General features: G+C 40.2%; 4 protein-coding genes and 1 pseudogene across 4 annotated transcripts in view; 4 read left to right on the plus strand and 1 right to left on the minus strand.

The window, feature by feature from the left end:
* The first annotated feature begins 16,484 nt into the window (after nt 1–16,484).
* LOC149460266 (olfactory receptor 5V1-like) lies at nt 16,485–17,426 on the plus strand. The gene has a single exon (XM_089679883.1). It carries the CDS (start codon nt 16,485–16,487, stop codon nt 17,424–17,426), a length of 942 nt encoding a protein of 313 aa, XP_089536009.1.
* Nucleotides 17,427–25,704: 8,278 nt separating this feature from the next.
* Nucleotides 25,705–26,646, plus strand: LOC149460267 (olfactory receptor 5V1-like). Its single transcript, XM_089679884.1, has one exon. The coding sequence runs from the start codon at nt 25,705–25,707 to the stop codon at nt 26,644–26,646; it is 942 nt and encodes a 313-aa protein (XP_089536010.1).
* An 11,146-nt stretch (nt 26,647–37,792) lies between these two features.
* LOC149460268 (olfactory receptor 8D1-like) lies at nt 37,793–38,822 on the plus strand (annotated as a pseudogene).
* Nucleotides 38,823–61,740: 22,918 nt separating this feature from the next.
* Nucleotides 61,741–62,724, plus strand: LOC149460269 (olfactory receptor 6C74-like). The gene has a single exon (XM_089679886.1). The coding sequence runs from the start codon at nt 61,741–61,743 to the stop codon at nt 62,722–62,724; it is 984 nt and encodes a 327-aa protein (XP_089536012.1).
* Nucleotides 62,725–69,356: 6,632 nt separating this feature from the next.
* LOC149460270 (olfactory receptor 5AR1-like) overlaps nt 69,357–72,089 on the minus strand; it is a 20,341-nt gene continuing 17,608 nt past the window's right edge. Inside the window, exon 4 of the mRNA XM_089679887.1 lies at nt 69,357–69,380. Coding sequence (XP_089536013.1) covers nt 69,357–69,380 — 24 coding nt within the window. The remainder of the gene's footprint in view (nt 69,381–72,089) is intronic.

The raw sequence follows: 72,089 nt of genomic DNA on the forward strand, positions 1-72,089 counted from the left end.
AATTGAAAATTCAATAACTCATTGGTAAATCTACAGAAAATATGGTGAAATTGCCAACAAAAAGCATAATTTTAAATGACATCTAGTGTGAACCAAGCAGGCAATTCAACAAAGATAATAAATCTTTGAAGGCATGTGGTATCTGTATGCTCGGATAAGGGTCTGTTATGGATTTGGGGGGAGGGGGACTCCATGTCATTATTTTATTAATTTTTTTTTAATCCTTTTCTCTCTCTCGCTCACTCTACTCATGGTTTGACAAACTTTCCGAAAAAGGAGGTGGAGTGCAAACCAGCATTATCAAATCAATCGTTAGTCCAGGCCCTTATCTCATCCCATCGTTTGACATTTACATAAGGTACAACTTTAAAGGTGTTTGAACAGACAAGGCCTCATTCTAATTCACATTCTAGGGATCATGTAGACAGAAAGCAAAGACGCTGCCACCAGCACATGTATGTTAGGGTAGTCACACGGAGATCATCCAAATTCATTGCCATGGTTGGGATTAAAACTGACAACCCTAGCGTTGTGAGGTAGCAGTGCTAACCACTAATCCACAGAGCTGTTGAACGCTAATCCTGCCTGTATTTCTGTAGTGTGAATCAATCCTAGGTCCCTGGGCAAGGTCAGTGTAACTAGCCAGATATCTCCAATGTGACACAAATGTTGTGCTATGTTGCCAATTTAGATGTATGTTGGTTCTATGTATCCCAATACAAAGGATTGCAATACTAATACAGGCGTACCTCGGTTTACCAACGCCTCGGTTAACGGAATTTTTGGTTTACCAATGAAAATCCATTGAAAATAATGCCTCGGTTTACACAATTGTTAATAATTTTTTTTCGCAATACAAAGTGTATGTCGGCGCTGATTTTCAAATGCAAATGCCAGCCTTTTTTTTTTTCTTCACTATAATTCACAAGCTTAGAAGTCACTTTCCCCGAAGTTACAAAAAACTTTATATCTTTTAATAAACTCAAAGTAAACATTGTTTCCTTTAGGGATATAAATTCCAAGAAAATGTTCTCTTTTAGCTGGGGGAAGTGACAGGTGAATTTCTGAGCTATAGTGAAGAAAAAAAAGGGAGAATTACATTTAAAAACCAGCACCATAATAAATAAAAAACAGCATGGGGTCCCCCCTCCCATCCACACCAAGCCCTTCGGGTCTGGTATGTATCTTAAGGGGTAACTCCACACCAAAATGTAAACAAAAAACGGTGTGGGTTCCCCCCTCCCATTCACACCAAGCCCTTCGGGTCTGGTATTGATATTAACGGGGAACTCCACACCAAAATGTAAACAAAAAACGGTGTGGGTTCCCCCCTCCCATCCACACCAAGCCCTTCGGGTCTGGTATTGATATTAACAGGGAACTCCACACTAAAATGTAAACAAAAAATGGCGTGGGGTCCCCCCTCCCATCCACACCAAGCCCTTCGGGTCTGGTATGGATATTAAGGGGGAACTCCACGCCGAAATTAAAGAAAAAACCAGCGTGGGGTTCCCCCCAAAATCCATACCAGACCATTATCCGAGCATGCAGCCCGGCAGGTCAGGAAAGGGGGGGGGTGAGTGAGCACCCCCCCTCCTGAACCATACCAGGCCACACGCCCTCAACATGGGGGTTGCTTTGGGGCAGGGGGGCTCCCCCCCAAAGCACCTTGTCCCCATGTTGATGGGGACAAGGGCCTCTTCCCCACAACCCTGGCCGGTGGTTGTGGGGGTCTGTGGGCGGAGGGCTTATCAGAATCTGGAAGCCCCCTTTAACAAGGGGGCCCCCAGATCCTGGCCCCCCCCCCTACGTGAATGAGTCTGTGGTACATGGTCCCTCTACTCATTTACAAAAAAAGCAAAAGTGTAGTGTAAAAAAAACACAGTACAGGGTCTTTGACAAGTCCTTTAATAAAACAATGTCCATCAAAGTAGATCCAACATCAATCACGGTGTCACGGTGGTGACCGGAAAAAATAAAAAAAACAAAAACCGTTCCGCACTCGACGAGGCTTACTAGCCTTATACAGTGAACGAGGGTGACATTTCTTATATAGGCAAGGGGCGGGGCCAGCTGGGGACATCATCTGAGTGACCACGCCCCATTGATGTCACATGGGGTGGGATCACATGCTTGATGTCCCCGGCTGGCCCCGCCCCTTACCTATTTAAGAACGGTCACCCTGTCTCTCCACTGAGGCTAACCAGCTTTATGCAGGAGACAGTCTGACAGTTCTTATATAGGTAAGGGGCGGGGCCAGCCAGGGCCAGCAAGCATGTGGCATGGGGCGGGGTCACTCGGATGATGTCCCCGGCTGGCCCCGCCCCTTACCTATATAATAACTGTCAGAGAGAGACTCACTGCATAAGGCAGATAGCCTCTGTCTAGAGGCTATTTTTTTTTTCTTTTTTCGGGTCGCCGTGATTGACATTGAATCTACTTCGGGGGACATTGTTTTATTAAAGGGCTTTTCAATGACCCTGTACTGTGTTTTTTTACACTACACTTTTGCTTTTTTGTAAAATTTGTAGTGGTACCATGTACCGCAGACTCATTCCCGTAGGGGGGGGCGGTATCTGGGGGCCCCCTTGTTAAAGGGGGCTTCCAGATTCTGATAAGCCCCCCACCCGCAGTTCCCCACAACCACCGGCCAGGGTTGTGGGGAAGAGGCCCTTGTCCCATCAACATGGGGACAAAGTGCTTTGGGAGGGGGAGCCCCCTCTGCCCCAAAGCACCCCCCCCATGTTGATGGCATGTGGCCTGGTATGGTTCAGGAGGGGGGGCGCTCGCTTGCCCCCCCCTTTCCTGACCTGCCGGGCTGCATGCTCGGATAACGGTCTGGTATGGATTTTGGGGGGGACTCCACGCTGTTTTTTTTTTTTAATTTCGGCGTAGGGTTACCCCTTAATATCCATACCAGACCCGAAGGGCTTGGTATGGATGGGAGGGGAGACCCCACAATGTGTTTTTTTTTATTTTCTATTTTATTTTTTTTATTGCAGACCTTTATTTTTACATTCAGCTGTCAAAATAAATATTATCTAGACCTTCGAAATAAGTAAAATCATTACAGAAATAATTATAAAGGATAAGAAACAAAAATAGAATCACTAGAACTAAGGAAATCAAATTAGAATACATAAAGATATGCCTAGTGCTGTTTGTTAAACACGGTAGACGCGACAGAGTCTTGGCTGTCAGAGGAATCCAGCCAGAGATTTACTATTGAACAGTGGCTAAAAAGCAAGCACCCACAGAGGACATATAAATGCACATGTGCAGAACACATTTTAGATCGGCCAAATAAGCTGCACGAGCGTCTAGTTTTTCACTGTCGACTTGCTTTAAAAAAACATTTTAACACATTTAAATTTTTTTTTTGAAATGGCAGATATTGTTTAAAGTGAAGTCCTGATATTTGGCAAAGCAAATTTCAAAGTGAACATGTTTCTGCAGTGATTTTTCATGGTGTTAGACATACCTCTTACCAAGTCTGCTTTTTGAGTCTGATTCCTGATCTGTGTCTCGTTAGTAAATTCGATTAGGCGTCTACTTGTTGACGCTGCTCAATAGTAAATCTCTTAACGGGGTAAAAGTAGACGGTCGCTATTAAAAATTAGACGTTCGCCCACGGAAATGCCCCTAGACTCAATAGTAAATCAGGGCCCTGAAGTCTCCCTCACCTGACAGATAGGGAATTCACCTACTACTCACCTCCACACGACACTATGTCCAGTATTGACTATGTATTCTGCTCTTCATCCCTTTTACCTATGGTGAGAAACTAAGAGATCTTGGAAACAGTCATCTCGAACCACACCCCTGTTGTGGTCACACTTGACGATCTCCAACCTAGAGCTAATCCACTCCCTCCTACCTCGTAGACTTTCGTCACATGTTACTCAATGCTTGGAATGACTATGCCCTCACCAACGCAGAACATGCTGCTGATCCCATTTTATGTTGGGAAATGGCAAGGGCAGTCCTGCAGGGGGGAAATTATATTTTATGTTTCCCAGTATAAGTGGCACTCCTTGGACCAATTTTGCTTGGCAAGCACATCCCTTCGTAAAGCCCAATTAGAACTTAGAACTTAGAAAAATAGAATCACAGCAACAAAACAGATTTGGCAGGAAGCTAAGAGAAATTTTGAGTTATGGGTCGAACAAAGGGAACACATTAAAATGTCCTATCGCTCCCTATTGTTCCATAAATAGGTCAACAAAGCAGGAAACCTCCTGGCCAACCTTTGTTGAGGTCCCTATGCTCCTACCCATATTATGGTGCTTAAGGACCCTCAAGGAAATCTGACAACCTCATCTCATGAAATATCTCTCTATAAATTAATTTCTACCAACAGCTGTACTCTGAGGAACAGGTTGATATGGAAAAAGTGGAATAACTTCTGCAATCTCTTCATTTACCACATCTTTCCCAATCGCAATTGGATTCACTGAACGCAGCTATCTCTTCGGAAGAGCTCTTGGCGACCATTACTAATCTATCTAACGGTAAAGCCCCTGGCCCAGATGGTTACACATCTGAATTTTACAAATTATTCCATGAACATATTCACCATACCCTGTTGCAAGTATACAACAATATATGGCAGGGCGGCCCTTACCTTCCTACGGGCTCCACAGCATTTATAAAGTTACTGGCCAAAAAGGGCAAAGACCCCAGTCTCCCCGGCTCGTACCACCCAATCTCACTCATTAATGTGGATGCTAAGATCTTGTCCAAAACAGTCGCATCCCATCTGGCAAATGTACTCCCTGGCCTCCTGCACCCCGCTCAGGCAGGGTTTGTCAAAGGTAGATCAGCAGTTCTACATATCTGCAAAGTCATTATGGCACTGAAACAGGCCAAGCTGCACCCCAATAAAGATATGGTCATTTTATCTCTTGACGCGGAAAAAGCTTTCCATAATATTAATCTCCACTCACTCTTCTTAGTCTTGAGGAAACTCAGTTTTCAAGGCCCAATCTCTCATTTATTTCTTTCCATGTATTCCTCTCCTACAGCTAGGCTAATCACTCAGAGTACAGTATTGGAACCTATTCATCTAAAAAAAGTCTGCCCCCTCTCCCCTCTCCTGTTTAACCTGGCTATTGAATCTCTCTCCAGACTGCTCAATTTGCACCCCCTTCTTTCCAGAATTACAATTGGCAGTGCAGCCATGAAAGCTGCTTTATTTGCGGATGACATTCTCATCTTTTCTTCTGCAGTGTTCACTGATCTCCCTGTTATTCAGGATCTATTCACCACCTTCCAGTTCTGTTCTGGCCTACACATAAACTTCACCAAAAGTGAAATTCTCCCACTTACCCCATATCATCCCGGGTCATGGATCACTTCCTAACCGCTTCAGTTCGCCTCCCATCATATCACCATTACGAACATTTCTGTGGCGCTTTAAACGATCTAGGATTGCACTCCACAAGCTTTATCTGCCAAAGTGTGATGGTGGAATGGGCCTTCCCAATATCCGCTTATATAACCTGGCCTGCCTTCTTTGCCAGGGACTAGACTGGTTGTCTCATTAATCAATGTACTTCAATTACACGCTTGAGTCAGCCCTGGTTTACCCCCTTCATTTATCGGTGGTCCTGCATATTCCTCTCAAAATGCTACCCCCCAGACTGAAACATAACTCTCTTGTTCGTGATACGGTGATAGCATGGCGAGAAACCTGCAAGCTGATGGGCGTCTCTTCTACTATCTCTAACCATCTTCCAATCCTTGGTAATCCTCAGTTTCCTCCTAATACGACCCACGAGGCCTTCGCCACGTAGGTGACTAAGGGGCTGCATGTGGTTTCCTCCCTCTGGAGACCTAGATCAGGTACTGGTCGTCCTTTTATGGAAATATCCCATCGGTTCCACCTTCCCCACATCACCTGTTTTACTACATGCAGTTGGCCAATTTTCTACGGTCATAGTTGCAGGGAGGCAGGACAGCTCCGTAACATCATTATTAATGAACAATGGAGGGAAACTCAATTCAAACTTATTCGCAGGGCTTTCATTCCAGCATTGATAAATGGATCATCCACGACTCTAACAGTATGTTCTTGGTGCGGAGCCCATAGACCCACCCTTTTCCACAGATTCTGGCTTTGTTCGCCTATTCAAATCTACTGGATCACTATTGTCAACTATATTTATGGCATCACACGCATACATATCCTGCATCACCCGCTATTATGTCTCCGTGCCCCGACACTCATACCAACCATCTCACATAGCACGGACCGACCCAAACCTTTACCCCCCTGGGTCCATCTGTGTCTTCTGTCTGCTCAGAGAGTGTTACTGAGGGCCTGGATATCTCTTCACATCCCCACCCTGTCCTCTCTCAAGATCTGAAATCACTTTTATACCTGGAAAAATTGGATACCCTGGTCCAAAATTTTGGCCCCACTAAGTGTTTTTTCACATGTTGGAGGGCCTTTATCGAACATACGTTCTCCCAATGGGAAATCAACTTTTGTTTACATTTCAATACACCGCCTAGTATGCTAAATCCAACCTGGCTAATAACCTAGGCAGTTTGAAGGTCTCAGATCCTACAGCTATTATGGGAAATGATCCCCCCCCACCCTGGGGGACTTACACCTGTTGGGCAAACGGAGTAGGAGTCCTTAGCCCAAGTCCCTATCCCTATCCCTCAGGGATTCCTATACAGTATTATTGTTCTAATCTTTGGGAATCTGTTTGATGTAAATGTTTTGTTTTTTTGTTTTCTGCCTGGTCCCTATGTATCAGGATCCTGTATATTATGTTCCATTTGTTATATTGTGAAAAGAAAAATTGAAAATTTGAATAAAAATAATTTTGGGATCTGAAATGGGTGCTATAGATGTGTAAATAATGGATATGAAGATATTCACAGCAGATGACAAGACATTCCAGTTTAAACCAAAGCTCAACTCAAAAAAGACGTAAGCCTCATAGTGTAACCCATAAAACTATTTTTATTTGTTAAAAACATAAATTGCATTCACATTAAGGAGCCAGGGTGGAGCTTCACTGATGCAGGAGAGAGAGACTGTCCACGAGTGAGCAGCCGACGTCTGTTAACTTTCCACACAGTGCAGCTGTGTATACGCTGATTGCTCACTGGAGAAAGTTCATGCACACCTGCTGCTGGCACTGGCATCAGATGCCCTATACAAGGACAGGTGTTGCACTCAAGAGTTTGTTGGATGATCATCAGCTACCAGTACTCCTTGCTCCTGTGTATCCTGTACTCATTGGACCTCCTGTCATCGATCCGGCTTGTCTCTGGACCTTCCTGCTGCCTTACTCATGGTTTGACCCTGGCTTGTCCTTTGCTCTAAGAACTCTGCCCCTTCTTCCCAACCATGCATGACTATGGCCTATCACCTGACTACTCTTCTGTCTGCTCCTTCAGCTTCCTGTGTATGACCTTGGCTATTGTTCCTGACCATGCCCCTGCCCACTCTCTGGCTTGCTTCTCCATATATGACCTCAGCTTCCATCCTGACTATGCTTCTTCAGTCCGATCCGTGACCATGCCACCACTTCGAATGCCATCTTGCTTGTGACCACTGCTTTGGTCCTGCTGCATCTCCAAAGGCAGCAGACGTACTACCATCAGTCCTGACAGACCAGCTGATGACTAACTGGTGGATTCCACTTCAAGCAACCACCAGCAGAGCTAGCTAAAAGGCACCTATGTTTATTTGGGCCTTGCAAGTCCCTGTTCTCACCTTCAAGGGTGTTCAGCCACAAGGGAAGCCCTTTCTTCAAGTTGGCCTTCAAATAGGTATTTGACAGTCTAGCTGGGAATCACTACTTCAGTAAATCACTTCAGAACACAAACAGCTACTTGCATTTATAATTGTGAAGTGTCCCCCCTCCCCCCCCCCCCCCAGGGCAGCTCTGGTAACACAGGTGAACAGCTTGAAAGGATCCAAGGCCCAAGGATGAAGCACCCCACTGGAACTGCAGTGCTCTGGTAGCAAGTATAAAGGGGTTCCTGACAGTAGCAACATTTTTTGGAGAAGCTGGTAGATTCTGACCCGCCTGCCCACATGCCAGTTTTAATAGTGGAGGGCCTCTTACATAGGTGCAAATCGCTTGCCCAGCTACCTCCTGCCTCATCAAGTGTTGCTGTACTTGGCTTCTAAGGGAGAGAAGTGGAGAAACCTATCTCCCCTGGCAATGTGCAGGAACCCAAGGAAATGAGTTAAAGAGGTCTGTGTCGGCATTTGTGCATAATACGCAAATAGGCACTCTGCTACAATCTTACAAGCACATTTGCAAAAATATTGTGTAATGAAACAGACCTTGAATGTAATGACCCATGCTGCACTGATGGTGCTGTTTTTGCTTATCTAATTATGTACTATTTATATTGTATGTTTTAGGTGTCTATGACATTATCAATAAATATGGGACAAAGCCTTGCAATGCAAGCTCATTTTTATTTTTATTTTTCTATTCTTGATATACTATAGCTAACAAAAGCTAAATATTGACTGTAATAAATGTTCATCTCCCTCTTTAAAGAATATAACTTTCACAGTAAAGAGAGAATGCAAAGAAATTCTACAGGCAATGTTCAGGAGGTACTAAAAATTAATACTTCAACTTTGTCACCTTTGCTGATCCCAACATGCAGTCATTTCCCTCTACCAGCTTAATCCATTTTCACTTTAATTAAAAGTTTTTGTTGTTTCATATTACTGTTTTGAGACAATGTACACAGAATTTACATGGAAATATCAGTTTTAAAAATATCCCTTATTTTTTAACCTAAGCACAGAGCTATTATTGTCATAATACAAAAGTGATTAATATAATTTGTCTTTGGAGAATCAGCATTGTCAGAAGACATTCTCCCATAACATTTAACAGCTTTTAAAAGTGGACTGAATGAAACGACAAACCATATATTTCTTGTAAACAGATATTCGCATAGGCTGTTATATTATAATTCTAAAAGGAATATTCATACACATTTTAGAAAACAAATGCTACTCCTTGTTTCTTCTTTACATAGATACATGGCTGAAAAAGGTAAGATAGAGGGAGATAGAGAGAGAACGAAAACAGAGAGAGATAGCTTAAGAGAGCATTATTTACAAGTTTGTCATTCTAATAACCTTACTTTATTTATAAAACTTTTGATAATATATTTTCAGGTAAATCACATTTTAAAATACAGTGACCAAATGTATTTAATGTATTGCATTTTATTACTAGGATTTTGGTGGAAAAAATAAAAGAAATATATTCTTTTAGTTGATCCCTTTGATTTGCATTATGTTTATGAAGATGTTGAGAGTACAAAACCTGTAAATGAAAGTAATAAAGGCATATAGTATACAGTACATATAACTCTGGGGTTGATTTATCAAAGGCAAATACTGTAGACTGCACTTTTCAAAGTGCAGTTGCACTCTCCAGGAGTAGTTGCTCCAGAGCTTAGTAAATGAGGTAAAGCTTCACTTCGCAAAGCATACCTGATCACGTTCAAGGAAAATAAAAAAAACAGCATTTGCTTGCACATGATTGGATGATGGAAGTTAGCAGAGCTTCTATTCATTTATTAAGCTCTGCAGCAACTGCTCCTACAGAGTACAACTGCACTTTGCACAGTGCACCGTCAATTTGTTTTTAGTAAATCAACCCCAATGTCACCATCCCATGCCATATAAGATAAGCATCTACAGTAGTTAAAGTACTAACGTAAGCATATGATAGACTGTATTGGTTCACAAATGTTTTTCTAGTGTTATGTTTAAAACAGACCTCTTCTTTCTAATAACCTCTGACCAGGGGCGGACTGACCATTTGGAAACTCGGGCACTGCCCGAGGGCCCGGGGTCAGTAGGGGGCCCCTTGAGATGCCCCTGGTACCTTTGTCATAGCCTTTTTTGAGTTTGGGCAAGGACACAGGGGCCCCATGATCCCCTATTGCCCGGGGGCCCCATGAGTTGTCAGTCTGCCTCTGACACTACAATGTCTCCGGGTTTTAGATGTATGCAGCTGCTCTCCCACCCCTATCAAGACCTTAGCTTATATTAGGACTTGGGAGGGCAAGTAGCTGAAGCACAAATACTCTGTAGTGTTAAAGGTGATAGGGCTGTGGAAGCCTCACATAATCTGCAAGCCTTGTTGATTCAGACCCCAACAGCCCATGCCAGGACCATGGTTAACAGCAGTGCTTGGAGTAGCTGCATGCACCTGGAATGTGTTGGAGGTGTCAGAGGTGATTAAAAAGACCAGGTCTGTTTTCAGAAAAATTGGGGCAAAAACATATACAGCCTAGTTTATGTGAGCACTTTAACTAAAGAAGTGTGGGTTGGTTACAGAGTCTCTTTAAGTCTATTTTATATTGTAATAGTAATAATAATAGCTACAATCAAAAAGGATAATCTATATGAGGACATTGCCTTAGGCCTCATTCACATGGGTGCATGCCCATATGGAAGAAAAATATATTTTACATATATTTTAAAAATATTCTTCCCAAATATATTGACATATATTTGAAATGTCACAATTTTCGCCATATTCAATATATTTCAATATATATATATATATATATATATATATATATATATTGCATGTTGAAATGCATTTTTTATATATTACAAAATATATGAAAAATATTTTTTAAAATATATATTTTTAAATATATTCTTCAGATTTTTTTAACATATAAAAAAGTAATTTTAACATATATTTTTACATATATTTGTAAATGCATTCCAAAAATGTAGATTTATATTTTTAAAGACATAGAATATATTTGAAATGTATATATATATATTTATTGAGAGGGCCAGATTTATCAGCTCAGGAGGCACCAGTGATCCCTGCAGCCATGTGCATCCAGCCTATTTAAATCAATGACAAGTGGATGGCTGAATGGATCTTCATGCACATCTGTGCACATGGCTCAGAACACAGTCTGTCATTCTGAGTTGTACATTGGTCCTACACAGATGAGAAAGCATGGATCTGCCATCTGTCTGTCATTAATTTAAAAGGCAGGCTGTATATGGCTGCACGGACCACCTGTGCCTCTTAGGTGGGTAAATATGGGCCTCTGCACAGGTGTATGGGTCCATAGTCCAAATCTAGTGTTGCAACTAGGCTGTAGTAAGCCTGAGCTCTAATTGGCATTGCTTATGTTTTCATTGAGTTACCCCTAAGTTAAGGATATTTTTGCTTCTGCCTGTTGCAGGGGAGATTTTCTAGAAGGTCAAGTAAGAAGAACAAATATTACTGAGTTTAAATATTTATGTCTCTATCGCAAATCACTAGGAGGTTTTTGCTGGAGTAGAATATAAATATTTGGGATGACATTGCAGAAGGGATCTTGCCTCCTGGGCAATTTCCAATAGAAGGATTGTTGAAGGTCTGTGCCTCCCAGGCCTTCTGCTTTGGAAGGGTCTGTACTGAAAGAATTATGGGCCTAGAAGAGTTGTTCTGCCTAGCTGGAGAACCTAAGGAAGACGCTATACTGTTGCATAGTGTCTTGGAGATCTGGGTACAAACAGCTGCCAGTCAACACTGCAGGGAGTCCTATCTATTCCTTCCAGAGGTACCTGTGATATTTGATGCTGCTCAGCAGTCGGTTTAAGCATATTGCTGATCTCAGCTTGGTGTACATACAGTATCTTATGTTGACTGTTGCTAGAAGAGATGTTTGGAGCCACATTTACCTTTTGGGTATTCTGTGCCCTGGCTCTCTCTCCAGAGTTTATTGTGCTTAATAAAGTGACTGATTCCTTTATCTTACAAAAAAGTCAACAATTCTGCCCTGAGGTTTAAAATTCTAGCCTACTGAGCTGTCTGGGGGTCCTCCTCATCTGGCTAAGGGTAAGGGGGTGCTACACCTATATAAAAATTAGATACTACCTAGCATAACAATGTTCACAAGTATCAGACTAATATACAGTATTTAGCTCTGATTCATCATTTAGTTCTGCAAAGTTATTGCAATATTTCTGATAGTGTTTTTAAATATATATCTATTAATTACATTACTAATTAATTAACATAAATAAAAAAGAGAAAAACATGAAATAAGTACATTTCATATCCATGTGTTACAAACAATTATTTAGTTGGATTTTCATTAAAGATAGACACTGAATATATCACCTAAGCTAATATAATGGGTAGTGTCAGCTTTGAGCAATCTGTAGTCAATTTAAACTCATATTAGTTTAGAGGTAATGAAATATTTTAACCAATATTGCGTAATATATTTTTGATTGTGTAACATAAATGTAAATGTAGGGTACATTTATTATTAGCAGAGAGATTATATATTCTATGAAAGTATACAATTGTAGATATAGTTTGATTCAGTGGCATTACAGATACAATATTCTCTTAATGAATATTAGTCAGCCCCAAATAACAAGTTAAAAGGAAACAGATGCCTGTAGACCATGAGTGGCATCTAGGTGCCAAGGAAATTCCCCCTATTTTTGTAGATATAGAGTTGTCACCTCTCAGAAGCTTCAAAGGGAGGATAGAGCCATTTTGTGTACAGGCCCAACAGGGGACAAAGCTAGTGCACTCTGGAGGCTCCCAAATGTCTATGGCCAGTTGTTTATGTTAAATATCAGAGGAACCTATTTTATCTCTCATGAAAGCTAAAATAGTTGCAGAAAGATAAAAATAATTCCTTCTGATTATGCACATTTTGGGGTTCGTGTTCATGTAAAATGGCTTGTGTAGAATAGGATCCAAAAGAAATCCCCAAAACAGTAATATAATGCCTAATCATGACAGCCAAGTGGTGATTGGGCTTGTTGTGATTGGACTGATGCACTGGTGTTGAAAATCCTACCCTTCACCCAGCCATTGGAATCGTTCATGGCCCATTTAACCCTATTCACTTTGGAACACAGAACCATCATGTGGGCTGCGAAGGGAACATTCCTCATAAATGATTTGTCAAAGGTCCAGCTCACATCCATATTCCAATAAATTGAGGATCATGGAATATGAACAGTACGATTTGCACAGAGCTGGTTTGAGACTGGTGAATTGCGACTTTCTGGAGTGCTCCTGTCACATGATAAGCCTTGATTAATTTTATTTCTGTTTTTTTATCCCTTTTATTTTCATAGCGAATAGTCAATCTGTGTATATCCTTTTGTCTTTCTTGTATATTTTTGTAATTCTTTTTTTCTTTGTATATATTTTATGCCCTGTCCACTTTTGGGATATTAGAGTATACAATTATTTAGTGGCTTCTGTGTGCTAAGCTAGAACTCATATCCCTAGACAGATTGTTGCAATTTATTGTCTATGTGCTTGGTCTAAACGGCTACCAAGAATTGAATGCCTGATGTGTGGATGTGCGTGGAGAGTGGGAAGCATGATTAACACAGGAATTCTAGCTCATAGGATAGCTTGAGGAACCCTAGAAGTGCATGCCCATTTCTAGACTGCTCCCCAACCCTAAGAGTACACCAGATTGTGTATAAGATTTGTATCTGCTTGTGTGTGGTCAACCAGCTAGAATGGAGTGGAGTTTCCTTATAGTGGTGGCCAGGGGTAGTACAGACTGTGAACAGGGTATCACAGCCAGTTTTATTGCTCAAAGTAAGCTCCCTCTCATTCCCTCCTACCCCAGTCAAGGTCCTCACCTTGGTTAATTAGCCACCACAGGCTTGCTTTTCTTGACAGATTGTACCATATAACAATTTGATATGGTTTATAGGCATGAATCACATATTTTATAGTGTTAAGGCTATGGCTGTCCAACACCATACTCATCGAGTAACACATTACTGGTCTGGACGTTTGGGCATATTCAGCATCTTTAATGCTTTAATGATCATTTTAATTCATAGTTTTGTGCTAGTTACAGAAACCATGAAACCGCCAAAGAAATACGTCCTTGTAAGGATCTAGCAGCATCAGTTTAGAGATGGTCTGAGGGTATGTCTATGTCCAAATGCAAATCCAGGGCAAAGTGACAGGTTCTCTTGAAATCTTTACCCCTCCCCACCTCCTATTTGCTTTATAAAAGTGCTTGTAAGCATGAAATGCATTAAATTCATGTCCTGTGCCATTAATAAATTAATATGTTTTCTACAGTCCTGATGTTTGGTGAATCCTTCTTACTGTTGCTATGTATCCCCTGGTAAGACAAACATAATCAGAAACCAATCAATGTTACATAGTTACATACAGGTGAAACTCGAAAATTTAGAATATTGTGCAAAAGTTCATTTATTTCAGTAATGCAACTTAAAAGGTGAAACTAATATATCAGATAGACTCATTACATGCAAAGCAAGATAGTTCAAGCTGTGATTTGTCATCATTGTGATGATTATGGCTTACAGCTCATGAAAACCCCAAATCCACAATCTCAGAAAATTAGAACATTGTGACAAGGTGCAATATTCTCGGCTCAAAGTGTCCCACTCTAATCAGCTAATTAAGCCACAACACCTGCAAAGGGTTCCTGAGCCTTTAAATGGTCTCTCAGTCTGGTTCAGTAGGAATCACAATCATGGTAAAGACTGCTGACCTGACAGTTGTGTAGAAAACCATCATTGACACCCTCCATTAGGAGGGAAAGCCTCAAAAGGTAATTGCAAAAGAGGTTGGATGTTCCCAAAGTGCTGTATCAAAGCACATTAATAGAAAGTTATGTGGAAGGGAAAAGTGTGGAAGAAAAAGGTGCACAAGCAGCAGGGATGACCGCAGCCTGGAGAGGATTGTCAGGAAAAGGCCATTCAAAAGTGTTGGGGACTTTCACAAGGAGTGGACTGAGGCTGGAGTCAGTGCATCAAGAGCCTCCACACACAGACGGATCCTGGACATGGGCTTCAAATGTCGTATTCCTCTCGTCAAGCTGCTCCTGAACAACAAACAATGTCAGAAGCGTCTTACCTTGGCTAAAGAAAAACAGACCTGGTCTGTTGCTCAGTGGTCCAAAGTCCTCTTTTCTGATGAGAGCAAAGTTTGCATCTCATTTGGAAACCAAGGACCCAGAGTATGGAGGAAGAATGGAGAGGCACACACTGCAAGATGCTTGAAGTCCAATATGAAGTTTCCACAGTCTGTGTTGATTTGGGGAGCCATGTCATCTGCTGGTGTTGGTCCACTGTGCTTCATTAAGTCCAGGGCCAACGCAGCTGTCTACCAGGTGAGCTTTATGGGGATGCTGACTTCATTTTCCAGCAGGACTTGGCACCTGCCCACACTGCCAAAAGCACCAAAATCTAATTCAATGACAGTGGGATTACTGTGCTTGATTGGCCAGCAAACTCTTCTGACCTGAACCTCATAGAGAATCTATGGGGCATTGCCAAGAGAAAGATGAGAGACATGAGACCGAACAATGCAGAAGAGCAGAAGGCCACTATTGAAGCATCCTGGTCTTCCATAACACCTCAGCAGTGCCACAGGCTGATAGCTTCCATGCCACGCCGCATTGAGGCAGTAATTGCTGCAAAAGGGGCCCAAACCAAGTACTGAGGTATACTTTTCAGAGGTCCAATATTGTTCTATGTACACTCCTTGTTTTATTGATTGCATGTAATATTCTAATTTTCTGAGATTGTGGATTTGGGGTTTTCATGAGCTGTAAGCCATAATCATCACAATTATGACAAATCACAGCTTGAACTATCTTGCTTTGCATGTAGTGAGTCTATCTCATATATTGGTTTCACCTTTTAAGTTGCATTACTGAAATAAATGAACTTTTGCACGATATTCTAATTTTTTCAAGTTTCACCTGTAGTTAGTTAGGTTGAAAAAAGACACTAGTCCATCTAGTTCAACCAACTAGAAAAATATTTTTAAAAAAACATAAATGTAGTACTATAAGTTGATCCAGAGGAAGGCGAACCCCAATAAAGTATGATCCAATTCACTCCGGTGGGGGAAAAAACTCCTTCCTTATTCCCCAGGAGGAAATCAATTTGCCCCTAGTGTTATGGGTGTGAGATCTAGGATCCACCTAAGGTTCAACAGGGTTTATAACCATTTGCCCTCCATCACATGACACAGTGTTTGGACTTAGTGATTGTATGCTCTTTCCCAAACACTGCACCCTGGGAGGAAGGTCACATGCTCCCTCAAACCCGAAAGTACTGGGTATTTTAAACAGCTCAAATACACACATGGAGTGGTGTGAAGAGCAGCAAAGTGGAGTACAATTTGGTGATCAAAAAACTTGTGAATTTACCCTGAATGATCAAAGTGATAGATCCTCTTTCAGATACTGTGTAACAAAGCTATTCAAATTTATTTTTAACAAATTGGAAACATAGTACTAGTAGATCACACTATATACAGTATTGATATGTGTTAAAGCATGATTACCGTATTTAAATTTTTGACAGAAGACAGAAAAGTCTATACTGCATATTTTTAATATGATGTATATGTTGTTTCATTTATTTTGACACTTCTGTCTCTTTTATTGTTGATTTAATTTAGTAAATGCAACCCAAACACATAATGGAGCAGAGGAACCAAACTAGTGTGACCTTTTTTATAATTCAAGGGATTTCAGATCTGCCTGAACTACAAACTCTGATCTTCTTTCTTGTGTTGTTCATTTATCTATGCTCCCTTGGTATTAACATGACCATTTTTCTGCTGGTCTATCTGGATCATCAACTTCACACACCAATGTACTTCCTCTTGGCCAATTTGTCTATCTTGGATATGTTTTCCACCACTGTCGCTCTTCATAAAATTCTTATTGGCTTTATGATTGGGGACAACACAATTTCTTATGGCGCTTGCCTTTCTGAAATGTATATTTATGGATTTTTGATTTGTGATGAGTTGTTGATTCTTACGGCCATGAGCTATGATCGCTATGTGGCTATTTGTAAGCCTTTGCAGTACCATTTGGTTATGAACCATAAAATATGTATTTTGTTGGCAACTGTCTGTTGGCTTTTGGGCATTTTAGAGGCTATTCCTTACATAGTAATATTGTCAGGTTTCACATGTTATACGTCAAATGTAATAAATCATTTCTTTTGTGATCTTGTGCCACTCGTTAAACTTTCCTGCAGTGATACCACTGCTATGGATATTGTGTGCTTTGCAGATGGATTCCTTCTAATCGGTTTTACCCCCTTTATGTTAACATTTATTTCTTACATTTTTATTATTTCTAGTATACTTAGGATCTCTTCTAATATTGGCAGAAGGAAAGCTTTTTATACATGTTCTTCACATTTAATTGTAGTCATACTTCTTTATTCATCTCTTTTCTCCCAGTACTTAAGGCCAGCTTCACTGAGCACCGCAAAATCCATGATGTTTTTCTCTTTATATAACACAGCTGCACTACCTGTCTTAAACCCTCTGATCTACAGCTTTAAAATTAAAGATGTAAAGTCAGCAATGATGCGAAGTGCAAACTGGTTTAAATTTTGTAAGTGACTAATACAATTCTCACAACGCTTTATTTTATGGAACTTCAACAAAGACACAAATAAAGATCATGCTCACCATGTTGGATATAATAATGGGTGACGAGTATAAAAAAATAAGTTTTGATTGAAGTCAAACACATATGGTTTTCTTTTTTTTTTTTCCTTTTTCTTTTCCAAATCCTTAACCTCCTTGGCGGTATGATTCTTTCCGATTTTTTTGTGCTGAAAGCGGTACCATTTTTTGCATGGAAATATGTAGTTTTTTATTGTAGGCTGTAATTTTTAGGAATAACTCACTGAAATCTGTTTGAACAACAGTCTATTAAACATCCCGGGTAGGATAAAATTTGAAACACGAAATCATAAATTATAATTTAATAAATAATCATAAAAAATAATAATATAATTATAAATTTAATTCAATAATATAATCAAACCAAAAACACTGAAATTTGAAATACAGAGGCAAATTCGCACATCGCTGAGCAAAGTCGCAAAATCGTTTTCAGTGTCTGATGACGCATTTCCCCACGAATCGTTATCACTCAATTCTGCAAGTGGTTCTGATTTACTATCGCTGTTCTAAAACCGCTTTTGACGTAAAGGGGCGCTTTTTGGACGCCATGGACTTTTCTAAGTTTCCAGGCAGAAAGAACATTCAAAATGCAGGCAGGGCACAGGACAAAGCAGTAGGGACAAAATATATGTGAAATGCATTGAAACAGCAATGACAGCAAAAATGACATTTTTTACAAATTTCAAATTTTCCGCCCGTACGTCCCGGCGTCACAGGGACCAGAACACAGAAGCCGGATGCTGGCATCGGCCGGAGGAGATGGCCGGGGACGCTGCAGGGGACACATCGCGGGAGCGAAGCACAAGGTAAGTGCTGCAGGGACCCCCAGAGCAACGCTGCATGGTAAGCCTGAGTGTAGCTCGGGGTTACAGCTCTTGGTATAGAAATTTTACCCCGAGCTACTCGGGATTACCGCTAAGGAGGTTAAATGAACCCATTTCCTCCCTTACCATTTTATCCATCAATTGTGCATCTTCCTTCTTAATCCACTTCCCTGTGATGCCTTCTTTACCCGGGAGAAAAAACTCTGTAGACCCTAAGGGCATTAACAGTGAATTAAATTCCCATCCCTTCTGTCTGTGCAATATATCCCAAACTCTTAAAACATTTAATGTGAACCAACTTGTGCTCTCTGTTAATCCTCATATTGTGTGGGCACCCATATAATCCTACTTAAATTAGTTTTACTTAGTACATTTTCAATTTTAACCCAGCTTTTCCCTTTTGCATTATGCGTCCAGTCAAAAATTGTCGCCAATATTACCAAGTTATAGTATCTTAGTGAAATCTGATACTCTCAATCTGCCTTTCTCTTTATTTCTACTTAAAATTTCATAACCTATTCTTGTTTTTTTATTCCTCCAAATATGTCTTGTTATCATTTTTTAAATTATTTTAAAATATGCTTCTGGGAGTTTAATTGGTATCATTTGAAATTTATATAAGATTTTTGGAACAATCACCATTTTTATCAGATTTATATGACCTATCCATGATGGGGTTCCTCCTCCTAGTTTCCTTAGTTCATCCTTAATGTCATTTAACAATGGAATATAGTTTGATTTATATAACAAACACATATGGTATGACCAACTTTAAACGTGTTTAGGGAGAACATTGATAGCAAACTTAATTCTGATAATAGCCTGGGCTAGACTGGGCTAAACTAGAAAGCATTTAGAAAGAAGGGAACAGTGACATACTACTTATTTAATGTATTAACCCTACCTGAGTTTTAGTTTAATTTTAGTAAATTTTTCCCTTAAATACAGGTCCCTCTTTCCCTATAAAGCCCTTCCACTTAGTTGTCCATAATGGACAAGGTTCCTATAGGAGTTAAATAAAAAAAATCTACTGAGCATGGTAGAACTGAATGAGACACTTAGGGGGTCTATTTCTAAAAAATTTGATATGCAATGTATGCGATTGCAACAAATAATACCAGCATGGTTGTAATAAGTGTGCAATATTCATTTCTAGTTGCTGCCTTTTGCTAGGCAAATGTAACATTTCTTAAAGTGATTGTAAACCTCTGAAATGAAATATGAGCAAAGCATATCACTATATGGTATGTATTTATCTCAGTCCATAGCAAGTGTAATTTCTCTCTGCTGCTTTGCTCCTCTATTGTCTGCACGATTAATTTCTGACAAGTTTTCCTGACACCAAGAGACAAAAAGGTGACAGAGGAGGGACCTCCAGCCTATGAATGATAGCCTTGGCTATGTTCTTGTGTGCTGTGTGAAGGGGGCGTGTCCCTTCCATCCAATCACCTCTCAGCTCTCCTCACTGAGCTCTGCAGAGTGTAAATTCAGGTCCCCACCCTCTGATTTCTGAAAGCTCATAAAGTATGTGACAAATAAAGTATATACATGTAAAAGTGTAACTGTGAATGCTTTATTGTCCTCTTATCAAAACTCCAGTGTGGCACAATACAAATGAAGAAATCACACGTGTACCGCCTATATGTGAATTGTGCCCTCACCTCCAAATTATGACCCTCATAAACATAGGTCACAATGTGCATAGGATATTCCTCTCCAGGGATACCCAATAGGTCAGATGTCACTCTACTAGGTTTGGACACTTCCAGCCTCTCATATATGTATTCCCCTTTAAGAGGGTGTCCACTTTTTCACTGCAATAGGCTCAAAAGTACATAGGAAACCTTATTGTGCTGTAATTTAAACAACTTTTTTTTATTAAAGTAATTGCACTCACATAAAATAAAAAGCAATGTCGCATTCATATAAAGGAATCTGAATACTGCAAATTACTCTTGGAACTCCATTTCCAGTTTTGGTACATGGTGGCATCTCATGGCTCCACCAAACGCATTGTGTCACTTACCATGTGACTTCATCAGGGGTATTTCCCACCACCCATCCTTTTTTTATTAAATTCCCCCTTGTCTATTATCCTAGAAAATGAACATTTTTAATGTGAAAAATTAATCTCTCATTGATTTAAAAAAGGTTCAGGTTTGGTACAGAGGGCAGTGCAGCTCATTCCTAATTGTTAATTATTACTGCAGCAATTTTAAAATACTACACACTTTCACTAACACAGAAGTGTATAGCTTTCAAGAGGTGTATACAGAGGCATATTTGTTGTGAGGCAAACACGGCATTTGCCTAGGGCGGCACTTTTCAGGGGGGGTTCAGCTGCGCCGCCACCCCCCCTTTCCTACGGAGCTGACACAGGACAGGGGCTGCCACCAGATCTGTAGCTCAGGGAAAGCACACAAGCAGAGAGGAGGAGCCGAGCAGAGTGAGGGAGCAGCCGGAAATGTTGAAGAAGAGTAGAGAGGCTGGAAACAGCTGATCGGTAAGGTAAGTGTATGTGCCGTGCGGCCGAGATCTGGGCAGAGCAGATGGTGCTGCTGCAGCCAGGTATGCTGGCTGGGGATGGGAGAGGGAGCCCAGGCTGGAGCGGGGGACAGCAATGTATGCATCATTGATGTCAGTGGGAGTAATAGTGCCCCATCATTAGTGTTCGTGTTGGAGGAATAATGCTACCTCATTGGTGTCACTGACACCAATGATGTAGCATTATTCCTCCAACACTAACACCAATGATGGGGCACTATTCCTCCCACTGACACCAATGATGGGGCACTATTCCACCCACTGACACCAATGATGGGGCACTATTCCACCCACTGACACCAATGATGGGGCACTATTCCTCCCACTGACACCAATGATGGGGCACTATTCCACCCACTGACACCAATGATGGGGCACTATTCCTCCCACTGACACCAATGATGGGGCACTATTCCTCCCACTGACACCAATGATGGGGCACTATTCCTCCCACTGACACCAGTGATGGGGCACTATTCCTCCCACTGATACCAGTGATGGGGCACTATTCCCTCCCACTGACACCAGTGATGGGGCTCTATTCTTCCACTGACACCAATGATGGGGCAATATTCCTCCTACTGACACCGATAATGGAATAAAATAAGAGGTGGTGCTCTAATAGGAAGAGGTGGAGCCTAAAGAGGAAGGGGTGGATCTTAAACAGCAAGGGGTGGAACAAATTTAGATGCGGGGGGGTGCCCGATTTTAGTCTTGCCAAGGGTAGCACAAAACATGGCACATTTATATACATCTGGATAATACCTGGTAGGTAAGAACTAAGGAGTAATGTAAAACAAATAAAGTTCACTACTGCATCAGCTACCTATAGGACTGGCATTGCTAATATTTTTTCTACACTGATACACATTTACATTTAAAAGTTGAGGGTGTTCCTTTAAGTTAAGTTGGATATGTGCTTACCTTCTCCCTTGTCAAAGAAAACAATATGTGATATAACTACTGATAGCTAGTGGATGAAATCTTAAAAATTTAAAGAATACTGTATATTTCATATAAATGCTTTTGTTCTCCTCTTTTGTGCTCAGGGGGATTATGAAACAGATGTACGTATGCAGTGCATGGCTTCGGAGAATGATAGCCCTCAGACTCTCCCTTGACATTAATGCTTTCAATGGACTTAGCTTCTTTGGTTTTAAAATGGAACTTCACCCAAAAGGGGAAGTTCTCTTGTTCTGCCTCCTCCCTCCCTCCCTTCTCTACCACCAGGACCATTCACAAAATACAGCACGGCTCGCACATGCACAGTGGGAAGCTGGCTGTGAAGCCACAAGGAGTCACAGCCGACTTCTCTGAGTAAACATGCTGGTGCCAGGGACCTAAAGACTGGTGAAGAACCAGATACATGTCCTTTTTATTAAATTATGAATTCATATTTTTCGGGGGGGGGGGGGGGAATTTAAGCTACTCTTTAAGCATCACATATATATCCATATGGATGCCCAGGGAGTAAATTGCTTAGCCTGTATCTGAGGTCTAACTGATAACTGATAAATCTTAATACAAGGATGGGCTACCACAGATACAACAACATTTACAATGTGAAGAGGAAGCAAACTTTAGAAACAAAACATTACCAGCCGGTGGGTTTTTTTTTTTTGGTAGAAGAAAATGTATCATTTCCCTCATGCCAAAAAAAAAACTCTTCTATTTACCTACTTGGTTTTTTTTTACACTGATTGCAGCACATGCACAGTATACAGTCCTGGCATCAGAAAATTAGAAATTGAGCTTGGTGTTAAGATTATGTAACTCAAGCACCCCTTGGGCAGAAGTCACATCATTGGTTCCTGCCTAATGGGTGGAGCAAGAAGATGGTGAACCTGTAAGAAGAGGGTTTATGTGGGAAGCTTGGACCTCACATTGCTGGAGGAGAGCACACCCAGAGGTAAGTGTTTCAATATGTACTCCTCACCTGTACCCCCTTTAAGGTATTAAAAGCATTTTACCAAATCTGAATTTGGAAAACAGTACTCTTAAATACAGCAGTTCACCAATTAAACAAAATCACCTGTTTTCAGATATTTTGTAATGATATATTTATTTAAAAGTTCTTGTAGAGCGTGTACAGGTATATGACAGTGTCAAAAGCATCATACCTGGAGCCAAAATGCTTTTTTTATTGTTTTATATATTACAATGTTTTAATCACTTTTTTTTCAAATCATTATTATCTAAAGTCTTCATTATAAAATAAAATTGTATGTCAAAATGGTAGTAAACTCAGTTTTTTTAATTGTACCTACAGGTAAGCTTATAATAAAGATCCCCTGTATGTAAAATGAATTTATCCTAAACATGTACCGTTTAGGAGATATTCTCTCTTTTCTTTTTTTCCCAAAAAAAGTTTTTATTTTGAAATAAGAAAGGCATAACAAGTCATATACGGATACGGAACACAGTCCGCGCATAAACATCTGTCTTAATCTCCCGTAGCGCAGACGGGCCATAAGTTGTTTATTTAAAGTGTGAATTACCCTGAGACAAAATATCACAGTATAGCAGTTGAATGAACTAGACCAGTAAAAGTACTGATTATGATAGGTAGTCTAGAGAATTATTGTGGATGCAGCTCTAATGAGTAGGGATTACTCAAATAATGGGACTATGAAGCGTAGTACAATATATCATCTGAAGGCGTGCAGTTCTTCTGTGTCCGTAGCCGGGAAATGTAGGGTTCTTATTGTAAAAGACAATCATACCTATATGTGAAAGGACACTCTGTCCCTCATAAAAGATATAGTTACTTGTAGAAGAAAAAGGTGTGAAGGAAAGAAGGAAAGGAAAAGAGAAAGGCGCATCAGGTGAAAAGAAGTGGGAAGAGTAGCATCATAGAAGGAAGGGGAGAAAAAAAAAAAGGGGTGGAGGGGGTCAAATAATAAATAGTGGCTGTTAACCAATCATATCATGGAACATTATTTATGGTAACGTAGATTATACCTTTATGTAAGATATAGTCCGGGTAGACTCAGTCTATGGAGCAATTCTAGAGGTGAGAGCTCTAAAGGTTTTTTGTGTCCTTGGATCTCGTCTCATTCATTCATAGAAAGACGATAAATACTGGTGGTTTGAAAGTGTTTCCAACAAGCCCAAGTCTTCCTGAATCTCTCTGGGTGTTCTTTTGCCACTGAAATCAGCTCCTCCATCTCCGCAATCCTGATGACCCTAAGAAACCACTCTCGTACAGTGGGAACCTGTTTTGATCGCCAGTGAACAGGGATACACTGTTTTGCCGCGTTTATCATGTGCAAGGCAAGAGACTTACGATAAGTCCGAAAAGGAAGTGAGGAGTGGTGGAGTAAAAAGGATAAGGTAAATCGTGCGGTATTTATTTTTAAATTGAGCCGTATAAAGCATTAAACAGATCACGTGGAAACAAACAGAATAAAATGCCACTGGACACTGAAAATGGCGGCATGTAAGCCCCCACCCAATGCGTTTCATGTGCACGCACGTCTTCAGGGGATACGTCTATATGCAATTTCTTTGCCCATATTATGATCTTTGCATACTGTCATATTTTGGTTGCATAATCACATATTGATGCACTTTAATGTCTATGTTCACTTATTCAGTTTTTTACTTGACTTATCATATTTTAATGTTTTTTTATTATTGATGCAATGCATTTTCTTTGAGTTCATTTCATTATAAGGTTAGTGTGTCACCTTTTGTGCTAGTCACTCTCGCCAGTGCTTGCTTGTTTTCTTACTGAACAAACATATTTACCTGAGTTTAACATGAGAACGGCTTTCTGTATCAGCTTGAGCAGCAGCAGTCTGGCTGGGAAAAGAGGGGAAGCATAAGGAGCCAATCAGGTATGTACATGGGGTGATGAGGATTATGCTAAAAAGAGGAGAAAAGTGAGCAGATGGATGAGCCCATTGCTCAGTCACATGTTTCTCCATACTTAGAAGCACAGGACAGTTTTACCAGCTCCAACAGAGAAATCCATGGCAAGGTGAGAGTATCAGCTGGTTGAGGGGAATCCCTCTGTAAAAACACTATTGGTTTGCTCTCAAAGAGAAAAGAGTCAGTGTCTCTTTAAAGTACAGCTAAAGACTCCTTCATGACAGTCTAAACAAGTCCCAAATCCAATTATTATCCTTTTATCTTTTTGACTGAGCCAAATCATCCTTCATTTGTGTTTCCCCCTCCCAAATACTGCAGCTCACATTTGGAGCATTTCAGCAATAGAGGAAGTGCTGCCAATCCAGAGAGGGCAGAATTAGGTCTGGTAAGGTGCCAATTGACAAACTATAGCTTGTGCTGAATCGCTACACCCCCCGCAACATTTTGTTCATCTCACTGTTGTGCAAGTAGGCACAGCCTACATGAGAATGGCAACTGTGCTACTAATTCAGGAACAGTGCAGCATTGTTGCCATACCATCAGATGAAGCTGCACTAAGTGGCCTTCAGTGGCAGGCTCATTGGGTATTTGTTGGAACTTGCAGATGAAACAATAATAAAGTGCTGCAATACATATATATAGTATACAGAGGGGGAGGGGACCAATAAGTTGAGATGCCCAACCTAGAGTTGAGCTTTCAGTCCCGTGTTTATATTGAGCACCCAGGGTTCTCCTCAAAACAGATGCTCTCTTCTGTGAAAAATTTGACCACCTTCCATCCTCAGAAAGCTCCTTTTATTCTGATAACTGTAATAGAAGACCTCAATATTAAAGCTGTGCATGCATGTAATTGTGTACAATTGTACTTTAGAAACATTGACTTTACTTCAGGTTCCCTTTAAATTAACAAAGAGAAACCAAGCTTTCTTCTTTAAACACACAGACAGTGGTCAGATAAATGGGATCAAATGGAACAAGGCAATCAGACCATGGTGACATTTTTCATTATCAAAGGAATCTCAGACATTCCAGAGCTGAAGGCTCCACTCTTCCTTCTGGTTCTTCTTATTTATCTCTTCACTATTGGCGGAAACATAACCATTCTCCTGCTGGTTTGCCTACATCACCGTCTCCACACTCCAATGTATTTTTTCTTGGTAAATCTATCCATGATCGATATGTGCTCTACAACTGTCTCTCTGCACAAGATCCTTCTCATAGGTCTAACTGGGAATCACAACATTTCATATCTCAGCTGCATAGCCCAAATCTATTTCTTTGGAAGATTTGTTAGTGACGAACTGCTGTTACTTACTGCCATGGGCTATGACAGATATGTTGCCATCTGTAGTCCCTTGAGATACACAGTTATCATGAATCACAGAACCTGCACTCTTCTGGCTTCTGTCTGTTGGGCTCTTGGATTTGTAGAAATTATCCCATATGCTGGTTTGGTGACTTATTTTTCCTGTTACAGATCCAACATAGTAAACCACTTCTTCTGTGACCTTGTGCCAGTCATAAAACTCTCTTGCAGCAATACTTCTGCTCTGGAGACTTTGTTCATTGTTGAAGGGGCAGTCCTGATAGCTCCTGGGCCTCTCTTATTAACTGTTCTATCCTACATTTTTATTATCGCCACCATACTAAAGATTCATTCCAGCATAGGAAGACGTAAAGCTTTCTACACATGTTCCTCACACCTTACAGTTGTCATCCTTCTCTATACTACCTTAATCTACCAGTACTTGAGGCCCATTTCAGCAGACAGTTTAGAGTACAATAAGTTGCTCTCCTTATTTAACACGGCTGCTGTCCCCATACTAAACCCTCTCATTTACAGCCTGAAAAACAAAGATTTGAAGTCAGCTTTCAGAAAAAGTTTTCAGTTTTTGGGAGTTAAAAAATAAAAATGTGAAGTCTGTTTTCAAGATAGAATTGCAGTTTCTAAGAACTCATACCCACAAGATTTCAGTGACAGCTGCAGCAAGAATCCAACATGGTCCTGCACCTGGATTCGCAGGTTGTTGCAGATAGGTGCGGCCAATTAGCCTGCACAAAGCATTGACAGGCTGACAGAACCTGCAGAAGTCTATTGGTGTTTAGATATAATCAATGAGGGACAGATGCTCACACTCCTGCTATAGGAATAAGCTAGATTCGTTCCACAACTGGCATCAATGTTCCATATGAATGAAGCCTATGCATTGAAAAATCACTATCAAATCTATATTTTTTTAACTGTGTAATGTTTTATCTTAAGGAAGGTGGTAAGAACCATAGATTAAAGAATTGAATGAAAAGACATGAGCAATGCATATGAAATTATCTGAAAATAAACCAAAACATGGCAATCTGTTTTTTTTGTATTTATTTTTTGGCTTTTATCAGAGCTTTAAGAAATATATTACTAAAAGGCAGCCGTATATAAATGTGTTCAATATAATTACCTCTTTGGTATCCTTTTTGAGATACAACTCTCCGAAAGCTGTGCTGGAAGAACATTGGAACTATATAAAAAAGATCTGTGGAAAATGACACTAATTTTGGTATACCCAATCATTTACTGTATTAGAAAATTTATGAAAATAATGATTACTTATTATACCCAAAGTAAGTTTATAAACTACGAGCAAGCACCAATTCCTCACTGACCTCCCCAGCCTTCCCCATGATATCTATTTCCACAGTTCACTACTAAAACAATCCTACACCAAAAAAGGGGAAAAGACACCACATGACCCACCACCTAAAAGAACCTCCCTGCCCTCTTCGCCCCCGCAGGGAGAAAAAAGTGTCATTATTAAATGGATGTGGCATATCAATGAAAGTAAAAGAATTGCCTCAAGTGTGGAAAGCCAAGGGGCAGCTGACATGCATGTGCACACAGACATAAGATAATACCATATGCATGTTTGCAATCCTTATAATAACAAAAAATGACTCTACCGTACTAATAATAGTGGGCACATCCACATTAGTAAAAGCCCACTTCATCTATACAGATATGCATATAAACCAAGCAAATATGGACAATGGGCATGCTATGTAGATAGAGCTAGTCCAAGCATATGTCATGTCCATATAAGACACTTCCGCAAATATCTCAAATAGGGATCTCTTTGCTAATGCAATGAAAACACACTTCAAGAATGCGATCTCTCATGAACTATGGTGTAAATGAAGTCCATCACTATACAGGTACAGTATGTCATACAGACTTATATCCCAGAAAAATGTGATTCAACTAAGAAAAAATATCAAATGGTGGAATGATCACTATGCTTAGTTCACACTGAATCCAGGAAAACACCTTAACCACACAGAGAAGAGGTCAGCCCACTCACTAACCTAGTATGGGTTTAGTCCTGAAGCATATCTCATATAATATGAACCAAACTAACAGATTATACCTTCAATGACCAGGCACCTATGCAGCTAGATTCAGTATTACAATGACAATATGCCTGTGCCTGTTAGAAGCCTTCTTTAATCTAATATCTAATAGCTGCTTATTAACATTTTAACATTTGCATGAATGTGTTGGATCTTAATAGAATAACTGAGTTGTTAAAGTATATATCTATCTGTTTTAGATTGGGAAAAGTAACATAAATAAATACATTTTATAGTCTGTGTGAAAGCATAAATAGGATTAGTCTGTACAGTACATCTGTTTGGTGAGCTTACATATGGTAGTAATTGGTCATGAGCAGTGTTGCCATAAAAGCTTTGGTTGTGCTTCTTTTTTAAAGGTTTAATAAATCCAAGACAGAGTGAACAAAAACACTTCAAAACCTCACTTCATACTTCCCCAAACCCCCTCCTCTCCATGTATCCCCAATTACTCCCAACATTTTCAAAATAAAGACTTCAAGTAAGTGTTTGGTAGAAATTGGTTAGCATCAAGACAGTATGCAAGCGCTTACATAGGTGGCAAACAGAAAGAGACAAGGCAGGTTTTATCTTGAAATAAAAACTATAGTGTCAGTATGTAAAAATGAAAGACCAAAAAGCCATGCACTCAGACAGGTATCCAAAAGAATGTTTGATAAAAAGACACCACGGTAATGGCTGCTCCAACAACTCATATGGACTCTATGATAACCAGCTGCAAAGTCATCATATCAATTCTGGGTGAAGAATTGCACAGTCAGAGTACAGTAGTAAAAGGATAAAATCATAACACAATTTATTGGAAACATTGAGAAACTTGCAGTGTAAAAAGCGGCTTACGTACCGTGCTCTTCAAGCCAACAGGTTCCATCAGCACCAGTGAATTACACAATCTCCCGTGCTCAGAGGGGTAGGATGTAGTACAGTCGGTGACACCAGGAAATGGGAAGGAATCAAGGCATCAGGCAGCTGCCGGGGTACCAGAGATGGTGTAAACAGGCCCACAGGTATGCCATCTCTGAAACCCCAGCGGCCTCTGGATGCCCTGTTTCCGTCTCTCTTCCTGATGTCACTGGCTGTACTACATCCTACCCCTATGGGAACGGAAGTCTGTGTCATCCACTGGTGCATGTTGATGGAACCTGTTGGCTTGGAGCACATTGTACGTAAGCTGCTTTTTACACTGCAAGTTTTTTCAATGTTTCCAATAAACTGTGTTATGATTTTATTCTTTTACTACTGGACTCTGACTGTGCGATTCCACACCCAGCATAGATAGCACTCCTTTTTGATGACAGTACAGTATGTAAGCAGCTTAGTTAAGCCACAATAGAGAGGGGCAAAATAAAAAGATACAAGGCAGGTTTTGTCTTGAAATATAAATTAGAGTGTACTGTTTGAGAGACAATAGCCACAAATATTCTACAGTAGCTGGACAGTTTGTAAGCAGCTTGGTAAGGTCTTAGTGTGAGAGAGAATATGAGGCAGGCTTTAACTTATGATATAGAAATGTGAGTGTAGTACTAGAGAAGCAATAGCCCCAAACATTTTCAGTGGCATGACTGTATGCAAGCAACATGGTAAAGTCACAATGTAGGAGCAAGAGACGAGGCAGGTTTTATCTTGAAATAAACAACAGAGTATATTATTGAGAGGAGATAATAGCTACAAATGTTGTACAGATGCTGAACACTCTGTAACTAGCTTGGTAAGGCCACAATATAAGAGAGAGGCATAAGGCAGGTTTTATTTTGAAACAAACAATAGAGTGTATTTTTTTTAGACAATAGCCACAAATGATGTACAGTGGCTAAACAGTATGCAAGTAGCCAAGTAGACTGCAATATAGAAGAAACAGATCAGGCAGATTTCATCTTGATACAAAATTATTTCTTCATCAAACTCTGTTAAAAAAAAAAGTATCAATAATCTTTGGAGGGAGGTGGGGGGTGAGGCCAGTAAGAGGGAGGGGGTGAGATAGTGTTGCCCGTGGCAACGCACCTTGACCCCCAACTTCTTTTAACAGACCATGCTTTGCAGCAACAGTGGCCTTTAGAGGATTGAGACAAACCATTTGACAGTGACAGGTGTGCTTACAATGGTCAGCTTTTATTATTGCATATAAAACCAAAAAGGAAAAAAAAAACAATTTCTGAAACTTCAAAAAAAAGCTTGAGCTAGAGTTAGGCTTTAATTTGTTTGTCACAAATCCATGTAATTCTACTAGTCCATCTAACATTATCATCTCCATACAGTGCTGCTGTCCAAGGGTGACTCCATTGCTCCTTCATGGATAAAGGAACCATCCTAAAACAGAAAGGGTGTCACCGGCCAAATGACCAGGTGAAAATAAAACTGCAATATATTCATTTTTTGATTTTAAGTGTAAAGGAAAGTTCAACTTTCTGAACATGTTACACCCAAATTTAGAATATAACATGTAACATGTTCAGCATCCCCCCACCTCAATCCCTCATCACCCCTTCTCTGTGACAGTGAGCAGGGGACTTTCTCCCCACACCCGCTGTCACAATTTGAAAACAGTGTGACCGTGTGGGGCTCTGCCCATACTGGTGCATTATTCATTTACAGAGTTTTGTGAATGAACGATCTACAATTACTGTTAACCACTACCACTACTACCGTAGTTCATTGATCTTCTGGACTTCAGTAAGTGCATGCCTGTATTGGAGGTATGGGCAGATAACTATATTGACAGTCTGCAGGAGCCTGGCATTGCACTAGAAATCAGCTGATCACAGCTGTAATGCTTTACCACTTAGACTTTTGGACTTGCTTTGGGCTAATATCAGGCCAATTCTTGAAGCACCACATCTGACAATTATTACACAGAAGTAAAAAAAACTTTCAACAGTGTAATGTGAAAAATCTAAAAGTCTTTCTCAGTTTTTGTGAGGGCCATGGCCTTTATCATAAATATGAAATGTGCTCTTCTGAGATGCTGAAAAGACCTTCACTGTTGACTTGTAACTAATGCAGCTAGATTTGTTCTATTACAAACACTAAACGTATAATCAAAGATCAACTGTAGCCAATGATTTTCCTTGTTTTATTATGTTACAGTGTGGAAGGGTCCCATCATTTTCTGTACAGTGCAGACAGATACATCAACAGAACTAGTAGAATGAGGAAAGGTTAGAACCTCTATGAGGTGTTTATTGCTGTCTATGCTTTACTCTTTTAGTGATCCATTTTTCCTAATTTCTTAACCATGTTTCATAAGGATCAAACGTGAATGGAAATTTCCACAATAAAATCACAGATCAAAAGTCTTAACCCATCTCAACTATATTAAAAAAAATGGAATTGGCTGAAATGAGCTTAAACAGCATTAGTTTAATATTTACAATACGGTTCTTTTTTAATAGGGGAAAGTACAGTATTTTTTTGATACATGTTTATTAAAAAGCGCAATGAGCCTATGGTTTGGTCTAAACTTTGGTAGTTCAGGCATTCAGACAAATACCAAAACCTTTGGCCAGGGCCAAGCAAGATATAAAGAAGTGGTATTGGCTCCCAAGTTTTTGAAGTTTTCAGAACCCTGCTTAAAGTGAAGAATATGCATTTTCACTAACACAAACCAAAGCTTTTAAAGCAACGCATAGTGCAATGGATAGACCATTACATGTCTGTGACACTAGTGTGACAACACTTATTAACATTAATTGCAGTAGAACGAATGGTCCCAGGAGGCCTTCTGAACTTGATGGAGAGGAGCTATACATGGGTTAGCACATTATAAAAGCTCAGCTCTGTACACAATTTTATTACATATGGATGATACCTGGTAGGTAAGAATTAGGAAGCAAATTAAATGTTCATACTGCTTGTTGTGCTTTCAGTGTAAAGGATTATTGTACCTCAGTTTATACCACTATAACAGAGGGTTTTTTTTAATTTTTTGAAGGGGAGGGGGGACTTTGTTAAATACTCCACCAGGGGCAGACTGACCATTTGGAAACTCGGGCACTGCCCGAGGGCCCGGGGTCAGTAGGGGGCCCCATGAGATGCCCCTGGTACCTTTTTCATAGGCTTTTTTGAGTTTGGGCAAGGACACAGGAGGCCCATGATCCCCTATTGCCCCGGGGGCCCCATGAGTTGTCAGTCCGCCCCTGTACTCCACTGCACTGAAATCTGAGGTGGTTCCCTTTAAGGTACAATGTGGGATTACTTTCTCCCTAATGAAGACTGTAATATCTGATATAACTTCAGAATGACTACTCATAACTACTGGATAAAAAGTATCTTAAAGATATAGGGAATACTATATAATTCAAAGAAATGTTATAGCTCCTTCTGATCTCCTCTTGTGCTCTTGAAACAAATGTATGTGTGTAGTGCTTGGCTTTGGAGAATGATAGTTCTCAGAATCTCCCTTGACACTAATGTTTTCAGTGGTCATTATCTGGCTTTAAGAACCACAAACTGTACTTATCTATAGACAAATGCCTAGAAGTAAAATGCTTAACCTGTATCTGAGCTCTGCATAATAAATGATACATATGAATAAAAAGATTGGATACACCATATATGAAATCATTTATAAATTAAAGAAACATTTCCAGGGGGTAGGCTTTGTTTGGTAGAAGAGATTGTATACTTCCCAAATACATTCTTTTACGTACCCGCTATCAATATTTTGTACATTTGTATACTGCAGCACATGCACAGAGTACAGTGTACAGTCCTGGACTCTGAAATTAAGCTGGGTGCTGAGATTATATAACTCCAGCACATATGCACAAAAGTTCCAACAAAGGTGCCTGCCTAATAGGTGAAGCAAGTAGATGGTGGACCCAGAAGATGAGGAAGATGACATGGCATCAACGAGGAAGTAGCTTGGACCTCACCTAGCTGGTAAGTGTGTCATAATGTGCACTCCACACGTACCCCAATTTACTATCACTTTAGGACCAGATGATTTAAAACAAAACACAACAAACAAGCAAAAAAATATATATATACTTGCTATCCAGAGGATTAGCCCCCCCCCCCTCTCCCCCTTCCTGACCAGGCCATTTTTTGCGATTTGGCACTGCGTTACTTTAACTGACAATTGTGCGGTCATGCAATGCTGCACCCAAATATAATTTACAGTACATCCTTTTTTTCCCTACAAATACAGCTTTCTTTCGGTGGTAATTGATCGCCTATGCATTTTTTTTTTGGCGCTATTAACAAAAAAAGACCGACAATTTTGAGAAAAAACAATGTTTTTGACATTTTGCTATTAAACATGTCCAGTAAAGTAAATTTTAAAATCAAATTTTGTCATAAATTTAGGCCAAAATGTATTCTGCTAAATGTCTTTGCTAAAACAAAATCCCAATACGTGTAAATTAATCGGTTTATGTGAAAATTATAGCGTTTACAAATGGCGGTATAAATACTGGATTTTTTTTTCTTTTACTAGTAATGGTGGCAATCAGCAACTTATAGCGGGACTACAGCGGGCATTCTGAAACTGGGGGGGAACTGATTTGGTGTCACTGACATCCCCAGTGACACCAATACAGTGATCAGTGCTAATAAAAAGCACTGGCACTGTACTAATGGCACTGGGAAGGAAGGGGTTAACATGTGGGGCAATCAAAGGGTTAACTGGGTGCTGTTTTACTATGGGGGCTGTGTCTGTGTTTCACTGTAAGCACACTGCTTTGTATGACTCTGAGTAGCAGAGCCATACAAAGCAGTGTGCAGGGGAGCTGACGGGGGAGAGATCTGTATTGTTTACATACAGGTCTCTCCCCTGCCTGAGATATTCAGCAATCACAAGCCAGGACTCAATGACTGGTGGCGCGGGTAGGGCTCTTGCTCACACCCTTTAAACCGGAACTGAAAAATCACATATGTGTGTCTGTGTGTGTGTGTGTGTGATTTTGCGCACCCCTGCCACCCTGTAGCAGTATTTCTTCTATAGGGTGGAGGGGACACGGTTAATTTTTTTTAACAGCATGTTAACTGTATTTCTTCAGAAAAGAGCACAGCAGTTCAAAATTAAATAAAACTGGGAACGAATCACTTTACATTGACTTTAAAGGTTTATTGGAAAACAGTATAATTTTTTGGAAGGAGGCTGAGCGTTAAAAGGATACTTAAAATATAGGAATTCCAAGACACAGTCACTGTCCCTTTAAACCTGAACTCCAGCCAAACATAAAAACATCCATTAATGCAGCTATGTAAAAAAAATGCAGTGTATTTTAAATGCATGAAATGTATGTACCTAAATTTGACATGATATCAGCTTCACCCTGAGCCACAGCATTCTGACCAGGAAAAGTAAACCAGCATAAGAAGTCACTCAGGTATGCTGCAATGTACATGTGCCAATAGGGAATAAACTGGCAAGAGGAAAGAGGGAGATGATGGATGAGGTTGTCAGCCTGCTGCTGCATTTTATTGTAAACTTTTTTGCATGCCTTTGTATGCTTGGTAATTCTGTGAATATTTAATAATATAAAGGAACTATACAATCTTTTACAGGATAACGTTACTTTTGAAAAAAATGTATAGCATTTACAATAATTAGGCAAGACATACATTACTGTAATTTAAAATTATTAAAGATGACCTTTTTTTAATCTTCAGCACTGCAATTTTCTGTAAAATTCAATGCACTGCAATATGGCAACCTGGAGGTATTCTTTTCAACAGTCTTTTCCTGCTTGTGTGATGGACTCACTATTTTATCCAGAAGTCTGCAATAAGAAAGAAGTCAAGTTAAGCAAACCCCTGCAATAGAAATGTAAGTTACTCCCCAAGGGTTAAATACCTTTAACGGGATGCAGAGACTGCATCTTTCCTCATCAGAACACTGAAAGGGCACCAGGGGATTAAAATTAACAAAGCCCTCTCATTCAGAACCAGTTTGCAAAGAACCCGGTGAAACAAACAACTATTTCTTCAGAGCTGAAAAAGGTAAGAATCTGCAGCAAAATGTGTTTACATCTTTGCAGTCAGCATAGATCGATCAGAGGGGATAATTTTTTTCTCTGAAAAAGTGGATGTACACCTTAAGTATATGTTGCACTTATAATTTAATTTGATATTTCTTATAATATGAATAGAGGAGGCTTACCAAAATATTTTGACTCCTTATAAGTACAGTAAGTCATACAGGACTTTTTCCACTACATTCTCAATCTGCGATGACTCCCAGGAACATTCCTTATACTGTATCCTCAAGTGGATGATTTTAACCCCTCGCCACTTCTTTGCCTCCACTTCACTTTATAAAAATAGGGAGCTAAAGCAGTGGAGAGGGGTTAAAATCACAAACTTGAGGATATAAGGGGTGTTACTAGATGACATACCACAGATGGAGATTGTATTTGAAAAAGCCTTGTATGACTTACTTAGTATTGAGGAGTCAAAATGTTTTGGTAAGCGTCCACTAGTCACCTAAGGGCTATTGATTTAAAGTTGTGGATCACACAAGAGGACATTTTTGGAAAAGAAGATTGCTTTGGGATTAGAGGAAAAAATTGTTTGTGATTGTTATTGTTGATCACTTTTTATATTCACTGTAGTGTTTGTTGGTTTTTAACCTCCCTGGCGGTATGATTATTTCAGATTTTTGGTGCTGAAAGCTGTACCATTATTTTGCATGGAAATATGTAGTTTTTTTTATTGTAGGCTGTAATTTTTAGGAATAACTCTGAAATCATGCTTTCACATCTGAAAGCATGAGGTTTTCTTGGACTGGCTGCTACGTAAGTCTTAATGCTAAAATGTTATCTGTCCCTATGGTATAATTAAAAATACTGCACTATGGGAGGATTCCTTTGTCTCATTTGAGAGATTGATACTACAACTTTTCCTGGAGAAGAGCCAGAGTGGGAATACTAAATTCTGAGAAAACTGCCTTTGGAGTGATTTGGTGCTTGGAGGATCCGTGAGAGGGATCCACTACTGCTCTTTGACCCGCAAGGGTCGAAGGGATGAGGTGAGAGGCTAATCCAGATGGTGGTTGGATTCTCAGATTTGTACACACTCAGAAATCTGCACGAGTTTCACCTATGGTCACTAACAGTATTATTTGGAAGCACCGTTTACTGTTTTGTCACCAATAATATTTTTTGGACTTTGAGATACATTTACGTTTGTACCATTATTATGGTTTTTTCACTTCACAACAGGCACGTGTGATTACATCATATATATGTGTAGTTTTGTTTTATGCATATATATATGGATATGGTTCTTTCATATGTTTTTTCACATGTTTGGAGTTATCTATTATATTTGTGTTGATGGTATTATTGATGAGCACCTATTAATATTTATTGTTAACACTGTCACATTTATTTAATTTATATGATATTTTGGGATCCCACATTCACATATTTTTATGATTTGAATGTAGCGCTACATTCCTTATTACTTTTATCTATTATAATCACTGGTATATGATTTAATGTTAGCAGCTCCCTTTGGGATTTATACACATATTTATTTTTCAGTTTAAAACACTTGGGAGCGCAGGAGGTTCACACCATTATTATGATAAAATTTGAAACACAAAATCATAAATTATAATTTAATAAATAATCATAAAAAATAATAATATAATAATAATACATTTAATTCAATAATATAATCAAACCGAAAACACTGAAATTTGAAATAGAGCGCCAAGTTCGCACATCACTGAGCAAAGTCGCAAAATCGTTTTCAGTGTCTGATGACGAATTTCCCCACAAATCATTATCACTCAATTCTGCAAGTGGTTCTGATTTACTATCACTGTTCTCTAGCTGGTCTAAAACCACTTTTGACCTAAAGGCACACTTTTTGGACGCCATGGACTTTTCTAAGTTTCCAGGCAGAAAGAACAGTAAAAATGCAGGAAGGGCACAGGACAAAGCACTAGGGACAATATGTATGTGAAATGGGTTGAAACAGCAATGTTTTACTATGAAAAATTTGTTTTGAAAAAAATGACATTTTTTAAAATTTTCAAATTTCCCGCCGCTGGCGGTGGCGCCCGTACGTCCTGACATCACAGGGACCGGAACACAGAAGCTGGATGCCGGCATCGGCCGGAGGAGATGGCCGTGGACGCTGCAGGGGACACATCGTGGGAGCGAAGGACAAGGTAAGTGCTGCAGGGACTCCCTATGCAGCGCCGCATGGTAAGCCCGAGTGTAGCTCGGGGTTACCGCTTTTGGTACTGAAACTTTACCCCGAGCTACACTCGGGATTACCGCCAGGGAGGTTAAAGTTTAGAAACACAGGGGAGTGTTAGCTGGGTCTTTTTAGGATACAGCTAAGCACAGAGCAATCAGTTGATATGTATACTAAAATTGCTTACAAAATTGAATCTGATGGTCATTAAGAAGATGGGTGAGAATCAGTAAGTCTGTGGTGCACCCAATCTAGGGTTGAACTTTCAATCCAGCGTTTATATAGAGTGCCCAGGACCTGACATAAAGCCATGCCTGCCCCCTGCAGATCATTTTTGTCTCATCATTGTAATGGAAGACCTTAATATTAAAGCTGTAGATGCCTGTTAGTGTATATCATTGACATTAAGTTACCTCTTAAACTAACAAAGAGAAACCTTCTTCTTTAAAGCAGCTTTAAAAAAGCTTTCTTCTTTAAACAGACAGACAGTGGTCAGATAAATGTGACCAAATGGAGCAAGGAAATCAGACTATGGTGGCATTTTTCATTATTAAAGGAATCTCAGACATTCCAGAGCTGAAGGCTCCAATATTCCTTTTGGTTCTTCTTATTTATATCCTCACTATTGGTGGGAACATGACCATTCTTTTGCTGGTCTGCCTTGATCACCATCTCCACACTCCAATGTATTTTTTCTTGGCAAATCTATCGATAATCGATATGTGCTCTACAACTGTCACTCTACACAATATCCTTCTCATAGGTGTAACTGGGAATCACGATATTTCATATCTCAGCTGCATTGCTCAGATCTATTTCTTTGGATGTTTCATTAGTGATGAACTATTGTTTCTTACTGCCATGGGCTATGACCGATATGTTGCCATCTGTAATCCCTTGAGATACACAGTTATCATGAATCACAAAACTTGCACTCTTCTGGCTTCTGTCTGTTGGGCTCTTGGTTTTGTAGAAATTATCCCGTATGCTGTTTTGATGACTGATTTTTCCTGTTACAGATCAAACATAGTAAATCACTTCTTCTGTGACCTGGCACAAGTCATAAAACTTTCTTGCAGCAACACTTCTGTCCTGGAGACTTTGTTCATAATTGAAGGGGCAGTCTTGATGGCTCTTGTACCTTTCTTGTTAACTGTTCTATCCTACATTTTTATTATCACCACCATACTAAGGATTCGTTCCAGCATAGGAAGACGTAAAGCTTTCTACACATGTTCCTCACACCTTACAGTTGTCATCCTTCTCCATACTACCTTAGTCTTTCAGTACTTGAGGCCCATTTCAGCAGACAGTCTAGAGTACAATAAGCTGCTCTCCCTGTTTAACACAGCTGCTGTCCCCATTTTAAACCCTCTCATCTACAGCCTCAAAAATAAAGATGTAAAGTCAGCTTTAAGAAAAAAATTACAGCATTTCAGAACTAAAAAATAACTATGAAACAGTTACATTCTTAATTATTTGTCTGTTCATTTTGTGGAAGCTGGTAACAGCAAAAATAAAGACTACTAGCTTGAAATAAAAGTGTGCAGATGTTAAAGTGTATGCTACCCTAAATATTTTTTTTTTGTTTGTGTTCACATATGTGTATATTATAAATCATAGTCTTTATCATTTACATGTACTTTTTCTACCTGAAGTACTTGTTGGATTCTGCCAGTCACCTTTCTTCCTTGTAAACTGACCACACAAAGCACAGAAGATGATATGTGTTAGTGTGGTTAGTTTGCATTGTCTGGCTGACCATTTAGAGGTACAGTACACTGTGCAGACACACAACATGCCTGTATTGGATAGGTTGTTCAGTCATGCCACAGCCGACCCCCGCCAACCAATCACAGTCTTCCTGTCAGGAATTACCAGCAGAGATGGCCAGATCTGCATGGCTGCACTCAGAAAACTGGGACTAGACTGTAAATGCTTTAAGTGAGATTTATTTACTGTGAGACACAATCCAAGTAAACACCAGTACACAGCAAACAAAAAAATATAAGTGAACCAACAATCTAGTGATCTGGCTAATAACTAACAAACAGAATGTCAATCTAACAACTAACTATACACAATATATACAGTATAAAATGGAGAACACCAAAAAGGAAGGGGAAATTAGAGGTGCAGGGAGGAGATGGGAAGGGGCAAACAAAACTGGGAACAAAAACAAGGAGGAGGAGGTACAAGACAGCAAGGTACAGGACAGGAGCAAGAGCAGGATCTAGGCAAAAAGAATCTGCCAGCAGCAAAACACTGGATAGAGAGGCACTCAGTAGGAAAGGACCTAAATACCCTCCCAGCAGCCAGCATCAGGTGGAAACAGATTACTGGGGTCTGCTGTCTTCTAGTGAACACCTCTGCCCAGGGAACCACAGTGCTACCTGGAGGTGATCCAGGTCCTGACACTTCCTCTAGCAAACACCCCCTCCCAATTACAGCCTGCCTCTTGAGCATGCCCTTGCTTAAGCACAGCCTGCAGTTTACCCCAGGCTGAACAGACTATGAAATGCAGTCACATTATGTGTCTGCACAGTGTTCTGTAACCCTGCCCCCCCTCCTTCAGGAAGAAAAAATGCATGGTCACATGACAGAACTTTTTATCTTGTACGCAAAAAGTATGAAAAATCATCTCTGAAACTAAGCAAAAGCAGTTATGGTGTTTGCATAGTTATAATTGTACTAGAAAGTGTCTATAACATTGTATGTTCACAACTACATTAAAGCTGAAATTTGCTACACTTATATTTTGCCTTCCCTTGTTCCTTTCTCCACACTCATTAACATGCTAATTAAATGTTTAAAATCTTTATACTTTTATCACATGCTTTATTTTAGATCCACTGACATCATCAGTGACATCTGTGCTTCTCAATGCAAGGCAGGCAGATCATTGCTGCTGGGAAAGGCTGGGAGTGCAGGGTGATGTACATAGCTTTCTGAAAACATCACAATACCCTGCCTTAATACTCCTTTCCAGAGTCCCCAGCCCTGATGCAAACAGTCAGCTGACTCCTAGGAGGAGTTGTGCGAATGCCTGGTCTAGGCAACGCCCACATGTGAAAGACTCAATCAACTAAAATCTAATAAATTAAAGGAGTGGGGCAGGCACTAGATGATGCTGGATGTTGTCCAGCCCAGAAGTCTATGGGGCTCTGCACCTGCACCTGCATGGATGTCAAATTGGGACGACGGCTGTGTCTGTTCCACCGCTGCATCCCAATTGACTTGGGACTGCCTGCATGGGGATGCATGGACTACCTGTGCATCCCTGAGTGGGTAAACATGGCCCTTGCATGGGTGTGTGTTATAGTACAACCTGTATGAACTAGGCCTAAAAGTGCATTCCCAGTGGCTCAGGATAATATACTAGATTTGTCTGACCTCTAACCATATGGCCAAACAGTGCCTGTAATGGTACTGGATCACTTCAATAATCCACAAATATGTAAAGAAAATTATTTTCATTTCTTTAATTTTCTTGTCCTTATTTGGGTATTTAAACACAGGTTCACTAGGGTGTTACTTTAATTAATTAATGAATATCAACGTATAAATAAAAAAATCACCAATTAAGTGACAAGTGCACTTTAGATTTCACTTTGTGAAAGAGCTGAAATAGTACTTGTAATAAAATGTTCCGGATAGGTGGATGATGCAGAGCCAATTGATTAAGCTTCATTGCGTGTAATGGTTAGCTGATTTAAATTAGATTTAAACCCTATCACTAAAATCTCATAAATGCAGCAGCATATTCATTTCAAATTTCAAAAGTTTCCAAGCCTTTTAAATGTACAACTTTCAATAAAATTCCACCCAGTGATCCTGCTATTAAGGTCCTTGTTCAGACACCTCCTGTTTTGGAGACAACACTATCAATTGTGCTTGTGCATTGTCACCCTGTTACATACTGCCCTTGACAGAGAGTAAAAGCGGCCATGTCAACACACGTTGAACAGACATGGCCCACCATTATTGCTATCAGGAGACCAGTTATTTAGCAGCATTGCTATATAAAAATGAATACAAAATAGGGTGAAAAAAATATTTTCTAAAAAAAAAAAGTTTACATGCTTTTTTTATCATAGACAAGCTTTTTTTTTACTTCTACTGGCTCAGAAAATTGTGGAACACTATAAGGGAGATTTACTAAAACTGGAGCACACAGAATCTGGTTCTACTGTGCCAATTATCCAATCAGCTTCCAACTTTAGTTTGTTCAACTAGGCTTTAACAATAAAACCTAGAAACTGATTGGTTACTATGCCCAGTAGCACCAGCTTCTGTGTGTTCCAGTATTAGTAAATCCCCCCTATGTTTTCTTTTAAAGAGTTTATAGAGAAAAAAAAAATTGGAAATTTAGGAATGTTATGTTTTGTTAATTCTGTTAAAGACCCAGCTCTAGTTTTAAAAAATCCATCCTTACAGTGGGTCCTCCCATGTCTAAGGGATTGCAGAAAAGGCTATTTTACAAGCCTTTTTCCTCATTCTGGCCAGCTCCAGTGTTCTCCCCCTCTACCAGAAGCTCCAGTCTGTGGGCAGAGTATTGTTTTCATTATATACAATGCAGGGTCATTGACACTGAATGGTACTTTTAAGAGGCTGGAGTGTGACCAGAGCCAGTTGTAGCTTACACAGCAGCTGTGATTGAACGGCGGCATTGATGGAGCCTGCTAGAGTATGGAATAAGGTACGTATTTGCAACTTCTTTCCCCTAGACTAAATGTGCAAGTGACCCTCTCAGTGTGGGGGTGGGCACTGCAAAGGTGGACTTTTACATTTTCCTGGAGTTGGGATTTAATATTTGGTGATAGATTTAACCTCTCTAATTTCTCACACATATTTTATGATTAAAGTAGAATTTATGCCTAGCACTACCTCTGCTGCCAAAACTATGTAAAAAAAATGGTATACTTATCTATTTTCAGTGTGCTCCAGTCCAGTCACATGATTCACAGCTATGAGCACCAACAATGGGTGGGACATCAAAGTCTATGAGTGATTTATGATTTATGGCCATTGGCTGTCATCCAGCTAGTTTTGCTGTCAGGATCAGTTGTGTGGCCCGGGTCAATTGTTGTTTGGGTGGGCAGCATCATGATTGATGATGGATTTGCAGTGAATGACCTTTTTTGAGTTCATTTTTTGGGAGATTTTAATTTTTCTTTTTTTTTAGTGAAGGACTTGTCAGACATACCCTAGGGCACCTGTTATTTTGCTGTTACCTATCAAGGATTTAGCTGGGTAGGGTAGCCAGTCTAGGCACAGCCCTATTGTTATCGAGCACATTTTGGATTGTCAGCAGTATCCTGCCTCAATAAGAATTTTACTTGTTCAGTGGAAAATGTCCGGGTCTTAAAAGACTCAGTTTACAAGAAACTGGAGATGCTGTAAAATTTAATTTTTCCTTCGGAGGGCTCTGCTATACAGCCTGCAGTGGAAGCAATGGGTGTTTGCTAAAGTCTACAGGATTTCGGTAAAAAAGAACCCATCGTATATGGAGACAGACACTAGTGAGGGGTTAACAGAGTTGCCCCAGGCCTTGTGTTTTAGGGTAGATGTCCTGAAGGATATTATCCAGCAAATTTCTTGCATTGCTCTGATGTCTGTTCACATGCTTATGATTCTGTGGTTGAAAAGCTGGTCTGCTGAATTGCTCAGTAAAAAGATGTTAGCAGGTTTATCCTTTCATGGGGACTTGGATAAGTATATCCAAAATATATCTAGTGAAAAGAGCTCCCTTTTGCCACTAAACAAAAACAGCAAGTATCAGGCCTATAGAGGTTTGGCCGCTCCAGCTTCTGGATCCTCTTCATCTGGGCAGTTCTTTTGGTGCTCACAGGTGAGCAGGTCCAGGAGGAAATCGCAGAGTCAATGGCAGAGGAGTCCTTGGTCAGCCAAGTCAACTAAATCATATTCCAAGTCCTTTTGTCACGTACCTTGGTTGAAGGCCAAATTGACAAGAAGGCTTCCCTTGCGGCTCTAGTACTAGCACCCAGAGGTACAAAGCTCAATGAAGCACGGGTGCTGATAGCTTGATAGCAGGTTACTGCCATGATCAGAGATGTAGTCAAGGTGAGCCAGGGTCATACACAGTGAGACAGAAGCATGGTCAGAAGGCAGGCCAGGGTCAGTACCAGGTTAGCAAGCAGAGCGAGGTCCAGTAGCAAACCAAGGTCAGCACCAGGGGATCAGGCAGAGAATAGCAAGAGGCAAGCCAAGGTCAGCACCAGGAGATCAGGTAGAGAGTAGTCTAAGGCAAGCCAAGGTCAGCATCCAGAATCTACAGAGCAAAATCAGGAGCAAGCCTGGTCAACAATGGAAGATCAATCAGTACAAACAGGAACACAGGAAGCTGAAGAGCATCCAGCAATTAGTACACAGCAGAGTCTCCTTTAAATGGGTAGTTTGCCGTCAATGCAGTAAGACATGTATGCCGATGCGCGCTGGCTCATAGAAATGCACCTATTTGTCAGTGCATGCTGGATATTAGCCTGGACTTGTCTGTGTTCTGGTATACATGCACGAGTAAGGAATATCCTGCACCCTAGCAGGGGCGGACTGACCATTTGGAAATTCGGGCACTGCCCGAGGGCCCGGGGTCAGTAGGGGGCCCCATGAGACACCCCTGGTACCTTTTTCATAGGCTTTTTTGAGTTTGGGCAAGGACACAGGGGCCCCATAATCCCCTATTGCCCGGGGGCCCCATGAGTTGTCAGTCCGCCCCTGCACCCTAGTGTAAGTGAATGATGTATTGCTCAGAGAATGGTCAATGCATCAGTTTAGGAAAAATGTGTCCCTCAAAATTCGTATGTTGGAGGGTCTGGGGTGGGTTCTTAATCTGGAGAAATTAATGTTGGAACCAGGGCAGAACTTAGAGTATCTGGGTCTAATCCTGGACACTATCAAGGCAAAGGGGATTTTGCCTCGAGAAAACAGCCTGGAGAAAGAGAAATAGGTGTCCATACTAAGGAGTCTCAGGTCTCCTCCATTTTGTCTTTGCTGGGAAAGAAAGTTGTCGAGGCAGTTCCATATGCATAGTTCTGATCCAGGCCATTACAGAAAAGTATCCTGTCAGAGTGAAACAGGAGGATTCAGTTATTGAACAGCCAAATGTCCCTAGCTCCCAGTATGCTTTAGGCATTAAACTGGTGGTAGGTTCTTCAGAATCTGAAGAGGGGGAAGTAGTTTCTTCCAGTTGGTTGAAAAATAAGTGACTACCAATGCCAGTCTAACAGGATGGGGAACTAGTCTGGGGTCCCTTTCAGTGCAGGGGACGTGGTCTCCGCATGAAAGGGCTTTGTCCATCAATATTCTGGAGCTGGTTTTCTGGACGAGTCAGCTGTGGAGACTTCGAGTACAATTGGACAATGCCATGGCGGTGGCATATATCAACTTTCAGGGTGACACCAGGTGTCGGGCTGCCCAGTTGGTAACAGAACATATTCTGGGCATCATAAGGACTACAGCTAAGGTTCAGGTATGCCTTCTTCTCTCTGCTTATCCTCATAGTTCTGTACAGCAGCATAGAGACTGTGTTTAGCCCAGCTGGGCTACAGAATGTCCTGAGTCCAGCTCCTACCAGGGGCAGTACATGAAGACTGCATCTCCTTTCAGTTGAGGAAGATTAAAATGTATCTATTTAGACACCAGTTTGTATAGTACAGGTGACAGATACTTAAAGCATTAGTAATCCTTCTAAAGAAAAAAAAATGGTTTTCCTCTGCAAGGTGCTATCATAATGTGCTAGTATGCATCACATACTAGTACATTATGACATACTTACTGTAAAATTCAGCCCTCCAGGGGCAAGCTGTCACCACCCACAGGGCTTCCATCTTCACCCAGACTTCCTTCCGGGTTCGTGGGCTCCGGACGTCTCACAAGCCAAGCCGCAATGACATCACTCCTCTGCATGCACACAGGGAGCACTGGGCATGGCAGAGCTCTGAAGGAATGGCGCGGGTATGCTGTTCCTTCAGAGCGCATGAGTCAGTGATGTCACCGGCTGCTGCTAACTGGAATATCTCCTAAACGGTGCATGTTTAAGAGATATTCATTTAACCTACAGGTAAGCTTTATTGTAAGCTTACCTGTAGGTAAAAACCAAGGTAGAGAGTTTACTACCACTTTAATCTTGTAGGCACTAATTTGAGATTATGAATGGTTTATGTGCTCTTGCGGTGCAAAAGAACTCAACACTAAAAAATAAATAAAAAAATAAAAAAATTTGTCCTTAATACATCTATCATATATCGATACAGAGGAAGGCAAAAAGCCCATTATATAACTTGATTCAATGTGCTATGAAGGTGAGTCCACCTAAAATGATAATTCAGCTATAAGCGGAGCTTGGTGGGTTTAGTCAACCTCTAGCTTCTTGTGTGTCTATTGGAACACCGAGACCTCGCAGGCATAATCAACAACTTTGAGTCATGCAGATTTTCCTGTTGCATTCGTCATAGTATGAAATATAGGAAAACCCAATCAGGAGAGTGGGACCTACTTTTTAAAGTCCATTGCAGATATGCAGCTCTTGGAACTAAGCGCAAAAATCTCTCCAACAGAGTTCCTGAGAGATATAACAAACTGTCATGATATTTAACTATGTGCAAATGACACAGGGGGTTGCTATATTCCTAATAGACCAGGGTCAACTCTGTACACTTAAAGCGATAGTAAAATCTCCTAGATTGTAAGCTCTAATGAGCAGGGCCCTCTGTTTCCTCTTGTACCAAATTGTATTTTGCAAAGCGCTGTGCAAACTGTTGGTGTTATATAAATCCTGTATAATAATAATAATATTAATAGTAAACCTGATCATTAAAAAAAACCTTTTCCCCTGCAAGACAATGTCACAATGTGCTAGTATGCATCTTGTACTAGCACATTATGTGAAGCATACCTTATAATGAAGCCCTCCAGTGGTGTGCTATCATTGTTGACAGAATTTCCATCTTCACTCGATCCTTCTTCTGGGAAAGCAGGCTCCGGCAGCTCGAATGACCGAGCCGCAATGATGTCACTCTTGTGCATGCACGCTGTAGTCACTTTTTACGGCACACAGCTCTGAAGGAACAACACAGCTACAGGGCCAATCAGCTCTGTCCAGACAGGGGGTCAGGGTTCCTGAAGCCTTATAGGACAATCAGGGGAGAATGAAAACTCCTCCTACAAGCTTTAACCAGTGCTCTACTGGACACTGATAGAAGTCACAAGACTGCTCCAACTGCTGATGAGAAAAAGTTTTTGGCAGTTTATATTTACTAAAATAATTGCACTCCATGTTGTATGTACTGTGGGAGACCAGATATAGTGAATGCAGGGTCCGGGGTTTAATAGCACTTTAAAGCTTGTGCAATGTAAATGATTGTGTGAATTTGTCAGAGCAACAGCTCCTTTCAAAAGTCAGGAAGCTAAACACCTGTGTGATTGGACAGCGATGGAAGCAGCCATTCCTGGACTCACCACAGTACCAGACACTAGTTTCTGGTAGTGAATTGAATTCATCTGGTCACCCCAGAACTATAAGGATGCTTCCATCAGAGGCTCATTACACAGGTGTTTGTGTTTCAATAGATTCTGCCCAAGAAAGAGGGAAGTTAAAAGCGGAAACCAACATAGATTGACTTTGTTTTTTTACAAAATGCTCGGCTCCAGGTCTCTGAAATACTGCCACTCCAGCTCCGGGTCCTGGTTCTATGCCGATTCATCCTCACCAATCAAAATATATGTGCACCGCATTCCAGTATCTTCCACCTTTTGACATTTTTCACCCTCTATAGGGCTTACTCAATAAGCCCAACACAGGGTGAAATGCGTCAGCGGGCTGGTGATGGAACATCTTTGAAATAAATGAGTGGATGATACTGAAATGCAGGACATAGATAATCTTCTTTGTTTAACATATAGGGTCAGGTTTGGATGTTATATTGAGGTTAAGACCTCACTACTGTAATATCAAAGTGGCAGATTACGGAAATAAAATATATGGGAGATTCAGGAGGTGCAGATTCCAGGGCTGTGATCCTCAATCTACCTGATGGGTTGATGACCTGGAAAAATCAGGCAGAGAGAAGTCCAAAATGTCTGAGCTCCTGTACCTCATGCATCCAGGTCAGAGACTCCAGGTATTAAAAAAACAATTTTTGTTACAATATTTTTTTTCAATTCAGAGATCTCTCCTGCAGTACTTGTTTCTCTCAAAGATGCCCTCATTTTCATGGGCAGCATCATTCAATCCACATCCTCTTAGCCCATATTGTCCTGGACTTGCCCCAGCCTGTTACTGGACATTAAAAGCAGAAACAGCCTCACCTCTTTTGTCACTCCTCTCTTCTCCACTTTCTCTTCCTATCAGCATGTTCTTTGCCAGCACATTATCTAAATGGCTTCTTCTGCTGTGTCTTCTGCTCACACTCCAACACTGTTGAACAAGGATTACAAAAGGCTGATACCAGGTCAAGTTCAGGTGCTTACACTGTTTGCATTTAAAAAAATACATTTAATGATATATTAATAATTGTACTGCTATATAATGTGAATCTATTTAATTTGCCTAGAGTTTATCTTTATGTAGAAGTGTTGATGAGTAATAATAGGGAATTGGTTGTCTGAACCCAGATATATAGTATATTGACCATACAGATTTTACCTTACCTCCAATTTGCTATGTTTGGCAAACCAGTGTTCTTATGACTGGTAGACGGGTTATTTGGTCCCTTTACCAGTTCACTCTTCCCATGCATAAAAGACAGTGGTTCTACTCTTAAAGTTCCATTGAGCTTTAGAAGTTAATGGGCTTAGTAAGTGTATTTATCCTATATTGATGATGTAGCATGTAGCTCTTTGGGTGCATCTCCTCCCTAATTTAAACTTCAATAATCAGAGAGCTAAACTTACCTACCTGCACATTAATTTACTGACAGTAGGTTAAAAATGGATGGCTGGAGAACTGTGTTCATCCACAGTAATTCCAACTGCAACCACGATCAGCAGAGATGATTTTGAACACTTAAGCCTACCATATGTGCTTTCTAGCCCTCATGTCTATATGCTTTAGTTAGACGTGATATTCCAAGCACATATAAGCACCTAAGAGGTATGTTCGTGAGTTGTTGATGGAAAGCTGATGAGTGGACTGTAGCAATGTGGACCACTTCTTTAACTCTCCTTTCATATTCTGTCATTCATTTAGTGTTATGTTTTTGTCTTTGCAGGTGCATTTTAATGTTTCTGAAAAAAAAAATTTCAGAGTGCTAAAAATCATTCTTACAAATCATCCTCAGCTCCACACCACCATTTCACTCAACCACAAGTGTCTTGGAGAATTTATATTGCAAGGAGAACATGTAGCCCATACCTCCAATGCTGCAAAGATGGAGTGAAGAAAAAAAAAAGGCCTTTAGACATTAAATTTCTAAACATCAAAAATTTTTAAAACATCTAAAATCTAACTAGTGTCACCAAAATGGCACCTCCAGGCAAATTCCATCTTGTAGATTTTGTCTACAGGATGAAACTGGTTGTTCATATTAATGTTAACCATATATGTATAAAATAAAAGCACATGATAAAAATACATATGAAAAAGACAACTGTCTTGCTTAATTGCCCTCCAGGGTTGACAATTCCCAAAGGAAATTTCACAAGACAAGTTGGAATAATATAAAAGTTGCTGCTGTTTGAAAAATAATTGTTGCACATAGACATCTAAGAGGAGGTAAGGAGGGATTTAATGGTGTTTTTTACCATTAGTGATCTTCATGCTTGTGCTCAGGGGCGGACTGACCATTTGGAAACCCGGGCACTGCCCAAGGGCCCAGGGTCAGTAGGGGGCCCCATGAGATGCCCCTGGTACCTTTTTCATAGGCTTTTTTGAGTTTGGGCAAGGACACAGGGGCCCCATGATATCCTATTGCCCGGGGGCCCCATGAGTTGTCAGTCCGCCCCTGCTTGTGAGACTTGTTGGTGGTCCACATCCTAAAGATTACACCATAAGGCACATATCATTGCGATTTTAAAAGTATAAAATTTAAGAATTCTTTTGTGTCCTCCCATTATCTGCCTCAATAATCTTTTCAATCTGGTGAAAAAAATATTACTGTGTTTTATTAACAAACATAAGTTGTTTGACTTGATTCCAGAAAGTGTCAAAATAGTGTCAAAATCTGGTAGAACTTTACTAATAAAAACTGTAGACCCTAGAAGGAGGAAAGTTAATATTCAGCATCATGTCAATTCACTGGTTAAAGCAGTATTAAACTCAAAAAGCAAAAGTGTAGCTTACTGCATAATAATGCAATAATTCATAAATGTGATTGCTGCATTAGTTTCCTTTTTTTAGGTTTTATATTAACCTGGCGATCCTGCCATTAAGTTTGTTAATTTTCAGCTTCCTTTAACAGACCAAGCTGTCCAGCAAAAGTGGCAGTTAGAGACATGAGACAAGCTATTTAACACTCCAAGGAGTACTTACAATGATCATCTTTTATTCCTTTAAGTAAAACCTTTACCCCAAAAGGTAAAAACAAAATTGTTGCTCTAACTGCTTATAAAGTGTTAGCTGGGGTTCAGCTTTAATTTGTTAGGCTAGTCCATCTAAATCTGCTAGTTCAATGCTACTCTCTCCCCAGATTGACAATACTGCTGTCTAAATGTGTCTCCATTGCTCCTTCGTCCAGAGTGGAGACACCCTAAGGAAATATGTAACCTCACTAGGAGAAAATTAAAAAAAGGGAGAGAAAAGGAAAAAATGAAAATAGAAATGCCTAAAAAGAAAACTAATGCAGCTACCATATTTAAAGTGGAAGTTTAGGCAAAAACCTAAATAAAGCTAAACCTCTTCCCACCTCCATTCTAAGGCTATTGTATTTACTTCTGTAAAGAAAAGATCTGTATACTTACCTATCCTGAAGCCGCTCCAGTTGGGTCTCCAGCTTCTGTGTACAGGTGAGATTGCCGACAGCGGCTGGAATTGCCTTGGAGATGACATCACCCATAGATGTACAATGCTGCATCCATTATCGGTTGTCCCTCTTCTACACAGAAGCCGCCGGTGACAGCTGATCCTGGGACGGGACTGGACTGCAGCGGCTTCAGAATAGGTGAGTTTACAGATCTTTTCTTCACAGGGCTAGATAAAATGCCATAGAATGGGGGTGGGAGTAGGTGTAGCCTTAGTTAAGTTTTACCTGAACTTCCACTTTAAAAACTATTACATTTTTGTTCTTGGGTTTAATAATGCTCAAATGTGTAAGCAATTCTCCTTATCACTGAATGTTCCCATGCCTCTTTTTTAGCCATCTCAGTGAGAACAACTGCATTTTACTGTTTTGTTTATTGGCACCATGTATTTAGGAATACATCGATTTTTAATGTATTTATTTATATATTTATTTTTTTTATTTAAGCAGTGTATGCTCTTGAATTTGACCTGATATCAACTTTGTTAAGTACCCTGTAGAGCAGATCTCAGATTTGAAGAGGGATAAGCAGCACAATGAGAAAATGAGTTGTGTTTCAGTGCTCATGTGATAATAAAGGATACGCTGACAAAAAGAGAGAGGGATGAGCTCTCCGGTGTATTGCTTCAACTTTTACTATCTAGTCACAGGGTGAGGGAGGAACAAGACCTGTAAGTATTTCTTAACCGCTTCCCGACCGTTCAGAAATACTGCTACAGGGCATCAGGGCTACACAAAATCACATATATATATATATATGATCTTGTATTTCCGGGTAGGCAGCCACAGCTGTCGATCACCGGGACCTGGCCGGAGATTCCCCGCCGGCACCCGGTGATCGCTGAGTATCACTGATGGGGGAGAGGTCTCTATGTAAACAATACAGATCTTTCCCCTGTCAGCTCCTGCACACTGCTTTGTATTGTTCTGCATAGCAGAGCAATACAAAGCACTGTGCTTACACAGTAAAGCACACTGTAAAACAGCACACAGCACACTGTTAACCCTTTGATCGCCCCAGATGTTAACCCCTCCTGCCCAGTGTCATTAGTACACTGTCAGTGCTTTTTATTAGCACTGATCATTGTATTAGTGTCACTGGGGATGTCAGTTACAGTGACAGTTAGTCAGTTCCCCCCCAGTGTCAGAATGCCCGCCTCAGTCCTGCTATAAGTCGCTGTTCGCCACCATTATTAGTATAATAAAATAAAATTAAAAAATTCCAGTTAATTCACATGAATTGGGATTTTGGCAGAATACCTTTTGGCTTACATTTATGATGAAATTAGATTTTTAATTATTTTTACTGGATACGTTTTATAGCAAAAAGTCAAAAATATTATTTTTTTTTAAATTGTTGGTCCTTTTTTGTTTATAGCACAAAAAATAACAAACACAGAAATGAATAAATACCACCGAAAGAAAGCTCCATTTGTGGGGAAAAAAGGACCTAAATTTAATTTGAGTGCAGTGTTGCATGACCGCGCAATTGTCAGTTAAAGTAACACAGCGCCGTACTGCAAAAAATGGCCTGGTCAGGAAGGGGGGTAAGTCCTCTGGAGGGCAAGTGGTTAACTGCAGCAAAGAAAGTCAGGTCTCCCAACCTGCCAGACAGGGCTGTGCCGTGGGGCAGAGTCGTGTCAATCTCAGACCTGAATAGGCAGAAATTAAAATCATTTAACAGCTAAAACTGTTCTCGTATACAGCGAAAAAAATATTTAATTTGAAATGATAATACTAATAAGTAGTTCAAGAGCCATATATGGATCTCAGGTGTATCAAGTATTTCCAGCAGCAGGCTCTCAACAAGTTACAATCCAGGTTATAAAAGCATAACAATGACCTCTATGAGCACCTGCTGCATTGTGCGTTTTTGATCTGAAACAGGTAATTTGACACAAAGCCGAATTTCTCTCTCATCTATATGAGACTGAGTACTGAACACTATGCACATTGTTTTCTCTATTCACAGAATTGTGGGGAAGTCAGATCTGTTTCCAATTTTCCAATATATAATGTACATAAAACTTTGGGAACCTGATCTACTTTGCCTTAAAGTAACTCACAATCTAAGGTCCCTAATTCACATTCATACGTACGCATACTAGGGACAATTAACCTACCAGCATGTCTTTGGAGTGCTGGAGGAAACCCATGTAGCACAGGGAGAACATGCACACTCCATGCAGCTACTGCTGTGGTTGGAATTCAAACTGACAACTTTAGTGCTGACAAGTAGAAGTGCTAACCACTTAGCACAGTGTTGCCTTATTTCACATTAACATGACAATGGTGCTGCTCTGTAAACAGTAACATTGTATTTCAGATCTTCCACCTGTCATCAGCCTTTCTTTAAAGTAAGTAAAAAAACCCCAAAAAAACTGAACTCTAGGCATATATAAAATGCACTAATGAATACAACTCTGTAATTAATAAATTAATTTTAAACTCTCAGTGTTTTTTTTAGTTTAACACATTGAGCACAATCAAATAAGCATCCCCAGTAAACGATTTAATAAGCTTTTTTACACCAGCACTTGCAGTTTACAACTTTCATTGGTGCTGGATTTCAGTGCTGCTTTCCTGTACTTCCAGTCTTCACAGGAAAGAGTTACAGCGGTAGTAAACTACAGCACAAAAAAAAAAATTGGCCCCCGGGCTTTAAGTCATAATGTGCTAGTATGTACCGCATACTAGCACATTATCACATACCTGAAAACAAAGCCCTCCAGTGGCATGCTGTCACTGCTGTAGGTGCCTCCATCTTCACCCGGTCTTCCTGCTGGGTTCACGGACTTCAGTGGTATAAACAGCTGAGCTGCAATGACATAATACAAGGAAGCCACTCTTTACTGCACATGGCTCTGAATGAATGACAAGGGTATGCTGTTCCTTCAGAGCGCATGCGCCGGTGACATCGCCAGCTACTGCCAAAGTAAACATTTTTTAAATGGTGCACGTTTAGGAGATATTTACAGTACCTATAGGTACGCCTTATTATAGGCGTACCTATAGGTAAAATTCAACCAATGAAGTTTACTGCCAGTTTAACAGTGTCTGTTCACTGAACAAAGTGAAGTTTAGTGAATAAAGTGAAGCTAACTCCATCATATGTAAGCAAAAATTATGTTTATTTTTTTTATCTCCTTGAATATAATTGTGTATTTTTTTAAATGAGAATTTTCACAAAGCTTCACCTCATTTACTATGCTTAGTGCTGGTTCACATATATGCGGATTGGGTGCAGTTTGAACCGCATCCAATCCGCATGACATGTGAAAAAGCATTGCTTCCTGTGGTGCCTGTTCACATACACTATGTTGCCAAAAGTATTAGAATGCCCGCCATTACATGTACATGGACTTTATTGGCATCCCAGTCTTAGTCCATAGGGTTCAATAATGAATTGGCCCACCCTTTGCAGCTATAACAGCTTCAGCTCTTCTAGGAAGGCTGTCCACAAGGTTTAGGAGTGTGTCTATCTGACTGTTTGACCATTCTTCCAGAAGTGCATTTGTGAGGTCCGGCACTGATGTCGGACGAGAAGGCCTAGCTCGCAGTCTCCACTCTAATTCCTCCCAAAGGTGTTCTATCAGGTTGAGGTAAGGATTGCACACCAAACTCGCTTATCCATGCTTTTTTGGACCTTGCTTTGTGCACTGGTGTGTAGTCATGTTGGAACAGGAAGGGGCCATCCCCAAACTGTTCCCACAAAGTTGGGAGCATAAATTGTCCAAATTGGTATGCTGATGCCTTAAGAGTTCTCTTCACTGGAACTAAGGGGCCAAGCCCAACCCTTGATAAACAACCCCACACCATAATCCCCCCTCCACCAAACTTTACACTTGGCAGAATGCAGTATGGCAAGTACTGTTCTCCTGGTAACCGCCAAACCCAGACATGTCCATCGGATTGCCAGACAGAGAAGCGTGATTCCTCACTCCAGAGAACCCGTCTCCACTGCTCTACAGTTCAGTGGCAGCATGCTTTTACACCACTGCATCTGATGCTTTGCATTGCACTTGGTGATGTAAGGCTTGGATGCAGCTGGTCAGCCATGGAAACCCATTCCATGAAGCTCTCTACGCACTGTTGTTGTGCTAATTTGAAGACTACACAAAGTTTGGAGATCTTTAGCTATAGCAGACAGTTGGTGACTTCTGCGCACTGTGCGCTTCAGCATGTGCTAACCCCGCTCTGTCATTTTACATGGCCTACCACTACGTGGCTGAGTTGCTGTTGTTCCCAGTTGCTTTCACTTTGTTATAATATCACTAACAGTTGACCATGGAATATTTAGTAGCGAGGGCATTTCACGGATGGACGTATTGCACAGATGGCAGCCTATCATGGTACCACGCTTGAATCCACTGGGCTCCTCAGAGCAACCCATTCTTTCACAAATGTTTGTAGAAGCAGTCTGCATGCCTAGGTGCTTGCTTTTATATACCTGCGGTCATGGAGGTGATTGGAACACCTGAATCCAATTATTTGGAGGGGTGTCCCAATACTTTGGCAATATATAGTGTATGTCCAGTGCACTGGCAGTGCAGATTCAATGCATATTCAGTGCAGTTTTGAAAAGAGCTTTCTGAGCAGTGCCTTCAGGTTCAGGTGCAGATTACAGGCTTCTATGAGAACCGTTTCTAAACCTCATGTGTGAACAGGAAAGGATCCTGAGCTAATCCTGTCCCAAACTTGATGTAAACCTGACATGAACCACTGACGAACAACTGTATCAATTAGCTGTGAAACCTGAGCTTAAATCTGCACTGCACATGTGTGAATCAGCTCTACATCATGTATGCTAATTTTTGTTTTGTTTTGTTATGTCAGCATTAAAACCACATTCATAAACTTTACCAAGCTCATTTTCCACATGCTACTTCTTTTTCACTTTAAAATACATAGAAATTTAACTTAATTTTAATTTAATTTAATTTAAGAAATGTATTTCAGCTCCTATACATTATGTATTTACCCCTTATGTAAAACAGCAATTTTTAAATTTTACTATAAGACTATTCATTCAGCTATAACTTAGACAATACTATTTCAGGTCAAACAAGGTTTTCTTTATGGTGATATTGCTTTGCGAAAGTATTATTTTATGCAATTCATTAACAAAAATGTTACAAGACAAAAAAAAATGCATTTTTTCCACTTTGATCAATGTTAGTTTAAAAAATAGTGTTACTGTAGATAAAAAATATTTTTACAAATTGGATTCTATAATTTGTTTAAAATTACATATCAATTTTCATTCTGTCATAAAGTACTGAAACGTTATTTACACATGAAATAAAGACTTTTTGTCAACTTTGCTATTTTTTAAATGCAACACCAAAACCTTAGTGAACAAAATGAATAGAAAAAAAACATAATAATAATAAAAGGTTTTATATAAGTGGTAAAAAAAGAAATAGAAATACAAAAAATAAAGCCAGAAAATAATTGCCAATGAGAGAGGGGGAAGGAGGATTTATTTGAACTGATTGCAGAACACTAAATGTTACTAAGGGATACAGGGTAAGCATCTGCAAAATTTGTCTTTCTTTAGGACAAAAGATAAAGGAAACAATATCAATAGTATACTCTAGTAGTGCTATATCAGTATAGAGCAGTGATGGCGAACCCGTGGCACGCGTGCCACAGCCGGCACGCCGAGCCTTATCTGTGGGCACGCCAGGAGAATCCAGCGGCGCGCTGTCTTCCCGGCTGTAGTGTGCGTGACAGCCGGGTCCCAAGTGCGCATGCACAAGAAGCAGTGCTCTTTGTGAATGGTAAGGCGGTACCTGGGACACATGACAGATCCCAGAAGCCGCCGGACCAATCACAAAGCGCAGCGCTTCTCGCGCATGCGCACTGGGCATCCGGCTGTCCGACGAGCGCCCACACTACAGAAGCCGGGAAGACAGCGCGCGGCTGCATAAAGGAACAGATAAGATAAAAAAAAAACTCTGCGGAAGTAAGAGCGGGTACCTGTCAAATTCAGATACCCGCTCCCCACCTCCCCAAAGGTCAGCAGTCATCTCTGTACTGTCCGCAGTCTCTGGTCATCCCTGTGCTGTCCGCAGTCTCTGGTCATCCCTGTGCTGTCCGCAGTCTCTGGTCATCCCCTGTACTGTCCGCAGTCTCTGGTCATCTCCTGTACTGTCCGCAGTCTCTGGTCATCCCTGTGCTGTCCGCAGTCTCTGGTCATCCCTGTACTGTGTCCACAGTCTCTGGTCATCCCTGTGCTGTCCGCAGTCTCTGGTCATCTCCTGTACTGTGTCCACAGTCTCTGGTTATCCCTGTACTGTGTCCGCAGTCTCTGGTCATCTCCTGTACTGTGTCCGCAGTCTCTGGTCATCCCTGTACTGTGTCCGCAGTCTCTGGTCATCCCTGTACTGTGTCCGCAGTCTCTGGTCATCCCTGTACTGTCCGTAGTCTCTGGTCATCCCTGTACTGTGTCCGCAGTCTCTGGTCATCCCTGTACTGTCCGCAGTCTCTGGTCATCCCTGTACTGTCCGCAGTCACTGGTCATCCCTGTACTATGTCCGCAGTCTCTGGTCATCCCTGTACTGTCCGCAGTCTCTGGTCATCTCCTGTACTTTCCGCAGTCTCTGGTCATCCCTGTACTGTCCGCAGTCACTGGTCATCCCTGTACTGTGTCTGCAGTCTCTTGTCATCCCTGTACTGTCCGCAGTCTCTGGTCATCCCTGTACTGTGTCCACAGTCTTTGGTCATCCCTGTACTGTCCGCAGTCTCTGGTCATCTCCTGTACTGTCCGCAGTCTCTGGTCATCTCCTGTACTGTGTCCGCAGTCTCTGGTCATCTCCTGTACTGTGTCCGCAGTCTCTGGTCATCTCCTGTACTGTGTCCGCAGTCTCTGATCATCTCCTGTACTGTCCGCAGTCTCTGGTCATCCCTGTACTGTGTCCGCAGTCTCTGGTCATCCCTGTACTGTGTCCGCAGTCTCTGGTCATCTCCTGTACTGTGTCCGCAGTCTCTGGTCATCCCTGTACTGTCCGCAGTCTCTGGTCATCTCCTGTACTGTGTCCGCAGTCTCTGGTCATCCCTGTACTGTGTCCGCAGTCTCTGGTCATCCCTGTACTGTCCGCAGTCTCTGGTCATCCCTGTACTGTGTCTGCAGTCTCTGGTCATCCCTGTACTGTGTCCGCAGTCTCTGGTCATCCCTGTACTGTCCGCAGTCTCTGGTCATCTCCTGTACTGTGTCCGCAGTCTCTGGTCATCCCTGTACTGTGTCCGCAGTCTCTGGTCATCCCTGTACTGTGTCCGCAGTCTCTGGTCATCCCTGTACTGTGTTCGCAGTCTCTGGTCATCCCTGTACTGTGTCCGCAGTCTCTGGTCATCCCTGTACTGTTAATTAGTTTGCACTACTGTACGAGTTGTTTTTTCTAAACCAAAAGCTCGATATTCAGGTTTCATTGCAGTGTTGGCACTTTGAAAGAAATAAATTGGTTTTGGGTTGCAGTTTGGGCACTCGGGCTCAAAAAGGTTCGCCATCACTGGTATAGAGTACCAAAATGTCCATAAGGACTTTAAAGGTAAGAATGTTTTAAAGGGGGAAAGAAAGTGACAGCATAAGAGAAAGGAAAAAGAAAACGGAAAAACAGAAAAAGGAATAAGAAGGATAAGCTGTCTGCATGCATGCAGGGGTGCAGACAGGGGTGGATTGACAACTCATGGGGCCCCCAGGCAATAGGGGATTATGGGGCCCCTGTGTCCTTGCCCAAACTCAAAAAAGCCTATGAAAAAGGTACCAGGGGCATCTCATGGGGCCCCCTACTGACCCCGGGCCCTCGGGCAGTGCCCGAGTTTCCGAATGGTCAGTCCACCCCTGGGTGCAGACAGTGTTGGGAGGCTGTAAGCTCCTTGAGGGCAGGGACTGATACAAACTTACAATGTAAAGGGCTGACCTCTTGCTTCAATCTAAGGTTCCTAGCTCACATACATACACATAGGGGTTTATTTCCTAAAGCTGGAGAGTCCAAAATCAGACTCCCTTCTGCATAGAAACCAATCAGCTTCTAAGCTCAGCTTGTTCAATGAAGCTTTGGCAATGAAACCTGGAAGCTGATTGGTTTCTATACAGAAGGGAGTCTGATTTTGGACTCTCCAGCTTTAGGAAATAAACCCCATAGTGTCTTTCTTGGAGTGTGGAAGGAAACTTGAGCACCCAGAGGAAACTCTGTGCAGTTAGTGTCCTGACTGGGATTTGGACTGAGGACCCTAGGGCTGCTCCAATCAGAAGTGCTCACCACTAAGTCACTGTGTTCTCCACCCTACCCTGTGTTTGACCTCCGATAATTAGAGAAACAATTTTTTCCAATTTCTATCCAAGGTCAGTTGGGTGAATAGTTGCATCAATGCATCCAGTTTGCATTGTAAGAGGTTCTACCAGGAATTGTAGGCAAATCCTTATGGCAAAGCAAATTTAGAAGGTGATACACTTTAGACTAGAAGGATGTGGCAAATGGACACATCCATCAGATGCATAACAGAAGGTCTGTTTTTCAACAGTAGATGCTCTAATAGCTTCTGTGTAACACAGCAACTCCTGGCTGTCATTTGACAGGCAGGAAATACAGGCAAATGAGGTGGAGGGAGGGAGAGCAGCAGAAGAGAAGGATAGAGAATGTGCTATGCATATCCTGTATATTTGATGAAGATTGCATTGCAAGTCAAATGTCCACAACTGGTTAAATCATTTTTGGAGATTAAAAGCACCATAAGAAAGCCTTGTTTTTCCACTACAAGAAACAATATAGGTATTACTTTCGTGTCATAATAACTGACAAAGTTAGTACCAAATACATAGGCATTAAGCTGGAATGTAAAAATGGCTCTGGAGCTTAGCTGGTTATTGGTAACTGGTTGAATTGTGTTTGTTTGCTGTTTTAGTAGATTTGTCAGATTAAAATATATTTATAGAAAAGTAAGTGATGCATGGTGACTGTCATGCAATGAATGATGCCTTGGGTTGTTTACTTCATAGTACTAATAATAATTTGCTTTAAATATGTCTTTTCAGGTACAAAAGCAAACATAATGTCTGAAAGAAGAATGTTAGAAAAAACACAGCTTTTAATAATGAATAAGTTACATTTATTGTTGCTAATAAAATGCTAATATTCCACTTCCACTTCACTTCTTGTTGGATTAGTGATTTCTGAGTGTATAATTCTAGCCAACAGAAAAAAAACCAAAATGAATAATGTTGAGATGTGTTGCTTACATTTAAAAGAGAGAAATATCAAGTTGATATAACCCAATATTAGGTAAGTATACTATTGTTTTTCTTTTGATACTGTAAAAAACTCAAAGGAAAATTAATTATATATATAAAAAACACAAGTACTTGAGTTACTTGAACTCCCAAGCATTATATATATTTTTTTAAGCTGAGGCCCTAGACATTATAATGATGGGTTTTGCAATTTTTATGTCTTACGGTATTTGCACAGTGATTTTTTTAATCACAATTTCCTTTGGAAAAAATACACTTTAACAAATTTAAATGTACAAAAATACAGTATTATATCCAATTATTTAGTAAAATATAAAAGATGTTGTGCTTAGTATATAGATACCTAATGGAATAACTCCTAACCATAGTACTTAAAAATGTCCACAGGCGATGCTTTATAGGCCTTTATAGGTTATCAGTTTAGAGTTACACGGGAGGTCTGTCACTAGAATTCTTGTTCTCACTTTGATATTCACGGTAATACCTCACACGTGTGGTGCATTTGCTGTCTACATACTGATGAAGGACATATGGGAGCATTCGCCTTGTGATAGCTTGGGCAGTGACAGGTTCTCTTTATGGAGAGATATGGGGTCTGTTAGACCCCTTATCTCTCCACTGCCCTTAAAAGAATCTCATCAAACCACGATCGATTTTATCAGATGCTTTTTACAAGCCTAACATGGCTTGTTTATATGCTTATACCATAGAGATGATCAGGGAAGATCTGGTCCCCGGTCATCTTTATGGTAAGCTGGTGGAACTGCTAGCTTCAGTACCGGGCTTCCATGTGGGAAGGGAGTGACCGAAGAGGCACCAGAGGGCGATAGGAGGGGGGGGCTTCATGTTGTCTAGGGAGGCTGCTCATCATATTTATGGCACAATACTGGGGGGGATAGCCTGGCCTTGTCACTACCAGGAAGTATTATATCTTTCAGTTTACAACAATACTATCTTTCTGTTTGGAACAATGTGGGTTTTTGGTATCCCTAACTCTGTCTTTCCAGATAAAAAAAATACAATACTATATTATACTATGCTGAAAGAGGAACAATGAATTCATAGCAGTGTATACCAGCATCGCATTTAATGTATAAAGAGTATACAGAAAACCAATTTGTGGGACTTTAGGCACACATACACTATAAGTACATATATAGATTAAAATATACTTTTATTAATATCTAGGCCTGAATAATCCATTAAGGTCAAGGAGACAATTGTATAGGACCTGGGTGGTATGGAGATTAGATAAAGGAGTGAAATTTTTTTGGATATCCTCATTTTTCCCCCTGGATAGAAGTGAATCTAAGTTGGAAGTGTTATTAAGAAACCCACACTGAAATTTCAAACAAAGATCTGAACATTGGACTTTTTCTGAGAGAAACCTAGGCCTGTGTTTTAAAAGAAGATTTTAAGGGGGAAACAACACCTGTGATTAAGTCAAGGACTGACCACAATCTATCTTGTTTGATGATTACACCAACCTGAACAATTAAGCATAGTAATTAATCCAGATGGAATCCCTAGGCAAATTGTGAGGCCCCTAGAGACCTTTGTAAGGTACTTAGAAAGGATGCCTTGGGTGTTGAGAGATTTTTCTTCTACCTTCCCTATCTTCCTCACAGTCTCCATTTCATCAGACATTTGGAAACATTTAATCTTGGATATTTCTGTTTTGAATGAATACTGGGCGATCTATACATCCTTTACTCGTGTTCTCCTAAAGTGGACTTTAGTTTGCGAAATGTGTTGTAAAGTTTTCGTCCACCTGGTGGGCTACATTCAAGAGAAATCCTTATCTACCTGGTGGACCATTGTCAACTATTGAGAATCTAAGTATTGATAGATTATATTAAATACATAGATTATAGGCAATATTTAAGGATGTAAAATATAATCACAGATTTTTTTTCAAATACTTTTAATAATAATTCAAGTCTACATATTAATAACAGGATATTTTAATCTATATATGTACTTGTAGTGTATGTGTACCTTAAATGTCCTGGAAATTGGTTCTCTGTACACTCTGAGCAAAAAAAAAAAATCTAAAGGAATTGGTGTCTTGAAGTCATTGATAATACTGTATATGATAGTATACTACTGACCATAAGCTTACTATCTACAGCACTCAATTTCACTGGAGGCCTTTTTTAGCTTCTAATGCTCTACGTGCCTAACACATATATAGACCATCTTTCTTTTTCTTACAGAGAACCTATACCACAATGGAGACGTTAAATGGTACCGTGGTGGTCTATTTCATTATTAAGGGGATTTCTGACTCTTCACAATTTCAGGTTTTAATCTTCCTTTTGGTTTTGTTCCTTTATCTGATGACATTTGGAGGCAACATGGCAATTATTCTCCTTGTGTGCCTGGATCACCATCTTCAGTCTCCAATGTACTTCTTCCTGAGTAACCTGTCAATTTTGGACATATTTTCCTCTACGATTACTCTACACAAAATCCTCATCACATTTGTGACTGGCAATAGTTCTATTTCATACGCTGCCTGTATAACACAAATGTATTTTTTTGGATCCTTAACTTGTGATGAATTGTTGATCTTGACTGCAATGAGTTATGACCGCTATGTAGCCATTTGTAATCCACTGAGGTATACATTGGTCATGAACTGGACAGTTTGTTCTCTTTTGGCCACTGCTTGCTGGGTGCTGGGTTTCCTCGAAATTGCGCCCTTATCTGGGTTACTGATGGGTTTCAACTGCTACAGCTCTAATGTAATCAATCACTTCTTCTGTGACCCCATACAAGTCATGAAGCTCTCCTGCAGTGACACTTCTGTTTTTAATGTTGTGCTTATAACTGAAACATCAGTACTTTTGTTTCCTGTGCCTTTTCTCCTGAAATGTACATCTTATGTCTTCATTATTATGACAATATTGAGGATCTCCTCAAGTGCAGGACGGCGGAAAGCCTTCAGCACTTGTTCTTCTCATCTCACGGTTGTCCTCTTATTATACATGACTCTTTCATATCAATATTTGTTTCATGCCCTAGTGGACAGTGTAGATTATACTAAATTATTCTCCCTTTTTAACACAGCTCTTCTCCCTATACTAAATCCACTGATCTACAGCTTCAAAAACAAAGATGTTAAGTCAGCTTTTAAAAGGCAGCTAAGATACCTTGAATATTTTCACGCGCATACCATATGTAAACAGAAGTCCGACTCCACATTTAACTGAAATTAAACCTGTTATCATTTTCACATGCCTTAAAGTTAAAGGCTCCTAGATGACAATACAAACAAACATGAAATACAGCCACTACATGATTCACAAGCCTCATAAAATAGACTTAAAACTTACCTTATGTCTACTAATTGAGCCTAATCTGCCTTAATTTTTATGTCACATGCTCCCCCTCCCAGACACTGCAGCCTACAGTAGGAGCCTTTCAGCAACAGAGGACATACTGTGATTAAACAAAGCAAAACTAGGGGTGGCCCGGTGCTGATTGGCTAGCTACATGCTTGCAAATCAGCAGTGACAATACTGATTGCTATGCTCCCTGCAAGATTTTTTTCATCCCATTGTAGTGGGATGATGCAAGCAGGCAAAGCCTACATGAAAAGAACAACTATGATCTGAATTCAAGAGCAGTGCAGCATTGTTGTCACACCACCACAGGAAAGTAGCAGTAGGTAGATGTCACTGACAGGATCAACAGGTATTTATGGGAAATTGCAGGGGGACAAAGAGGAAACTGTAAGAGCAGATACACTTATAATTTAGTGCTGCAGCAGTTTTTTTAATGGGAGGCCAGAATTCTATGTTAAAAACAGGATTTAGTTGTTTTTTCTTTTACATTATATGGTTCCCAGACACATTTTCATGACTTGAGATGGATTATCTATTACACAGCAAGATGTTACATCTTTTTTCTGGAACACTTTGCATCCCAAAATTGTCATTTGTCATGCCATTAATTAATTTTACATGATTGACATTCAAAATAACCAAATTATCCAGATCTTAAAGGAAAATGATAAAGGTTTAATGTTAAAGAATAAGTACACCTTTAAAAAAAAAAAATACTTGCGCATTTATTATTTTTTCCTACAGGAGCTTGCAAAGCATTGCACCCATGATCAGTATAGAAGGGGAGAAATGTCAGGCTCCTGCACATTCTCTCCAGCTTTATACTCATACCTCTGTATGGGCTTTCAGTTAGAAAGCTAGAGGAAGAATGGATAGACATGCTGATCAGCATATTTGAGTTAATTAAGAACTACAAGCTGTCTGCCACGGTGGCAGATGGGACTTGTTTACTTCCCTGCACAGCACACCAATTTTAAATGTGACATTGGCTGCAGGGAAGAGGAACCCATGCCCCTCTGTCATAGGGAAGAGGGAGTGAGGGGGGTGCTGGAACATGTTACACCCCAAATATGGTTATAACATGTATGGCCCCTTTCACATGGGGGAGCTCCGTTTAGATCAGTTGGGGATCTGTCTGCTAATCCCCTGCTAGTCAGAGCAGATTGGAAGAATGACACGTCTGTGTTCGCTCAGTTTATGCAGAGGCAGACATGGACAGAGCCCACTCTACTCTATGGGTGGTCGGGTGTAAACAGACATCCAAGTCTGCCCTCCTATCTGATCCACCTAAACAGAGGAGGACAGATCCCCTTCAGTTTTTTTATGTAGTGGTCCATATCGGATTGGAGGTGGGAGGGTGTAAACGGACACATGTGAAATGAACCTAACACGTCCTAAAGGGGAACTTATCCTTAATTTATTTTTTATGGTACTCCAAACACATCTCACAAATGTAGCATGTGTGAAGCCACCACAGTACCATGCAAACATACCATGAAGTTTGGTGCGATGTGATCTGAAAAAGCAACCTTGGCACTACTACACTGTGTGCACAATTATTAGGCAAGTGAGTATTTTGACCAAATCATCATTTGTATGCATATTGTCCAGCTCCAAGCTGTATAAACTTGATTGCTTATTGGATTTAAGCATATCAGGTGATGTGTATTTGTGTAATGAGGAAGGGTGTGGCCTAATGAAATCAACACCCTATATAAAAGGTGTGTATAGTTATTAGGCAGTTTCTTTTCCTCAGGCAAAATGGGCCAAAAAATATATTTAAATGACTCTGAAAGGTCAAAAATTGTAAAAAGTGGTTCAGGGGGATGCAGCACTCTTGAAATTGCTAAGATATTGGGGTGTGATCAAAGACCCACCAAAAATTGTGCTGCAAATAGTCAATAGGGTCACAAGAAACACTTTGAGAAAAAAAATTTGAGACACAAATTAATTGCAAAAGATTTGAGAAAAAATAATTTTGAACATACCAGGAACCCATTATCCTCCAATGCTGTCATATTCCAGAACTGTAATCTACCTGGAGTGCCTAGAAGTACAAGGTGTTCAGTGCTCAGAGAAATGGCCAAGGTGAGATAGGCTGAAACCTGACCACCACTGCACAAGACACATCAGCCGAAACGTCAAGACTGGGACAATAAATATCTGAAGACAGATTTTAAAAAGGTTTTATGGACTGATGAGTTGAGAGTGATTCTTGATGGACCAGGTCTGTGGGCCTGTCGCTGGATCAGTGACTGACACAGAGCTCCACTTCAACTCAGACGCCAACAAGGTGGAGGTAGGGTTCTAGTATGGTCTGGTATTATTACAGTAATATAGATTTCTAAAAATATTTTTATTTTAGAATTAGGTCAGCAATGGCAGTCACTATGTTTCTCTCATTACTTGCAAGTGCATTAATGGCATGAGATTGAAACCCTTGTGGACATTCAGCAAGAAAAAAAAATCTTATTCTTTAACAGAATACAAAATTTTTCATGCGGTTGAGCTCTCTGGAATAAATCCCCCAATCATTGAATGGGTATTTTTCCTATTAACTGTTTAATAATAAAAAAGTGACTTTATAATAAAAGGTATCTTTACAAATGGAAATTTTTACAATGTTATAAAGCAAAGTGAACTAATATTGTCTTGTTATTGCAATAGATACAGTGCTCAGCAGAAATGAGTACACCCCAACAGATTTGTCAGAAATCCTTTACTTTCCTTTCAGAATCCACATTTGCTATGGGACACTATACTACAAAATACTCCCACAAATGCCGGCCATTGATTGCAAACAAGATTTGTTAATTTGCACACACAAAAAAGTATTTTTCCTAATGAATTCATTCAAGACCATGTTGCAAAAATTAATACACCCCAATGAAAGTCTTTGGAGCAAAGCCATATTTTAGACAACAAAATCCTAATGAATAAATAATTTGCGCTAGTAAATGTGTATAAATATATAAATATATATGAAGAAATCATCAAATCATAAGTCCAGAAAAAAATATATATATGCCAATACCACAAAAAAATATAAAAAAACTTTTAAGTGCAAAAAACTTTTGTGCAAAAAAAGTGTCTAAATATGAAAAATTTCACCAAAAAACCTTGATAATATAATGGCAGATCATCCATAAATATATCTTCAGAAACGGAAACTCTGCAACACACCGATCCTCATCGATCGAAATAACAGGATGAAAAACTTTGTAGTTAATCGAAAATCCACTTCTCCAATAGATAAAGGACCACCTTCAAACGTATCCATGGGGGGAAATGCCAAGCACTCGAGAGAAACAGAAAGACTTCATGGTGCAATATTATAAAAACCAATTCCTTTATTAGGTACTCATTGCACTTACTCAAGAGGTGTCCCAGCCGACACCAGCATCAACAGCATAACAGCAATCACATAAACGAGCCTGGCTACTCAGCACATGCGCAGTAGCTGGCAGCCAAAAACGTAATGACGTCACATCAATCAAGCTCCGCCCTACGCGTTTCGTCATCGACGTCCTCACGGAGCGGATGTATCAGCTCCGTGAGGACGTCGATGACGAAACGCTGAGTAGCCAGGCTCGTTTATGTGATTGCTGTTATGAAGTCTTTCTGTTTCTCTCGAGTGCTTGGCATTTCCCCCCATGGATACGTTTGAAGGTGGTCCTTTATCTATTGGAGAAGTGGATTTTCGATTAACTACAAAGTTCTTCATCCTGTTATTTCGATCGATGAGGATCGGTGTGTTGCAGAGTTTCCGTTTCTGAAGATATATTTATGGATGATCTGCCATTATATTATCAAGGTTTTTTGGTGAAATTTTTCATATTTAGACACTTTTTTTGCACAAAAGTTTTTTGCACTTAAAAGTTTTTTTATATTTTTTTGTGGTATTGGCATATATATATTTTTTTCTGGACTTATGATTTGATGATTTCTTCATATATATTTATATATTTATACACATTTACTAGCGCAAATTATTTATTTATTGGTACACTTTATATATGGTGATTTTTTGCAGCTGGTACACTATTAGTAAATTTTGACCATAGGCGCTATTATTAATTTTTCTTAAAATCCTAATGAACAAGAATTAAACTACAGGTGAATCTAATTATTCATTAAACAGGTGTCCAGCAGACAGTTGATTATAAAAGGGCGTTACTTAACAAAGAATCCCCTCCCATTTCATGCTGTCAGCAATGGCACCACATGGAAGAGAAATGTCACAAGGCCTGAGAAAGAAAATAATTTCTTTACACAAGAAAGGTGAAGGCTACAAGAAGATCAGCAAAGCTCTACTTATCAGTCAGAATACTGTAGCAAAGTAATACAAAAATGTAATGAAGATGGAACTGCAACCATCTCACAGAGACATCCAGGCCTTCCATGGAAGTTAACACCTCGACAGGAGTATCTTCTGATGAGAAGGGTTCAAGAAAATCACCATGCAAGTTCACTGCAGTTACCTAAAAAAGTAGAAAGCCAAACTAAGATGACTGTTTCCCGTGACACAATACAACGTACACTGCAGAGGAATGGCATGCATGGATGTCATCCACGAAGGAAGCCTCTCCTAAAGCCCATGCACAAAAAAGCCCAGCTACAATTTGCCAGGGCCCATGCTGAAAAATAAGAAGACTTATGGGACTATATACTCTGGAGTGATGAGACCAAGATACATTTTTTTTAACTGATGGCTTCAAAATTGTATGGCGCCTCAAAGGTGAGGAGTACAAAGAAAAATACATGGTGCCTACACTGAAACATGGTGGTGGCAGTGTCCTTCTGTGGGGCTGCATGAGTGCTGCTGGTGTCGAGGAGCTGCATTTCATTGATAGTGTCATGAATTCACAGATGTACTGGTCTATATTAAATGAGAAGATGCTACCATTGCTCTGTGCACTTTTCCAACATGACAATGATCCCAAACACACACTATTGAATTTCTAAAGAAGAACAGGGTGAAAGTGATTCAGTGGCCAAGTATATCACCAGATTTGAACCCAATCAAACACCTATGGAGAATTCTGAAGAGTAAGTTGAGCATCACTCTCCATCCAGCATCCAGGCTCTAAAAGAGGTCGTCCTTGAAGGATGGAAAAAGATAGATGTTGCAATATGTTGCCAACTTGTTCATTCCATACCTAGAAGACTTGGTGCTGTCCTTACAAATCATGGAGGTCATACAAAACACTAGATGTAGTAGTTTTTGTTGTGGTTGTATTTGTTTTTGCATCAGCTAATTTGAGTAAAACTGAAGAGATGTAATCTAAGTTAAATTATTAACCTTGCTTTTACTGTATGTAATGAGTGAAACAAATGTTCTATAAAACTCAGTTTTGTCATAATTTTGCAAATTATTCTTGTGCTCATTGATATATTGAATAAAATCTTGCTTTTCAAAAGGGGTGTACTCATTTATGCTGAGCACTGTACATCTGTGTTGCATTATCTATACAAATAGCTGTTAAACAATCAAACCTACTGCTATATGAATTCCACCCAAAAAGTTGAAGTTCAGCTTATCCGTGCTCCCCCCCAAAAGGTGCCAAATGTGGCAGTGACTACCTGGTTTTGACAAGTACCTGCTCCCACTTCCAGCTCAGTTCCCCCCCCCCCAGGCCCATTCACAGAGCACAGTGCACTTGGTGCATGCACAGTAGGAAGCCAGCTGTGAAGCTGCAAAGCTTCATTGCCAGTTTCCCTTAGTCAAGATACCACAGTGAGCTACTCTTCCCTCCAGACACCTCACTCACCAGAAACATTTGCCTGTTCAGTTGAAATGGCATAAACACTTTATTTCACAATAGTCACTTCATCCTTGGTCTGCAGTCCCCACAGCGGCTTAGATCGAACATTAAAACTCAAAGGGAAAAAATAAGCCACCTAGCGTAATACCATTTAAATCATTTATTGGATCAATCAAAACCCCAGTAAAATTACACTCACAAAACATCCAATAAAATGCACCTTGTCACAATATACATAACATCCAAAGTCAGTCTGTACTCGTATGGTGGAAGTAAATGGCATCTCACCACACTTCTGCGATCCGCAATCCATGTCACTTTCAGGTGGCGGGTTGTCATCACTTCTGGCCAACATAATGACATCACATATGGTCACTCCCTAAAGTGTTTCATCATCACAACTTTCTCTGATGGTGTGGCCATTCCATATGAGTGAGCGGTGTTTATAAGCAACACCTTCAGCTGCTTAACTATTAGGTACCCAAACATCTCTATGCTTCACACTCAAAGTCCCATTGACCAGATTGTGGAGACCTCTAGAGGCTAATAAAGAGAATACTATTTGGATTAAATGCAACACCTCCAAAATAAAACCGCCAACATCATTGCAAAGCTCAACAGCTACTGTATACATGAATTATCATCATCCATCTAGAGACCGTCAATCCCACTTTCACATCTTATAGTTAATTTTTTTTCAGCACATTTTAAAAACTGTTCCGTCTTAATCATCTAATAAAACAGAGCTTCAGGAACCTTGAAACATAAAAAATTTAAAACAAAAAAATTATAAAATGTGTCGAAAAGAAAACAATTAAGTGAAAGTGAAGCTTGTAAGATTTAAATAGTTTAAACTAAATAGTTTGCTCAGTTGCCAGACATACTAACAAAGCTAAGATGGCAGTTCGCCCATAAACAAAGGCAAAGACTTGTTTGTTTGTCTCACTCATGAAGAAATATATATTTTTATGATCTCATTTACAGTTTGAAAAAACGTAATGCAGGTTTAAAATAAATACATTTCATATGAAAACCTCTGAGGTCCCTGGATGTTATTATGTATTGCTAAAAAAATGATCAGTATTAAAAATAAGGTACATGCTTTATTTAATCAATAGGGGGGCATTGTTTAATGAGTCTTTTAGGAGTTTAATTCCTCTGGGGAATATTGGCTGATGTATCACAACAATATATAAGCAGCTTTGTTTGGAAATATACGCACTGTTGCCAACAGGAGGTAAGTTAAAATAATACAGCATCCTGCAGAATTATTATATATAGTATATACACTCACCGGCCACTTTATTAGGTACACCTTGCTAGTATGGGGTTGGACCCCTTTCTGCCTTCAGAACTGCCTTAATTCTTCATGGCATAGATTCAACAAGGTGGTGGAAATATTCCTCAGACATTTTGATCCATATTGACATGAGTTACTGTTGCCTTTCTATCATCTCAAATCAGTCTGCCCCTTCTCTACTGCCCCCTGACATCAACAAGGCATTTTCTTCCACACAACTGGATATTTCCTCTTTTTCTGACCATTCTCTGTAAACCCTAAAGATGGTTGTGTGTGAAAATCCCAGTAGATCAGTGGTTTTTTAAATACTCAGACCAGCTCGTCTGGCACCAATAACCATGCCACGTTCAAAGTCACTTAAACCTCCTTTCTTCCCCGTTCTGATGTGCAGTTTGAACTTTAGCAGTAGCTGTCATGTGATTGGCTGATTAGCAATTTTTGTTACCAAGCAATTGAACAGGTGTACCCAATAAAGTGGCCAGTGAGTGTATTACAGTATATAAAGTCATGCATTGAAACAAACAGACAACTTCAGTAAAGCTTATTCAGCTGGCTCCTGAGAAGCAATGGAGTAGAAAACCAAACTTTCTATAACTAGAAAGATGAAAGAACAATGGAATTCTGAAGTATACCACAAACACGTTTTTCAGAGCTTCAAGTTATACTAGGATGCTAAATACAATGCTACTGTATATAGCATACATTTTTGATCTTTACAGAACCACTGCTCTGGTCACATTTTGCTTAATCAGATATCTGGCAAGTGGCCAAATTGGTGCTTGGCCAGACCAAACCTCTGTATGCAGTGGGAAGTATTCCTGCTGTTGCTAAGTGTGACAGCTTCCCCACAAGCTGGTTGTTAGGAAGCTAGCAGCTTCCATATTTGTGCCATATTTAGACATGTCATCGCCTGGGAGATCCCAGAAAACTGTCATTCATGACTGGATTGTCTAGTCAGTGAGTTCTTTTTTTTAGCAAGCTGGTGGGTGACAATAAACATGACTGATGAGAATTTAAGGGAATATGCATTGATTAACATTACAAATTTACACATACTAAGACTTATTGAAGAGATTGCCTTTGCAAATCTCACACTCCTGACCTCTGTGACTCCCCAGCAGCTAGTCTCAGTGCTCCTAGTAAATAAGTAGCCAAATACATCAATTTAGCATGTACCGTCAACATGTCCACCATTAAGTAACAATTCAACTATTAAGTAAGTCCTCAAGTTTCACTCACCATGGTATAAATGATCTATGTGTCCTCCACCTGCTGCACGAATAACATCTTCTATAGAAGTCTTACTGCAGCCATCATTCTGTTTTTGAGCTCATCCAAGTCAGCAGGGAATGGTGGAACATAGACACAATGTTTACATATCCCCAAAAGAAAAAGTCACAAGATGTAATGTCTAGAGATCTTGGGGGCCAAGAATGTAGTGTCAAGTCTTGGGTTCCCATGCAACCTATCCAAAGTTGAGTCAATGTTTCATTTAGAAACCAACAAGCTTGGTTGTGCCAATGTGGTGGTACTCCATCTTGCTGAAAAATGAAATCTTCAGAGTCTTCATTAAGTTGTGGGAAAAGCCAGTCCTTCAGAATTTCAAGAAAGGAATGTCCCGTACCAGTGGTTCCGTCAAAAGTGGCTTCTCAAGTCCCCATATGCAAACATTGTGACATGAAACTTTACTATTAAGAATAAATGTTTGTTCATCACTAAACATCAACCATGCTAAGAATCTGTCATCCTCCATGTTGTTTAAGAACATAGGACAGAATTCTAAACGTTCCCTTTTTCCTCTGAAGTGCGTGCTTACCTTAGATTCTTCCACTTACATAAACACCCCAATTCTTTGCCACTGGTGGATCAATCCCAAAATGCAGTCGAAACATACACTGCACCAAATATTACAAAATCAGTCTTGCTAAATTGAGGAACACAAAATGCATTCTGTTGCATAGAAGCCATCTTGTTAATGATTGAGGTTAGTGTCTGTTTGGGCTCTAGCAGTGGTATCTAGTGCCAATTCTAGGCCATGCCCATTCAAGTAGTACAGGTTTCACTCATTGGCGGTGCTTGGTTGCACAGATATAAGGATTTAAAATTGGATCATTCTTTTTGAAAGACACTATATAATATTGAAAATTTATGCACATTGTATGCAG

The sequence above is a fragment of the Staurois parvus genome, unplaced genomic scaffold, assembly GCF_062004578.1.
Source record: "Staurois parvus isolate SC_StPar_1 unplaced genomic scaffold, SC_StPar_1.0 ptg000232l, whole genome shotgun sequence".
NCBI lineage: Eukaryota > Metazoa > Chordata > Amphibia > Anura > Ranidae > Staurois > Staurois parvus.

What these genes read in the sequence shown, in the direction of transcription:
- LOC149460269 (XM_089679886.1), top strand. Translation starts at nt 61,741, where the DNA reads ATGGAGACGTTAAATGGTACCGTGGTGGTCTATTTCATTATTAAGGGG.
- LOC149460266 (XM_089679883.1), top strand. Translation starts at nt 16,485, where the DNA reads ATGGAGCAGAGGAACCAAACTAGTGTGACCTTTTTTATAATTCAAGGG.
- LOC149460267 (XM_089679884.1), top strand. Translation starts at nt 25,705, where the DNA reads ATGGAACAAGGCAATCAGACCATGGTGACATTTTTCATTATCAAAGGA.